This window comes from Giraffa tippelskirchi, chromosome 4 (assembly GCF_054371585.1).
Source record: "Giraffa tippelskirchi isolate mGirTip1 chromosome 4, T2T-mGirTip1v1.2.pri, whole genome shotgun sequence".
Lineage (NCBI taxonomy): Eukaryota > Metazoa > Chordata > Mammalia > Artiodactyla > Giraffidae > Giraffa > Giraffa tippelskirchi.
Genome location: NC_137278.1, coordinates 211,405,096 through 211,476,405, shown reverse-complemented (window position 1 = coordinate 211,476,405; position 71,310 = coordinate 211,405,096). Strand labels below are relative to the sequence as shown.

Below are 71,310 nucleotides of genomic sequence, written 5' to 3'. Positions count from 1 at the left end.
ACTGCATCTGGCTGAGATGCTGAAGAATCTGCCTTCAGTGCAGGAGGATCCTCTGGAGGAGGACGTGGCCACCCACTCCGGTGTTCTTGCCTGGAGAAGCCCAAGGACAGAGGAGCCTGGCGGGCTGCAGTCCATGGGGTCACAGAGAGTCGGACACGACTGAGCATCTGAGCAGCTAAAAGAAAACCAAAAAGCAGTCAGAGGAGCACGGACGAAAAACACAGGGATTTATAAATCACTGAATTCCACTCAAAGTGTCCCTGCAGGCGGGGGGACTGGGCGGGGGACGTGAAAGCATCGCTGTGGAGCGCTGAGGTGTCACGGTGATTTGGGGCTGTTTGTCCTTCGGGCGTGTGATTTCCCTCCCTTTCATCGAGGTTCTCACGTTTTTATAGATGTGGTGAGATGCCTGCCCCATCGCCTCTCACTTCGCTCCTCATTTAAGTCAAAATTTAGTCTCGTCTGCAGATAAGCCCCGATAAAGGCAATTAGCATAGCAGTTCGTGATCGGCAACAGGTCAAACCCAGCCTCTGGAGGGTCCCTGACACGCCCTGTCTTCTCGGGGATGTGCACGTGTATTTAGTCAGAGAACCGTGCAAGTGGCTTGGCTTGTCACACAGTGATTAGAACATTCAGAACCCAATCCTTTGCAGGTGTTAAAATTCATGAAGTCCTCTGCATTTGCAGTCCCTGAGTAGGAGTTGGCGGGGGAGTAGAAGAGTCCAGAAGAGCAGGGCAGAAAGTGCTGGGCTTTCCGGGGCCCGCCACTGGGCCCTGGGCCCCGCCCACCGGGACTGTGAAGGGCCTCCCCCTGGCTGGACAGCTTCAGCTTCTGCTGGATCAGCAGGGCTGGCATGTGGGTGACGCTTGCTGTGAGAGGTGGCCCTGGATGGAGGGATCTCACAGGGCCCCAGGCCAGGGGCAACCCAGGATGTCATCTGTCTCGGTCAGCTTCCCCGAGACACAGGACCAGTGGGGTGTAGATGCGGAGACAGACGTGGTTACAGATAGAGACCCAGATGCAGTTAGAGCTAGAGAGATGTAGACACAGCTTCAGATACAGGTATGGAAACAGATGTAGAGACAGAGACAGATAGTTACTCACATCGAGGCCAACTGAGCGAGTGAGCGCGACGCAGCAGCACATACACGGCTGCAGATGCAGACTCAGTACAGATGCGGATACATCACGGCTGCAGGTACAGACACAGTACAGATGCGGATACATCACGGCTGCAGGTACAGACACAGTACAGATGCGGATACATCACAGATGCAGATGCAGACTCAGTACAGATGCGGATACATCACGGATGCAGGTACAGACTCAGTACAGATACGGATACATCACAGCTGCAGGTACAGACACAGTACAGATGCGGATACATCACAGATGCAGATACAGACACAGTACAGATGCGGATACATCACGGCTGCAGATACAGACTCAGTACAGATGCGGATACATCACGGCTGCAGGTACAGACACAGTACAGATGCGGATACATCACGGATGCAGATACAGACACAGTACGGATACGGATACATCACGGATGCAGATACAGACTCAGTACAGATGCGGATACATCACGGCTGCAGGTACAGACACAGTACAGATGCGGATACATCACAGATGCAGATACAGACACAGTACAGATGCGGATACATCACGGATGCAGATACAGACACAGTACAGATACGGATACATCACAGATGCAGATACAGACACAATACAGATGCGGATACATCACGGATGCAGATACAGACTCAGTACAGATGCGGATACATCACAGATGCAGATACAGACACAGTACAGATGCGGATACATCACGGATGCAGATACAGACACAGTAGAGATGCGGATACATCACGGATGCAGATACAGACACAGTACAGATGCGGATACATCACGGATGCAGATACAGACACAGTACAGATGCGGATACATCACGGATGCAGATACAGACACAGTACAGATGCGGATACATCACGGATGCAGATACAGACACAGTACAGATGCGGATACATCACAGATGCAGATACAGACACAGTACAGATGCGGATACATCACGGATGCAGATACAGACACAGTACAGATGCGGATACATCACGGATGCAGATACAGACACAGTACAGATACGGATACATCACAGATGCAGATACAGACACAGTACTGATACGGATACATCACGGATGCAGATACAGACGCAGTACAGATGCGGATACATCACGGATGCAGATGCAGACGCAGTACAGATGCGGATACATCACGGATGCAGATACAGACGCAGTACAGATGCGGATACATCACAGATGCAGATACAGACACAATACAGATGCGGATACATCACAGATGCAGATACAGACACAATACAGATACGGATACATCACGGATGCAGATACAGACACAGTACAGATGCGGATACATCACAGATGCAGATACAGACACAGTACAGATACGGATACATCACGGATGCAGATACAGACACAGTACAGATACGGATACATCACAGATGCAGATACAGACACAGTACAGATACGGATACATCACGGATGCAGATACAGACACAATACAGATGCGGATACATCACAGATGCAGATACAGACACAGTACAGATGCGGATACATCACGGATGCAGATACAGACACAGTACAGATGCGGATACATCACGGATGCAGATACAGACACAGTACAGATACGGATACATCACGGATGCAGATACAGACACAGTACAGATACGGATACATCACAGATGCAGATACAGACACAGTACAGATGCGGATACATCACAGATGCAGATACAGACACAGTACAGATGCGGATACATCACGGATGCAGATACAGACACAGTACAGATACGGATACATCACGGATGCAGATACAGACACAGTACAGATGCGGATACATCACAGATGCAGATACAGACACAGTACAGATACGGATACATCACGGATGCAGATACAGACACAGTACAGATACGGATACATCACGGATGCAGATACAGACACAGTACAGATACGGATACATCACGGATGCAGATACAGACACAATACAGATGCGGATACATCACAGATGCAGATACAGACACAGTACAGATGCGGATACATCACGGATGCAGATACAGACACAGTACAGATGCGGATACATCACGGATGCAGATACAGACACAGTACAGATACGGATACATCACGGATGCAGATACAGACACAGTACAGATACGGATACATCACGGATGCAGATACAGACACAATACAGATGCGGATACATCACGGATGCAGATACAGACACAGTACAGATACGGATACATCACGGATGCAGATACAGACACAATACAGATGCGGATACATCACGGATGCAGATACAGACACAGTACAGATACGGATACATCACGGATGCAGATACAGACACAGTACAGATACGGATACATCACGGATGCAGATACAGACACAGTACAGATACGGATACATCACGGATGCAGATACAGACACAGTACAGATACGGATACATCACGGATGCAGATACAGACACAATACAGATGCGGATACATCACAGATGCAGATACAGACACAGTACAGATGCGGATACATCACGGATGCAGATACAGACACAGTACAGATGCGGATACATCACGGATGCAGATACAGACACAGTACAGATACGGATACATCACGGATGCAGATACAGACACAGTACAGATACGGATACATCACGGATGCAGATACAGACACAATACAGATGCGGATACATCACGGATGCAGATACAGACACAGTACAGATACGGATACATCACGGATGCAGATACAGACACAATACAGATGCGGATACATCACGGATGCAGATACAGACACAGTACAGATACGGATACATCACGGATGCAGATACAGACACAGTACAGATACGGATACATCACGGATGCAGATACAGACACAGTACAGATGCGGATACATCACGGATGCAGATACAGACACAGTACAGATACGGATACATCACAGATGCAGATACAGACACAGTACAGATGCGGATACATCACGGATGCAGATACAGACACAGTACGGATACGGATACATCACAGATGCAGATACAGACACAGTACGGATACGGATACATCACAGATGCAGATACAGACTCAGTACAGATGCGGATACATCACGGCTGCAGGTACAGACACAGTACAGATGCGGATACATCACGGCTGCAGATACAGACACAGTATAGATGCGGATACATCACGGCTGCAGATGCAGACACAGTACAGATACGGATACATCACGGATGCAGATACAGACACAGTACAGATACGGATACATCACGGATGCAGATATAGACACATGTACAGATATGGATGTATCACAGATGCAGATATGGTTATGGATACATTACAGATACAGATATAGCTGTAAATACTGATATAGACATAGTACAGATACAGATATAGACACATGTACAGATACGGATACATCACAGATGCAGATAAGGATATGGATACATTACAGATATAAATATAGATACAGATGCAGTTGCAGACATAGCTGTAGCTGTGGATACAGATATAGACATAGACACAGATGTAGTTATAGATACAGTTGCATATACACTTACATATACAGGTATATTTATTGTAGGAATTGCCTCAAACCATCACAGAAGCTGAGAAGCCCCGGCATCTGCCCTCCTTCAATGGAGACCCAGCACCGCCAGAGGTGTGGCCCCAGGCCCGTGGCAGGAGAGGAACCCTGTCCCAGCTCCGACAGTCAGGCCGAGAGCGCCCACTCCCTTCCACCCCCGTGTTCTGTTCTGTTCAGTGGGTTGGCGGAGCTCCTCCCAGCACATGCGCACGCACACACATACTGAGGTATGCACACACATGTACACACCAAGTACACAAGTGCACACACATGCACACTCAGGGCTGAGGCTTAGCCACACATCCGGGCACCCGGTGACCCAGACAAGTCCACGCATAAGATGAAGCGTCACAGCACTGCAGCCCAGGAGGAGGCCTGAAGAGCCGGCTCAGTGCCAGCCTCACCCGCCGACCTCCCTTGCTTGCCCCCTCCTCCTGGAGCTGCCCCCTACCCAGGCCTGGGGGAGAGAGACAGGCTGAAGGGGATGCCCCTTCCCTCCCACCCAGGCAGGTGCACGAATAAGGCCAGCCCAGCACGTGCTCCCCAAAGTGGAGGGGAACCTGAGGAGCTGTCCCCTTCACAACCACAGGAAGTGGCCCTTCACAGAGACACACCGTCCTCCGCCTTGCTCATCCAAACCCTGCTCTTGGGGTCATGAAGCCAGAGCCCCCACTGCGTGGGGTGGTGGTGGCAAGGTTCAGAGTGGTTTCTGGGTCTCGGGGAGGCCCTGGTGGGGTTAACAGGTGGGTGTGCAAGATGCAGGCCAGGCACCCCTGGGTGGGTTGGGGTCGGAGGAGACCAGGTGTCTGGGGCATTGACGGCCAGGCTGACCAGGTCAGGAACAGGGGACACTTACTTCATTTAAGCCTATTCCTTTTTTCATTGATTAAAGTGTTTGGTCTGCTCACCCTGATCTTGGTTTTGCTGTTGAAATTGATGCTGCTTCTGGTAATTCAGGTGTTGGATCCATTTCTGATTTCACATTTTCCAGTGTTCACACCCTCTGACAGCTTCCCTCCCTCAGAGCGTTTAGGGGAGCGAAGCTCCGTGGTGAGTAAGCAAACCCTGGAGCTCCCCATCCCAGCTGGGGCGGCAGCGCGGGGTCACAGGTCCGGATTGCCCTTTGAAGGATGTGCTCTGCTTCCAGACTCATTCCTGGGACCACTCGCAGGGGTGCGTACAATGCACATTTTGTACACAATTATACTCAAGTGTATCTTTTTTGCAGGGATGACACTGTTAGCAGAAGACAGGGCTGTGAACACGCACTGGCAGGGCTCTCTGGATGGCCTTCCCAGAACCTCTGATCCAGACCCTGGACTGTCCCCCGGACCTCTGACCCGGAGGCCCTCCTGTCCGTCTCTGGCTCCTTCTCGCTGGGATCCTTCCCACTCGTCCCTGTGCTAATGCCTCACTTTGACTCTCGCAGGGGAATTACAGGACACCCCCCTCCATGCCCCAGGTCTCAACTCACTGTTTTGGGATCTGAAGTACAGAGAACTACAAACTTCCCATGGAATGCCGAGAGGAAGCGCCATGCCTAGGTCTCCAGGCACCTCTGGGCCTCTTGGCTCTGGAGAGGAAGTCTCTACGCGGGGGAAGATGTCCTGGCGTCCACTTACCACCCTCATGGGATGCTGCCCCACACGGAGCCAACTCCCCTTCCCCCATAGAGCAGGCTCCCCCCTGCACCACCCTTGTGCTGTTTCCAGTGGAGAATCTTGCCACTTGGCGGTCATGGCTCTGCCACCCCGGGACCCCCAGCTTTCCTGAGGTGCTCCATGTTCCCCCACATTCCCCATCGACCCCGCCAACCATTCAACATCCAACCTTTACAAAGCACTGCTTTTCCCAGAGCAAAGGCAGACGCCTGGATGTAGGAACTTGCCCAGCTCCCCGGGGGGTCAAGGAGACGTGTCCTGACAACTCTCCTCGCACCCCTGACAACTCTCCTCGCACCCCTGACAAGTCTCTCTGCTCAGGGAACCTGGGAAGTCCCCTCCTCCCCACCAGGAAGCCTGAGGAGTTCCCAAGCGCCTCTTGTTCAGTCACTCAGTTCTGTCTGACTGTTTGTGACCCCGTGGACTGTAGCCTGTCAGGCTCCTCTGTCCATGGGATTCTCCAGGCAGGAATACTGAAGTGGGTTGCCCATGCCCTTCTCCAGGGGATCTTCCTGACCCAGGGATAGAACCCGTGTCTCTTATGTCTCCTGCATCGGCAGGTGGGTTCTGTACCAAATAGCACCACCTGGGAAGCCCTAAGGGCTAAGCTTCTGTTAATGGCTCAGCAGACCCACCGGCCTGGCCTGCCAGGGGCTCCGGAGACCCCAGGAAGTGTGAAGCCGGGTGTGTGAGCCCCATTGGCGAGAGACACGCTGTTTACAGACAGCGCCTGGTGGAGGAGAGGACGCTCGGGTGGTCCTGCTGGAATGTCGTTTTACTCCATCTGGTCCACAGGAATGAATGCTGAGCAGAGACAGCACTGGAGGGGACGGTGATCTCAGGGTCTGAGACGCGGGGACCCCAGCACAGTGTCCGCGTCACCTGCCATGTGTAGTCGGCACTGATTGTGCCTTTCACACACTGGGTGAGAGGGGAGTGGTAGGCCAGCCCACACCAGCCCCAACCCCCGCCCCGGCTTTTATTTGTACAAATGATTAAGAAGGAACCAGATCCTGACCCTCCTGGTCTCAGGAGGTGGTGGGCAGGCCTGGGCGAGCCAGGAGGGCTCATCCCCTGCAGGAAGCCCGATTCGTCTCTCACTGTGCTCACACAGCTTCCTGGAGGAGGACGCCTTCAGACACCGTGATGCTGGCCAGTGAGAGTGATGGAGGGGCTTCTGTGTTCTCGGCACAGTGGCTGACTTCCGGGGCCCTGGGTGCAGACCCAGAGGAGGAGACACAGCCTCTGTGTCCACATCATCAGCTCCGAAGGTGCTGGCACAGCTGACCACGTGGAGACAGCGGCACTGATCTTGTCCACAGGGATGCCTGGCCCCTCCGCCCTGCCCTCCCGGGGCTCCTCTGGCCCCTGGCGGTTTCTCCCCGGGTCCTCCCACTGATATGCTTTCCAGGGTCACCTCCTGCTGTCAGGGTTCCTCAGAGCAGCCTTTGGGAAACACCACCAGGCCCTGAACTTGCACGCACACGGCTCCTCACTGAAAGCCTGCGGGCCCTTTCTGTCTCCAGCAAGCGCAGGGCAGAGGACGGAGGGCGGTGCTGGGGCTCTGGCCGCCTGGATCCACATCACCGGTCCTGGTGCCTGGCCTGTCTCTCTCTCTCTGTGTTTTAAAAGCTATTTATTTTTGGCTGGGTTGGGTCCCAGTTGCCGTGCAAGCGCTCTTCTCTCGCTGTAGCGAGCGGGAGGTCTTTCTAGTTGTGGTCTGGTCTCCTCTGCGGTAGCGTCTCTTGTCGTGGAGCAGGGGCTCAGGGTGCGTGGGCTTCAGCAGTTGTGGCTCCTGGGTTGTAGAGAACTGGCTTTGCAGCCCCCAGGCAAGTGAAAGCTTCCCAAATCAGGGATCGAGCCCCTGTGTCCTGCGTCGGCCGGCGGGTTCTTTAAATCTGAGCCATCAGGGAAGCCCTCTCTCTGTCTCTCGGTCTCTCCTGTGTTGCCAGGTGTGAGTGGGTCTCTGCTCTGCCCATGTGGGCACCAGCTGACCGTCACCTGCCTGGAGCCTGGGCATCACCCAGGAGCAGGTGGGCACGGTGGACAAGCCCATGAGGGCCGTGTTCCATTTTTTGCGGGTCACAAAGGGTGACGTTTTAAGGACAGCTTCTACGGGCATGTCCTCCAGTGAGGAGAAGCCTTGGAGCCTTGCCCAGCACTGACCGTGGTCCTGGCCAGCTGCTCCCCTGAGCTCACTGAGGAGGGTGGATGGTGAAGTTCTGCCTGTTAGGACAGCACCCAGCCTCTCATAAATGCCCCTTAGAGCTGCTAGAAGTGACTGGGAGCTGACAATTTTTTGGCAAAAAATTCCAGCCACTACAGAGGCCTTTCTGGACTGGGGCATCTAGGCAACGCTGCAGACGGTGGTTCGTTTGCCCTAGTTCATCTCCCTCAAGTCGCTCCAGCCCCAGTGCAGCCTGTGGCCCACATCTAGCTTCTCGGCCACCAGGAGTTGAGGTGGCTTCCCCCAAGGAGGAGGGAGGGGCAGGTCCTGACGTCTCCGCATGACCCGGCCTGGCACCAGACAGTGGCTGAGCACTGGAGGTCAGACAGTTAACAACCTCCGACTCAGACATCGTCTCACCTTCTATTTGAGTGATTTTGAAGGAATGACTTTCATTCACATCAGGGAACTGCGTGCTTTTCTGAGGAGGTGTTAGATGCTGAGGCTTTTCCTGAATAAGCAAAACAGGAGGCACAGCCCGGCGTTTCTGGGTGGCTCTGGAGCCGAGCATCCCTCTTGGACCGCTGGTTGGCGGCGAGGCGGGAGAATGAGGTGGGCTCAGGGGACCAGGACTTGTGCCAGCGTCCGTGTCATCACAGGAGACGTGGGAAGTGGGAAGGTGAACCCTGCTGGGGTTTCTGAGTAGAGAGAGGACAGAACACCCTCAGGCTTCTGCATCGCTCTGTCCCACCCCCCCGCCCGTGCACAGCCTGATCCCGAGGAAGGTGCATTCAAAGGGGTTTCCCAAGGCCCAGACCCTCCTCCCTCCACCGTTGCTGGCACCGCGTGGACCCACAGAAGAGTGGGCACTGCAAGGGGACGGGAAATGGGAGGGCAGGGTTGAACTGACTGGCCTGGATCTGTGGAAGTCCCGAAGCTGAGCTGGGGGCCAGCTGCTCTCTCCCCCACGGCACGATGTTCAGATCCTGGCTCTGCTGACCCAGTCCCTCTCCAGAGGGAAGCACCCCCGACCTCTGACTGGGAGCCCCTCCCTCTCCCAGCTGGACCCCAAGCTGGGCTGACTCTGGGCCCACCTCCCTGACCCTCCATCAGAGAAACCTTGCCCAGTGTGTTCAGCTGAGATCTCACACTTTGATGATGGATTTGAAAGGTTTTCAGTAAACAAAATGAGAAGACTGTGTATTTGAATAAAAATAAAGTCATGACATCTTGGTTCTTCATAAATAAAGTCATTATTCACATAATTGAATTTGTCCATTTAACATCTCAGGGTGAAGGACCTGTGGGGTCTCTGTGGCCTGTGCTCCAAGAGGGAGGCAAGGGGACAGAACTTGTCACAACTCCCTCCCGGTGACAAATGCAGGACAGAAGGACATGATGTCCCAGAAGACAGCATCTGCACCCACTGCCCCCATTGCCTCTGTGAAGCAATGAGTTGCAGAGAGGCCTGGGGGTTCTGGGTGGTCCAGCCCTGTAAGGGACATTGTCCGGCTGTGTGTGGACACAGAGGTCAGCCGGACATTGCCATGCTCCCGGTTACCATGCTAACCCAGGTGCCTTACAGTCCTTGACAAAGAGGCTGGGAAGGGTGAGTCTCCACCTCTTAGCTGACAAAGGAGAGCGTGGGAGAGAAGGTGGGAGAGGAGAAGGCCTGATGTGGGGCTGGGACAATGGGGGGGGGGGCCGAAGAAAATTAACACAGCTCAGCTGGAGACCACAGCATCCCCACACCATGCCCATTGCTTTTCGTGTATAAAATATAACTGCACATGTTTAAATTTTATACAATTCATTAAAGCAAAGGTGGGAAGTGCTTTCTGATAATTAAAATTCAGACAAGCCCATTCTCGGATTTGAGGCCATGAATAAAAGTGACACTTTGCCGATTGCACCTTGCCAGGTCACCGTTTACCCACAGCTGACAACACCTCTCAGGTAATTGATTGCTCCTTGCCGGGGAAAAACAAATGCAGGATGAGCCGATTTTATTGCTACTTATTACGCTTCACTTTAACATGGAAATTGGGGCTCCAGATGAGACAACAAGTTAACCCAGAGGTGGTGGAAATAAACAGAATCTTTTCAGAAGACAGAGTCCAGGTTTGCTGAGACCCTCTCTGAGCAGGGGAGGTCCTTGTAGCTCAGCCCCTTCTTGTTATAACAGAGGCAGGGAGCTGTCCATCCCCGCGGTGCTGAAGGGCTGGGCAGGTCTACCTCTGCCTGGGCCCCACCCCCTCCAGGGGACCTCGCTTCTTTGCCTTGGCTGACCCCCACCCCGACCTTGCCTGATGTGGTCAGAAGGGTCAGACTTTGGCTCTCTTTGGGCTGCTGACCCTGAGGAGATCTGAGTGGGCAGCTGGATACACTTGGTCCTCGGAAAGGTCAGCCCAATCTCCATCCATTGTTCCATCCATGGCGTCTAGCTGCCACCCTGCCCCACCTGCTCTTGCCTCTGGGCGTGGAAGAGTGGAGACTCGGTGGTGGGCTTTGAGGAAAGCCCTCGGCCTGCCCCTCCCCTGGCCTGAGCCCTGCGGGGATGAGGGGCTCACCTCAGGGTGCAGGCAGGAGGGTCCTGGCACCCAGGGCTCCTCACTGAGGAACAGGGCGGGGCTCCCGCTGCAAGCTGCTGCTCTCCCGCCTGGGGCGGAACAGAGTGCCTCTCACGAAGCAGCTGAGCATGAAGCCATCAGGCCAAGAAGCCAGAGTGGTGTCCGGAGGTGACCAGTGCTGCTGAGGGAACAGAGCGGGCTCTCCTTCCTCTGAGCCAGGGGTTGAAGAAGGACTCAGCTGCAGGTAAGGGGCAGCTGAGCGGAGGCTAGGAGGATGGCGGGGGGCACTCCAGGAAGAGAGAAGAGTGAGGACAGAGCCTGCCCGGAGCATCTGGGGGACAGTAACGAGGCCCCCGCACGCTGGGGTCCAGTTCCATTCACTGACAGAACGCTGTGCCAAACAGTTATTTCACACAGCTTGTAAGAAACATCTCTATATATCTAATATGGGGACAAGTCCTTACCTGCAGACAGAAAGGCTTGCAATCCGTTTGCGGTTAGAACACTAACAGCTCTGGGAAGCTGCTAAGTAGGCCTGGAAACACCAGAGTTACCGATCTGTTAAACAATTCCCTACAGTCACCATATACTGGGCATAAGTTCCATTCTGTGAAAGAATATTGCCATGAATTCGCCTTGCAAGTAGCTTGTTTAAAACATCTCATTGTTTGTATGGAAACCATTTCAGTGTAAGCATTTCTAAAAGGCTTTTTCTTCCATTCATAGACACAGCAGTGAGCTGAGAGCAGCTTAAAAGCAGCTTCTAGAAACTCAGGTACGGCAGGTCTGTGGCAGGTCTGTGAGACAATGCCCTGTATATGTCAGGCAGTGAATCGAGGGGTGAGCGGGGCTTCTGAGGACAGTGAGCGCAATGCAGACCCGAGGCAGAGAGACTAGAGAGAGCTGCGTGAGAAGTCCAGGCTGGCCGTCAGTGTCCTGGGTTCCTGCACAGACTGCGTCTTTTATGTCAAGTGAGATGAGAGCCTCTGGAGTGTTCTGAGCTAAGAACTGGGCTTAAATGCAATGTTCAAGACAGGCTTCAGGTGCTGGGGGCAGAGTTAGGAATCCAGGAGGGGAGCAAGTCCATTGGTTCAGGAAAAGGTGATGGTTTGATCAGGTGATCCTCAGAGAGGGTTGAGATGTGCTTGGATTCCAGATGCACATCTAAGGCAGAGCTAAACAGAGCTGGCTGATGGACCCGATATGGAGGGTGTGTGTGTGTGTGTGAGAGAGAGAGAGAGAGAGAGCGAGAGAGAGAAGGAGGAGGGAGGGAGGGAGGGAGAGAGAGGTACCAAGAATGCTCCAAGCCTTTTTCCCTGAGACCCTGGAAGGGGAGTAGCTGAGAAAGTGATGAATTAGGTGATGAGTTAGACTCTGTAGGGGCAGTTTGATGGTGGAAAGGGGGGAGTGGGACCTGAGACTCTGAAATTTAGTTTTCAACATTTTTTAAGGAAAGAACCTAGCAGAGATGCTCACACATTGTTTAGAGAACCATCCATATTTGAGGGGAGCAGCTGGGCTGGACACATGCGTGGAGGGTTATAGGCCCAGCAGATGTGATACATAAAGCTGTGAGATGGGTCAGGTCCCTAGGGAGTGGCTAGGTGGGCAGAGAGAACACCTATCCCATCCTTGGTCCCCTGAAGTCCAGGACTGAGAGTGATGCTGTCTGACTCCAATCCTGAGAACCTTTGGCCTCACCATTCCTTCCCAGATCACCTGCTCCAGAGACATCTAGGACCAGTTAACATGTAGGTGCCTGAGCAGATTGAACCAGGATTTTACAGATGTGGCCTGGGAGTCTGAACTCTTTTTTTAAAAAAAGCCCCCATTCCCATCCCCTTGTCCCTGCTGAATGCTGTGCCAATTAAAGTTTGAGAAGCACCCCTCTCGAGGCAGGGCAGACTATTTAGGCTGGCAGCTCCTTGGAGCCCACTCAGGGCATCTGAAAAATGACCCCTTTTGCACTGAAGTGAAAACCCCTCAGATCAGAAAGACACTTTCCCACCATTTTACCCAGCTTCTCAGAATTCCCCAGTGGGGTTGGAGGAAGTACTCACGTTCCATCACAGGAGTCGACAGGTGGGATCTGCTAATCTGGACTGGAGGCGGAGGAGGGGTGAGGGGCACACAGCAAGGACGGGAGAGCTGCTCTCAGGAGTCAGCTAGCTCTCCATGGAGGATGCAGAGGGAGCATCTCATCTGAGATGACGAGTGTATTTTGGTGGGGAGGGTGAATTTGAGCCCAAAGCACATTCCCTCGGCTGTAACTTCAACCCTGAAGTTCCAGCCTGAGGTTCATGCCTTCGATGATGTCTTTTCTTCTGTGCTGTGGAAGGAAAACTCTCCAGAGGAACAAAACAATCATCTTAATAGTTTTTTTTTTTTAAAGTAATGCCTTTATGAACATAAAATTCACATACCATACAATTCACCCATTTAAACTATGAAGTTCAAAGTTTTTGTATCACAGTTATACAACCATTACTACAATCAATTCTGAACATTTCAATCATCCTAAAAAGAAACCTCACAGCCATTGGCAACCACTCTCCATTTTACCAACCCTCCTCCCAGATCTAGATCACTAATCTACATTCTGTCCCATCTAGACATTTCATATAAATGCAATTATGTTATGTGGCCTTTGTGATTGACTTCTTTCACATAGGATAAGGTTTTGAAGGTTCACTGATGCTGTAGTGTGCATCAGCATATCATTTCTATTTATATAGCATGAATAATAACCTGTTGTATGGATATACTGCATCTTATTTATTTGTTCAATAATTGATGGACACTTTCCCTCTTTGGGGCTATTATAAATAATGTTGCCATGAACATTTGTCTGCAAGTTTTCCTTTCTCTTGAGTAGGTACCCAGGAGTGGAGATGTGGTCAGATGGTATTATGATGCTTAACGTTTAGAGGAAATTCTAGAGTAGCTACATTTTACATTTTCATTTCTGTTTCTTTCCTCATCAACAAGGCCTGAGGTTTGCAATTTCCCCACAACCTCACCGACACTTGTTATTATCTGTCTTTTTATTGTAGTCATCCTGGTGGGTGTGAAGTTGTATCTCATTGTGTTTTGTTTGCATTTCCCTGATAACTAATGGTACCAAGTATATTTTCATGTGCTTATTGGCCATTTAGATGTCTTTTATGGGGAAATGTCTATTCAAATACTTGGCCTGTTTTAATTTGCGTTCTCTTTTTGTTCTTGAGTTTTAAGAGTCTTTTTTATATTCTAGGCAAACATCTCTAGGTTACATATGTAACCTAGAAAAAATTCTCCCAGTCTGAGGATTCGCTTTTTACTTTTCTTGATGGTGTTTTTGAAGCACAAAAGTTTTAAATTTTGATGATCTTTTTTTTTTTTTTGGTTTGGTTTGAATGTATTTGAATGTATACTTTGAATGTATTATCTAAGAAACTGTTGCCTGACCTAACTGAGGTCACAAAAATTTATGCTTATATTATTTTCTAAGAGCTTTATAGTTTTGATACTAAATTTAACTATTAGCTCCATTTTGAGTTAATTTTTTTATATCATGTAAGGTAGGCTGGAAATTACTTCATTTGGGCCATTTATTGAAAAGATTATTTCTTCCATTGAATTGTCTTGGCACCCATGTCAAAATTCAACTGACCAGAAAAGCTTATTTTCTGGGTTCTATTTTATTTTATTCTACTCTATTCTATTTCATCCCAACCAGTTCCACTGAACTATCTGTCTATCCTTATGTAAACACTACACTACACTGTCTTAATTGCAGTAGCCTTGTAGTAAGTTTTAAAATCAGGAAGTATGAGTCCTCTAATTTTTTCTTTTTCATGATTATTTGACTATTCTTGAATTTCTATATGAATTTTAGGATCAGCATATGGGCTTCCCTTGTGGCTCAGCTGGTAAAGAATCCACCTGCAATGTGGGAGTCCTGGCTCTAATCCCTGGGTTGGGAAGATCCCCTGGAGAAGGGAAAGGCTGCTCGCTCCAGTATTCTGACCTGGAGAATTCCGTGGAGTCCATGGGGTCAGAAAGAGTCAGACACGACTGAGCGACTTTCACAAACTCCTACAAGAAGTCAGCTGAGATTTTTGTTAGGAATTGCATTAAATCTCTATACCAATTTGGCAAGTAATGCCATCTTAACACTTGTAAATCTTCTGATTCATAATCATGGGGCATCTTTCTATTTATTTGGGTATTGGGCTTTTTTTCAGCACGATTTTTTCTTTTTAAATATGTGTTTTGAATTTCTTTTGCTAACTTTATTCCTATATATTTTATTATTTTAATACTACTGTACAGAGCTGCTTTTTTTTTAATTTCAACTTTAGATTGTTCACAAGTGTATAGAAATATAATTTATTGTTTATATTGATTTTGTGTCCTAGAACTTGCTGAATTTGTTTTGTTAGTTCTAATAACTATAATAACTTTGTGGGTTCCTTAGGATTTTTTATACGCAGTGTCATGTTATCTGCAAATAGAGATAGATTATTCTTCCCTTCCAATCTTCAGACCTTGTGTTTATTTTTCCATTTTCGCCCTGGAGAGGACCTCCAGCACATAACTAGACAGTAGGATGGGAATGGATGTTCTTGTCTTATTTCTGATCTTAAGAGAAAAACATTCAGTCTTTCGCCATTAAGTGTGATGTTAGCTGTGAGTTTTCTTGTAACTTTCCTTTATCAGGCTGAGGAAGTTCCTTTTATTCCTAGTATGCTGCATTCTTCTTCTCTTTTACCATGAAATATTGGTGAGCTTTCTCATATACAATTTTTTGTATATAGTAAAGCTATCATGAGGTTTTTGTTTTTCATTTTATTGATCAGTTCAGTTCGGTAGCTCAGTCGTGTCTGACTCTTTGTGACCCCATGGACTGCAGCACACCAGGCTTCCCTGTCCATCACCAACTCCCGGAGTTCGCTCAAACTCATGTCCATTGAGTTGGTGATGCCATCCAACCATCTCATCCTCTGTCGTCCCCTTCTCCTCCCACCTTCAATCCTTCCCAGCATCAGGGTCTTTTCAAATGAGTCAGCTCTTTGCATCAGGTGGCCAAAGGATTGGAGTTTCAGCTTCAGCATCAGTCCTTCCAATGAACATTCAGTACTGATTTCCTTTAGGATGGACTGGTTGGATCTCCTTGCAGTCCAAGGGACTCTTGAGAGTCTTCTCCAACATCACAGTTCAAAAGCATCAATTCTTTGGCGCTCAGCTTTCTTTATGGTCCAACTCTCACATCCATACATGACCACTGGAAAAACCATAGCCTTGACTAGACAGACCTTTGTTGGCAAAGTAATGTCTCTGCTTTTTAATATGCTGTCTAGTTTGGTCATAGCTTTTCTTCCAAGGAGCAAGTGTCTTTGAATTTCATGGCTGCAGTCATCATCTGCAGTGATTTTGGAGCCCCCCAAAATCAAGTCTGTCACTGTTTCCACTGTTTCTCCATCTGTTTGCCATGAAGTGATGGGACCAGGTGCCATGACCTTAGTTTTCTGAACGTTGAGCTTTAAGCCAACTTATTCACTCTCCTCCTTCACTTTCATCAAGAGGCTCTTTAGTTCTTCTTCACGTTCTGCCATAAGGGTGGTGTCATCTGCATATCTGAGGTTATTGATATTTCTCCTGGCAATCTTGATTCCAGCTTGTGTTTCTTTCAGCCCAGCGTTTCTCATGATGATCTTATTGATACGGTACATCATATTAACTTATATTTGGATGTTCAAACAACCTCGCATTTTCAGGAATCCTTTTCGTATGCTGCTATGTTCAGTTTGCTGGTATTTTGTTAAGGATTTTTACATGTATGTTCAAAAGGAGTGTTGGTCTGTAGTTTCTGGTGATGTCTTTGGTACCAAAGTGATACAGGCCTCCCGGGAAGACTTGGGATGTCCTCTCTTGTACCTTTTAAAGGAACCTGTGAAGAACCTGTATTAATTGTTCTTAAAGTACTTGATAGAATTGACCAGTGAAGACATCTGGTCCACTAAGTTTCTTTCTTAGAAGTTTTTTTTTCCTCCTAAAAAAGAGCTTTTAATTGTGGTGAAATACACATAACAAAAGTTGCCATCTTAAACATTTTTAAATGCACAGTTCAGTAGTGTTAAGCAGCAGTGGGCCTCACTGTGGCCCATGGAGGGAGGCTGAGGGGGGTATGGTGGATTCGTCTGGATGGACAGAGAGGTTGGCACACCAGTAGCACCAACATGGGGCAGGTCCGCTTCCTCCTGAGCAGGCCTGGATGGGTGGATTAGGGTGGTAACAAGGTCCTGCGTCCAGCACAGGGAACTCTGTTCAATGCTACATGACAGCCTGGATGGGGCGGGGGTCTGGGGCAGAATGGGGACACATGTGTGTATGGCAGAGTCCCATTGCTGTTCACTCGAAGCTGTCACAGCATTGCTGACTGGCTACACCCCAGTACAAAACAAAAAGTTAAAAAAAAAAAAGCCAGAGAGAAGCAGGTGGTGCTGCTAACCAGGTGGTCCTGGGCCCTGCTCAGGCGCAGCGGCTGGGCTGGCTCCGCCCCTGTGGTGGGAGTGGCCATCCTACTCTCCCAGGCCCACTCCCACACTGCTGATGACCAGAATGGCTCTGGACGCTGGCGGACGACCTCTTTCCAGAGGGGGTGCAACTGCCCCTCTGGAGAACCGCGATGAATAGAGGTGTAGTTGACACATGTCAGGTTTACACACTCTCCCAACATCTGGCTCAGCGTCTAGAACATGCAGTTAATGGCTGAGAGTAAATAAACTTGTGGGTGGATGAACATGAGTGAGGCAGTTCGGACCACTTGAAGAGCTTCATCCGTCCCCAGGTTTGGCACAAACCCGGGCCTAGAATAGCAACAGTCATGTGCAGGGTGTGGGAACAGAATGAGTGTACTCCAGGTAAAGGGCTGGGCCAACTTGGACTCACTGGCTCACGGTCTTGGCAAATTCCCTCACCTTACACCTCTATTTCCTTGTCTATAAAATGGGGTCCATTGTTACTTCTTTGCTTGGTTCTTGTAGGAGTGGAGGTGTGTGAACCCTCACAGAGGTGTCACCCTGGGTGGAGGTGTGTGAACCCTCACAGAGGTGTCACCCTGGGTGGCGGTGTGTGAGCCCTCACAGAGGTGTCACCCTGGGTGCAGGTGTGTGAACCCTCACAGAGGTGTCACCCTGGGTGGAGGTGTGTGAGCCCTCACAGAGGTGTCACCCTGGGTGGAGGTGTGTGAGCCCTCACAGAGGTGTCACCCTGGGTGGAGGTGTGTGAACCCTCACAGAGGTGTCACCCTGGGTGGAGGTGTGTGAACCCTCACAGAGGTGTCACCCTGGGTGGAGGTGTGTGAACCCTCACAGAGGTGTCACCCTGGGTGCAGGTGTGTGAGCCCTCATAGAGGTGTCACCCTGGGTGGAGGTATGTGAACCCTCACAGAGGTGTCACCCTGGGTGGCGGTGTGTGAGCCCTCACAGAGGTGTCACCCTGGGTGGAGGTGTGTGAGCCCTCACCAAGGTGTCACCCTGGGTGGCGGTGTGTGAACCCTCACAGAGGCGTCACCCTGGGTGGAGGTGTGTGAACCCTCACAGAGGTGTCACCCTGGGTGGCGGTGTGTGAGCCCTCACAGAGGCGTCACCCTGACTGGAGGTGTGTGAGCCCTCACAGAGGCGTCACCCTGACTGGAGGTGTGTGAACCCTCACAGAGGCGTCACCCTGGGTGGAGGTGTGTGAACCCTTACAGAGGTGTCACCCTGGGTGCAGGTGTGTGAACCCTCACAGAGGTGTCACCCTGGGTGGCGGTGTGTGAACCCTCACCAAGGTGTCACCCTGGGTGGCGGTGTGTGAGCCCTCACAGAGGTGTCACCCTGGGTGGAGGTGTGTGAACCCTCACCAAGGTGTCACCCTGGGTGGCGGTGTGTGAGCCCTCACAGAGGCGTCACCCTGACTGGAGGTGTGTGAGCCCTCACAGAGGCGTCACCCTGACTGGAGGTGTGTGAACCCTCACAGAGGCGTCACCCTGGGTGGAGGTGTGTGAGCCCTCACAGAGGCGTCACCCTGGGTGCAGGTGTGTGAGCCCTCACAGAGGCGTCACCCTGGGTGGCGGTGTGTGAACCCTCACAGAGGCGTCACCCTGGGTGGCGGTGTGTGAACCCTCACAGAGGCGTCACCCTGGGTGGCGGTGTGTGAACCCTCACAGAGGCGTCACCCTGGGTGCAGGTGTGTGAGCCCTCACAGAGGCGTCACCCTGGGTGGCGGTGTGTGAACCCTCACAGAGGCGTCACCCTGGGTGGCGGTGTGTGAACCCTCACAGAGGCGTCACCCTGGGTGGCGGTGTGTGAACCCTCACAGAGGCGTCACCCTGGGTGCAGGTGTGTGCACCCTCACAGAGGTGTCACCCTGGGTGGCGGTGTGTGAGCCCTCACAGAGGTGTCACCCTGGGTGGCGGTGTGTGAGCCCTCACCGAGGTGTCACCCTGGGTGGAGGTGTGTGAACCCTCACAGAGGTGTCACCCTGGGTGGAGGTGTGTGAACCCTCACAGAGGTGTCACCCTGGGTGGAGGTGTGTGAGCCCTCACAGAGGTGTCACCCTGGGTGGCGGTGTGTGAGCCCTCACCGAGGTGTCACCCTGGGTGGAGGTGTGTGAGCCCTCACAGAGGCGTCACCGTGGGTGGAGGTGTGTGAGCCCTCACAGAGGCGTCACCCTGGGTGCAGGTGTGTGAGCCCTCACAGAGGTGTCACCCTGAGTGGAGGTGTGTGAGCCCTCACAGAGGTGTCACCCTGGGTGGCGGTGTGTGAGCCCTCACAGAGGTGTCACCCTGGGTGGCGGTGTGTGAACCCTCACAGAGGTGTCACCCTGGGTGGAGGTGTGTGAGCCCTCACAGAGGCGTCACCCTTGGTGGAGGTGTGTGAACCCTCACAGAGGTGTCACCCTGACTGGAGGTGTGTGAACCCTCACAGAGGTGTCACCCTGGGTGGAGGTGTGTGAGCCCTCACAGAGGTGTCACCCTGGGTGGAGGTGTGTGAACCCTCACAGAGGCGTCACCCTGGGTGGAGGTGTGTGAGCCCTCACAGAGGCGTCACCCTGGGTGCAGGTGTGTGAGCCCTCACAGAGGCGTCACCCTGGGTGCAGGTGTGTGAGCCCTCACAGAGGCGTCACCCTGGGTGGAGGTGTGTGAGCCCTCACAGAGGTGTCACCTTGGGTGCAGGTGTGTGAGCCCTCACAGAGGTGTCACCCTGGGTGGAGGTGTGTGAGCCCTCACAGAGGTGTCACACTGACTGGAGGTGTGTGAGCCCTCACAGAGGTGTCACACTGACTGGAGGTGTGTGAGCCCTCACAGAGGTGTCACCCTGGGTGCAGGTGTGTGAGCCCTCACAGAGGCGTCACCCTGGGTGCAGGTGTGTGAGCCCTCACAGAGGCGTCACCCTGGGTGCAGGTGTGTGAGCCCTCACAGAGGCGTCACCCTGGGTGGAGGTGTGTGAGCCCTCACAGAGGTGTCACACTGACTGGAGGTGTGTGAGCCCTCACAGAGGTGTCACACTGACTGGAGGTGTGTGAGCCCTCACAGAGGTGTCACCCTGGGTGGAGGTGTGTGAGCCCTCACAGAGGTGTCACACTGACTGGAGGTGTGTGAGCCCTCACAGAGGTGTCACACTGACTGGAGGTGTGTGAGCCCTCACAGAGGTGTCACCCTGGGTGCAGGTGTGTGAGCCCTCACAGAGGTGTCACCCTGGGTGGAGGTGTGTGAGCCCTCACAGAGGTGTCACCCTGGGTGGAGGTGTGTGAGCCCTCACAGAGGTGTCACCCTGGGTGGAGGTGTGTGTGAGCCCTCACAGAGGTGTCACCCTCCACTCCACATTTGCCTGATTATTGCCAGTTACCAAGATTACTTGGGGGCACCCTCATGTCATGTGCAAGAATCACAAATTTCACTCATTTCATTCCATTCCAGAGTTTTGATGGAGGGAAATTTCCTTTCGTGTGTTGAGATGTATTATCATTTCCTCCCAAGGTTACCTTAAGCTAAAAATTAAGCCTGGATATTGACTAACATGGGTTGAAGGCCCTGCCCAGTATTCTACACCGGCTTTTGTCTTGTTCTTCACTAAATCCATTCAAGCATTGAGCCAGCAAAGCTCCGGGTCCTCTGCAGGGCTTGAGTGTGACAGTGGTTGGGACCTGGCACCCCCACCCTCCCACCCCCAGCCCATAGATCCTCAGGGAGGCAGAAATCTCACTCCACTGACAGGTTACTGTGAGAAGAGCAGGAACACAAAGACTGTGGCACATCCCTTGAGTCTTCTCAGAAACCACAAGTTGTCTGAGGTTAAGAAAATGTAGACAATATCCTATTGCATTAAAATATATACCATATATGGCACTCAGATATCAAGAATGAATTGTCTTTCAGAAAAATATCTTGACTGTTGTTGCTTCTCTGTTCATTCTAGGAAAGTATGAGTGCAAATACATCAAATTTGGGAGGAGATTCCTGGTGCAGAAGGCAGCATGTTGTCTTCCCAATGAAGGGGCAAGGACCCCTAGTTGGCAGGGACCCTTCTCCCTTACACATGTGCTCCAGGGGCTGCCAAATGGCCACTGGCATCCAGCCCAGAAAAGCTCAGCTCCTTTCAATGGCTTGAGCAGATGAACATTTAAGATGCTGCAATATTCTAGTAATTTATTAATGATATCGCGTAGCAGATGCTGGCAGCATTTCTGTGGGGGTGTTTTTTGTTTTTTTTTTTTTAACAAGAGTAGAGCTTGTTTCCTTCCAAAGTTGATAAGCTTAAAATAAAAATGGGAGAGGAAATGATTCCAAGGAAGAAGCAACCCTGCCTTCCCAAGTAAGGGGATTTTCTAGAGGCAAAAGTATAATGGGAAAGAATGGGAGAGAAGGGACTCCTCTCTCTCCAGAAAGTCAGCTGGGGACAGGGAGGGTCTGTGCCAAAGTGAGGGGGCAGTGCTTGTCAGGCGGAGCCTGGGATTCATTTTGCAGCTGCATGCTGAGTGCCTGCTGCGTGCGGGGCGCTGTTCTAGGGCACATGGTAAAATGGACAAAGCTGCTGGCCTGGTAGGTGTTTCATTTTAGTGGGGGAGTAAATGAGTCATTTTTGAGTCATGAATTGAGTGGAGCACTCTGGACGCAGAGAGGAAATTACAGCGGGCCCCAGCTGCTGTGCTCAGCCTTGGTAGGTACAGGTATATGCTGATTCGCCGGCGCCGCACTTAGCATGTGGAGCACAGGTTTCCAATCATTTGTGACCATTAGTTTATTTGATCTTCAGAAACATCTTATGCAATCATACCTCATCACCTTGGGTCACAGAGCATCACATAACTGCCACAGGGTTTCACTGCTGGCAGTGGCGGACCTCAGATTGGAACCCAGATGCCAGGTGCCAGGGCTAATGCTCTGTCTATGGAGAAACTCAGGGAGAGGCACAGAGGTGGTCACTCCTGGTGGTGCCGTGTGGTGAGCTTTCCTGGCAACTAGAGAGGTGAGGTCACAGCAAGGCCTGGAAGGATGGGGGGCCCTGGAGGCTGAGCCAGAGGCATCTGGGAGGGCGAGTGATGGACAGATGGTGAATAATGGAGCAGAAACCCATGAGGGATTCCCTAGTGGACAGACAAGAGTGTTCTGCCTGCACACCTGCACCATGGACTCTGTCTGGGATTCTGTTCAGCACCTGCCTGCTCAGGGGGCCTTCAGAACCTGGGACAGCTCCTAACACATGGCCGCTCCCAGCCTGTGCGGCTCCTAGGACAGTTTACTATCTCCGGAAGGCAGAAGTGCTCAGGATTCTGTCTTTGCAACGATCTTTCCCACAACCTTGACTTTTAGTCCACTCAATTCTCACAACAGCCCTGGGAAGCAAAGGATGTTCCCCATTCAACATATAATTACACTCATTATTTTATTAACACAATTTTATTTTGTAAACCTCTTTAGATAAGTCATCTTCTAGAAAGAGCAATTATTTTGCTGAGAAAGGTTCATGTAGTCAAAGCTATGGTTTTTCCAGGAGTCATGTACAGATGTGAGAGTTGGACCATAAAGAAGGCTGAATGCTGAAGAATTGATGCTTTCAAACTATGGTGCTAGACAAGACTGTTGAGAGTCCTTTGGACTGCAAGGAGATCAAACTGCAAGAAAATCAACCCTGAATTTTCTTTGGAAGGATTGATGCTGAAGCTGAAGCTCTAATACTTTGGCCAACTGTTGCAAAGAGCCAAATCATTAGAAAATACCCTGATGCTGGGAATGATTGCAGGCAAAAGGAGTAGAGGGTGGCAGAGGGTGAGATGGTTAGAGAGTGGCATAGACTTAATGGACATGAATTTGAGCAAACAATTGGAAGCAAACAATGGAAGATGGTGGAGAAGGAAATAGCAACCCACTGCAGTATTCTTACCTGGGAAATCCCATGGACAGAAGAGCCTGGCAGGCTATAGTCCATAGGATTGCAAAGAGCTGGATAAGACTGAGTGACTGAACGACAACAAAATTAAGAGCAATAAAAGAGAACACGTGTGGTAAACATTTAGGAGACAAAAGTTTGGGGCATGAACTTTGTTTTTATTACAATTATGGAAAAGTTAAAACAGAGTCTTAAATGAAACCTGCGCCCACAGTTTTTTGTGTCGTGGGAGTGGCCAACATACCCCTGGGGACTCCCAGGGCACTGAGTGGGAGCTCCCTGCCTGTACTGTGTCCCTCTTGCCAGATAGAATCTTCCATCAGGATGCAGGAAAAAGAAGGAAGAAGAACTTTGAGACTGGAGGTGGGCACGGGGCAAAGGGGAGGGGAGGAGACAGGACTGACTACGGGGCGGAGAGCATCGCAGGGTCAGGGTTTGGGTGCTCGGTCCCAGGGTGTCTTAATGTCCTTTCCTCAATCACAATTCCAGAACTGGGATGCATCCCATGGGGCAGGCCCTTTGGAGTGGCTGATGGGCCCCCAGAAGGGCCAGGCCACTGAGAAGCATTCACACAGAAGGAGGCTGGCGAGCAGAGACCTCAGTGTTGAGGTCACCGGTTTCAGGATCTACACCCACACCAGAGCCCAGAGAGGAACTTGGCTACTGTGGGACGGCACGGGACCCGGGCATCTGTAAGGGACACAGGACCTCGCGGTGCCCTGGACAGTGGCTGTCACCTGCGTGTGTCTGGTCTTCCCCTCGTGGGGTCACTCGTGCAGAGATCAGCCTGGAATAACTCCTTTTCTCCCTCCAACTGACTGTGGCCACCAGCCACATTGCTTACCTGAGGCTTTTCCTAAGTGGGACAGCTTTGAACGAGGGCCCCTAAGGCCCCAATATCCCCCGGTTTGCTCAGCGTTGTCCAGAGTCTTCAGTTATGGCCCAGAGAAGCCCGCAAGCCTGGTTCTGCAGCCTTGGGGTTTGGGGAGCTGACAGACAATTTTTGGTTACCAGGCAACCGCTGATTTTTCATAACCAACAAGTACAATGCCACACATGATGCATTCATCAGATAATAACGCAGCTCTCCCACATCGCCACACACTGATCGAACCCCAAAGAGCTGCTTGGCAGAGACTTGAGAGCCTGGGAGCTTGAGGAAAACAAGACCCGAGAGGCACAACTCAGGAGGAAGAGAGTCCCAGGAGGGGATGTGGGCTGCCCTGCTGCTGGCTAGGTCCAGGGGCTGAGCCTCCGTGCGGTGAGGCTCTACAGGGCCAGCGTCAGCTGACTAGAGGCCTGAGAGCACTGGTATCAGAACATCCCCAGGTCAGCCTCAAATAGTGGCTCTGCTTTTGTGAGAGCCCATCTGTCCCGAGAACCTCTTCCCTCTCCTCCTGCTTTTGGGAGAAGAAAATCACATAACCTTTGGGGTACAGAGCCTCCTCCAGGCAAGGAGAACCACAGTTTGTGATGCTGATGCATAGTTACTTGGCGGATGAGTGAGCTCCCCTTGACCGCCGGCAGCTCACTGGTAGTGGCTCGGCTGGAGGCTGAGGAATTTGGCCTGTTTTATATCTGGACAGAATTGGGTTGTCAGAGTGGCTGCTAGTCCAGGAGCAGGGGAGACCACTGTATACGGATACTGACTGCAGCCTCCTGACCATACAGCCGGCCGCTCTCTGGAGCGCCCACCTCTGCATGGGTGTCCAGGGCCTGGCCTGCTGTGGGCTCTGCATTTCCTCCTGATACTTGAAGGGCGGTGGGGAAGAAAGAGCGGCGCCTCCCCCAGGGGGAGGCCCTGCTGCCCGCCCAGCACCGGCGGCTCCTCTCTAGGAATAGCGGCCACTTTCAGGCTGCCCCGGGCAGCTCTCCTCCTAATCACCAGTATGCCCAGGATGTTCCCGAACAGCCGGATGATGCTGGGGATGCCTTGCTATTTATAACCTCTGCTAACATTTACATGGGCTGCCCCGGGGATTCCATGGCTGCTTGGCAAATTCCTTCTGGAGAGACGACAGGGCAGTGGAGGGAAGTGAAAACACCCAGGCTGCCGTAAACACTCAAGCGTCACCCACACCAAAACCCTTTGTGAGTGTTGTCTGTTTCTCATAAGTCCTTCCACATCAGCTCTGAGATGGTGGCACATGCCTGTCTCCCTGAGGGAGAGCTGTTGTTGAAATGCTTGGTCAATATGAGTCGGGCATTTCCATGTAGAGAAATGGACGTGGTGGAGGGTGAGGGTTAACGGAGGTGGTGCCTGTCCAGGGACTCAGGCCACTGCCTGCCACACAGCCCCGGATGCTCCAGACCCTTTGTGCTGGAGGTGACGGGCTGACTGAGGACACAGGGGCTGGGAAACTTTGCTGAAGCTTGACAGCCACCTCCGTGACTTGTGACATCACAAGGGGATAAGTGGATTTTGCTCAGCAGGCATTTATGGAGCCCTGCTCACAGGTGATGGGGCAATCAAAAGTAAGTCAGAACCTGGTCCTCTCTGGCTGTCTCAGTCAGCTCAGGCTGTGTAACAAGCAGCATGGGCATTTATTGTCTCACATTCTGGAGGTCGGAGGTGGAGAAACTGCAGCGCTGGTTCCTCCTGAGGCCTCTCTCCTGGGGAAGAGAACACCGCCTTCTCCCCGGGTCCCCACACAGTCCTCTCCCGTGTATGTCTGTGTCCCAATCTCTCCCTGTAAGGACCCCAGTTGTGTTTGCACCGGGGCCCATCCTGGTGATCTTATTTAACTGGGTCAGCTCTGTGAAGACCCCTCCCCAAACAGAGCCTCGGGTCAGGGCTTAGACATGGGTTTGGGGGCACACTCCCCAGCTCTGGGCGGCAGTCAGCCCCTTCCCTGGCTCGCCATGGGGGTGACTCTGTGGCCACACTGTGACCCTTCTCTCCTGCTCAGCTCTGGACGCCTCCCATTCCCTCTCATCCTATGGCCTCCTGTCTACTCTGCCTCGCCCCCCGACTCCAAGGACGGTGACAGGAACCCCTCGGCCCAGAAACAGCCTTGATTCCTTGCAGCTTGGCGCCCCAGCTGCACAGGGCGCTCTGCCCCCTCCCCCAGCCTTGGCCTTCCCTGCCCTCTGACCGAGCTGTGTCCCCAGAGGCAGGTGTCGAGGCCCCACCACTGTGGCTACATCTGGAGAAGGGCCTGTATAAGCTTTCCTTCTTGAGTACCTCTGAGAAAAATTCCAGGGGAAGTGCCTGGTGTCCAGTTATGAGTGACTGCGGGACCCACACCAGCTGCCTGGCACTGACCTTCACACTGTGTCCAGAGGGAAACCAGACAGGAGGGAAGGGGGCCGGCCCGGCCCCTCATCACCCCTCCAGGGCCTCTCCAGACATGCAAAGCCGTCACATGGTCATGAGGTTAAACTAATCTCCAGCAACACCGCGTGGCTTGTCTTATGCCGAACGAAAGTCACTTTGGGAAGTTCGCTTTGACAGCCGGGGAAGAAGGGCCGAGATCAATACGCCAAGCCGGCTCTGGGCAGCGCCGTGGTGACCGGCCGCCAGCGGTCAATAGCACACAATTAAGATAATAAAAACTGAGCGCCGGCGGAGACCTCGGGGTCCCGCGGCCCAGCCCCGGCATCGAGCACACCAGGAGATGAGTCTCCACCAGGGCAGCGGCCTGGCCGAGGTCGCCGCCGCCCGCGCTCAGAGGCGCACCCCTTCCTGGGGGAGCCAGCTCACCGGCCCGAGTCCACCAGGCTCCGTCCGCCTGGGGAGCCCTTGAGGCCCTGCCGCTACCGCACACTCCTGTTGAGGGACTGATTCACGGAGAAGGCGGCTCCGGCGGCTCTAGATCTACAGCCGCAGACAGACAGACATGTGCAGAGTGGTTCTCCTCCTCCACGAGAGGCGCCTGAGGGCCTGGGCGCTGATCCCAGGGACTCGCAGAGCACACAGACCCCCGCGCTGGGAGCTCTGCCGGACACGCTGGGGCGATGGGGCGGCTCCTTCCCCCGTTTGCAGGCACTGCTTCATCGCTGATCTGCCCCAGGACCCGCGCGGAAGAATCCGTCTGGTGCCTGAGGCCTTCGGGATCCTCAGCGGTGCTTGGAGCAGAGCTGGGCGTGTCTGAAGCCAGCTGTACCGCGCGTGTGCGTTTCATCCATCATAAACGAGGCCCCCGGAGCTTAATCACCCGCGATTCCCTGTGACACAGAGCAGGGTGAATTGAATATTGTTGCTTTTGTTCGGGGAGATAGCAGAGGCTGAAGCACCTGTCAGCAGCTGATAGTGACTCAAATCGCGCCCCTGTGAAATGGAAATGGCTGGAGAGACAGAGGAGGCGTCGGGAGAGGTCAGGCCGAGCAGGAGGAGGAGAGCGGCGGTAAACAGGGCCAGGGAGGGTGCCCCTCTGGAGTTCCAACCGAGCTGACTTTTGGAGGTGGCTGAAACGTGCAGAGCCTGGCGGGCTCCACCCCCGGGGATCGCCGGCTCCGTTCCCCACGGGATGACAATGTTTGATCACATTTTATCGCAGTGACAACCAACAGAAGCTTGTAAAACCCGCAGCACAAAATGATTTATTATCTCAGATTGACTCCGCCCTCCCTCCCTCCGCATTCTGAGAAGCCTCGTGGCTGGAGACGCGCCTGGGCAGTCGGCAGCAAAGGGGACCCGGGGGTCCGGGGGTGGGCAGGGGGTGCCGAGGCTCCAGGCTGGGTGTGCCAGCTCCGTTCTGTCAGCGCTGGGGCTCAGCACGCGCTCCCACCCGCAGCGCGTGGACCTGCCCTTTGGGGGTAAAGCTTGGGCATCTTTGCTTTCTCAGGGGCTCATCGTCATGGAGCTCATGCAGACCATGTGAGCAGCAAGTTACATAAACAGGAAAACAACAGAACCAGCTCCGGTGGCAGCAGGGGGAGACTTGCCTGGAGTCACTTGTCAGGAGGAGGCGGGGTCTGCAGACCTGCTTAATCCTCCCTCTGAGGATGGGGTGTAGCATGTCTCTGAGCCCCGCCCAGCACCCCTGTGTGGCCACGAGGAAGCAGAGTGCCCAGAAAGGGTCAGCCAGAGATGTGTGGTTGGTGGGTGCGTCCTGCAGGGATCCGGGAAACTCTGGGGCTCCCCCTACAGAGCGAGGGCAAGGGGGAGCGCCCTGCGAGCTGCAGGGACACAGAGTCAGGGGGGTGCCCAGGGCCCGTGAGGCCTGACCTTCCAGGCACAGAGTCTTGGGTCAAGAACCAGCTGGGGGCTCTGTGCCCCCTCGGTCCATTCCATCCTGCTGTGGATCTCCGGGGGGCCAGGCAGACCGGGGCCGTGAGGCCAGGCTGCGTGTTCAACCTTCTCAGAGTCTAGAGCTCAGAACGAGTGGGAGGCACACCAGACCAGAGGCCCCCGCGAAGCCCCCTCGGGGTCTCTCCTGCCCCACTGGGGGCCCCAGGATGGGGCCTGGTGATGCCTGTGTGGACCTGCCTTCTCAGTTTCAGGCATCGGTCTAGGTGGCCCCTGTCTGCTCTCACGTAAACACACATCTGTTTCTGCTTCTGGAAATGACACGGAGAGAAGGTCTCTGGAGCTGATGAAGCGTGGAGGGCGGCAGGGTGACCTGCAGCGGCCTCTGTAAACGGTCAGCCCCAGCTCCGGGGATACACCCCCACGCACGGACAGGGCGGGGAAGGGGGGCCTCAGGAAGGGTCACCGCAGGCTGGACGCTCAGAAACCAGAGGCTAACTCCTGCAGTTTTGGGGGCGGGGAGTCCGGGACCAGGTGCCGGCAGGCCGGGTTCCGGTGAGCACGCCCGTCCAGGCTGCAGGGGGCTCTCGTCTCGTATCCTCACACAGGACAGCCCTCGGGCCTTTTATGAGGACGAGGATGCCACCGCGAGGGCCTCGCCTCCGCGCACCCTCATGCTGGGGCTCCATGGCGGCCTCTTTCCGGTGGGCCTCCCACCCACCTGAGTTCTAGCTCCTGAGACGGCTGAGCGCCCACCTTGGTACCGCGGGCCTCAGGGCCCCAGTCCCCCCGGCTCGCCGGGGATCCGCGGAGGACGGGATGGATGGAGCGAGCATGGAGCCCCCGGCTGCCTCTGCGCCACAGACTCTGTGATTAGACGGTCAGGCCTCACCTGGCCCGGTTCCCTCCTGACTCTGCTCTGCAGCCTGGCAAGCACTCCAGGGCGGCAGCTCCAGCAGATGTGGGAGTCCCTGGAGGGGCGCCTGCAGGAGCTCCTTGTGGGGGGACTCAGAGCCCGGCTTACCAAAGGTGACGAGGCCGTTTGCCGTTTATATTCTGCAGGTTATTTGTGATCGATTGTGTGATCCTATTAGTACAAGGCTTCCCTGGTAGCTCAGTTGGTGAAGACTCCGTCTGCGATGCAGGAGACCCTGGTTTGATTCCTGGGTCGGGAAGATCCACTGGAGAAGGGACAGGCTACCCACTCCTGTATTCTTGGGCTTCCCTGGTGGCTCAGCTGATAAAGAATCCGCCTGCAATGCAGGAGACCTGGGTTCGATCCCTGGGTTGGGAAGATCCCCTGCAGAAGGGAAAGGCTACCCACTCCAGTATTTTGGCCTGGAGAATTCCACGGACTGTATAGTCCATGGGGTTGCAAAGAGTCAGACACGACTGAGCGACTTTCATCATCATCATCATCAAGTAGACCTCAAGCAAACACAACAAAAGGAAAACAATGATTATTTCACACTAATAGGAGACAGACTCTGTAAAAGTAAAAAAAAAATTTACACAACAGATGATCAAATATCAAAACACACAGAACAACTAGGAAAGCCACTTGGAAAAGCAGATGTCAATGAAGCTGTAGTAAAACCCTTGGCATCTGAGCATGACTGTGCAGTGTAAGTAAATGTTTATGTCATGTCACAGGGGTGATTCTCTGACACGCGCCCCTGAACACATGAGTATCTGTGTTTACACAGGGACACGTGAAGACACAGGCTCTCACCCGCAATCACAGCGGGTGCGGGCAGATGTCGACAGAACAGTCAGAGAAGTGTAGACCCGGCCACAGCGATCACAGGCGGTACCCAAACAGATTCATCATCGTGTCTGACACTCAGTAAAATAAACCGGAAGTTAGTTACGATCCCAGAGACGGCAGATGGACTGAACTCTGGTCTCTGGAGTGTGGGGTATCAGTGACGTTTGCTTACAGCGCTGGCCGAGGAGATTTTGCCATTGTCGCTTTTGTATCCAGACTCCAGACCTTCTGAATAGTTATCCTGACGACACTCTAGACACAACTTGAAGGTTCTTTCAACCAAGGAAGTTAAGAAAATAATGGAGTATCCTGAATAACGCATGACCAATTACTATTAGGGAAAAATAATAAGAAGGAATATATGAATTGGAAAAGAGTAGACTTTATGAACATTCCTCATGCTGTATACTTCAGAAATTAAAAATTTTAAATTCTTAAGGATTCTAACCAGAAAGGGGACTAAAGCATAATTACGGCATAGACAAGGGTTGCATTTGTGCACTTAAGCTGGATACGGCTGTGAATGTAAACTGGTAAACTGGAGGACAGACCTCTGGTTAGTGGATGCGATTTCAGAAACACGCGCTGCCGGGTTGACTCTAAGAGGGGAGCCCCAGGGTTCTGCGCCCACCTCCCCGGGCTCAGGAGATGAGGACCGACTGTGGGTCTTGTCATAGGCGGGAACGCTAGAGAGGAGGGAAACACCTCGTTAGAACTGCCGGGCGGATGACGGGAAGGCCAGTGCCCAGCAAGTGGACCGTCTGATAACCATTTGTTGGACGGAATGGATGAATCAATAGGAGGTGAGTGACTTCGGAAAAGTCCAGAGCTAATACTGATGTGTGGCTCTCAATCCCATCAACTGCTTCTGTGCTTCTAGGAGGCTCAGCTGCTGTGGAAGGAGTCTTTTTTTCCCCCGAAATACTGTTACCTGGTGGGTACTGCGCGCGTCCTCGTTCTCAGGAGAGCCCTCTCAGAGGAGCCCGCCTGCTCAGGTATGAAGCCCTGACAGCCGGTGGCACCCGGGGAGCCCTCAGGTGGCAGCGGCAGCGAGGCCCGCTGTCCTGTCCACCTCTGCCCAGGCACTCCATGTCACGGCCTGTGACCCGTTGGGCCCCCGCTGCCCGTGGATGACAGGCGAGCCTGCCTTCCCGAGTGCTGGGGCCTGAGCTCGCTCTTCCCCCACTCTGGCCGCTCAGACCACGGCCCAGCTAAGTCACCTGGCCACCCAGGAGAGTCGTGGGCGCTGCTGGGTTTGCTCCATCCGCGCAAGCGGGCCGCGCATCTGCCTGGGGCTGCCCCCACCCTCCAGCTAGGAGCGTGCTCCCCGGGAGCGTCCGCCCAGCCCAGGCCTGTCCTGCCCGCGAAGCACCCAGGGCTGCACGTCCACACTCACGGGCTTCATTTTCCCTGTTTGTCATCCCTGTGTCGGCTCCTTGGGGACCATCCTCTCTGGCCGAGGGCTGAGCGAGGGGGCTGAGTCAGGGAGATAAGGAGAGACCACCTTCCCTCCTCTGTCCTTGTTTGCGCTTTCACTTAATGATAAAGGAAACTATCTCCGACAGGACTCCAGAGGGAACAGCCAACAAAGCCCAGCCTGGATCAGCAGCTCAGACAGGAAGTGCTCCCAGGGAGGACGTGCGGCTGGGTGGCTTGACGGAGGCTGTGCTGGGGGACCAGCTCCCGGCTCCCGTCTGAGAGAGGACAGTCCTGATGCTCTGAAGCGCCCAGACACCCTTGTCATGTCCTGGGGTCTGCACTAGCGCTGTGACTGACCACGTGGGGTCCTCACAGTGCTGGGGTTTCTACGTCAGGATGAGGAGGCTTCTGGAAGAATCATGGGGGCCCCAGGCAGTGTCCCAGGTATAGCCAGAGATGCTCTGGAGGCCCAGTTCCTGGAGACGGTGAGGGGGCTGGATCCACAGGTCCTGACCCTGTCTCAGGGTGACAGGCTCGCAGCTCATCACCCCCAAATCTCTAAAGTGGACCAGATGCCCCTTTTCTGTTGCTCATCTGGCAAGTGAAAGCTGTTGCTGAGTCTAAGGTTCACGGCCCTCTCACCTGGAGGTAACTGCTGTCCCTCCTCCTCACCCCCTCCTCCCATCCCGACCACGGTGCCTCCTGGATCCGGACACGGATGTCTCTGGAGCCCCCATGTCCCTCCCCGCTCCCCTCCAGAGAAGCTGAAAAGCAGAGAGATCCTTCACAAAGTGCAGGGCCAACCATATTCCTCTCTCCTCTTGACGCTCCAGCAGCCTCTGTCCTGGTCTGGAACCCATGGACCTCCCCTCCTGGACGCAGTCCACCTCTCCAGCCTCAGCGCTGGCCACTCACCTCCTTTGTCCAGGCATCTGTGCTCTATGGATCTGCTCACAGGCGCTGTTTCCTGTCTCTGGAAGCCAGCGGTTGTAGGGGAGACTAGATTCCTACGAGCTAGGCTGGGGCAGCCCCAGGCTCAGTCGAAGGAGCCCATCCACCCCCGGCGGGCCCCAGAGAGCAGCCCTGGGCATCCCCTGGACGTGAGCAGCCATGGAGGAGGTGGACGTGGACGAGGCTGGGCCACTGCCCCAGAGGCTGCTCAACAGGCTTGGATAAAGGAGGGGGCGGGGTGGAGTCATCCATGGTCAGGGGTTTGGGTGAGGCTGGAGCCAAGCTGGCACTCAGCCAGGAGCTGGACAGCCCTGCGCGGGGCAAAGGCTCCCCAGCATGGGTGCCTCTCGTGGGCACAGGAAGGATCCGTCCCCAGCTTCCCACTGAAGCGCTGAGCACACAGAGCTGAATGGCGCTCCACGTCCAGGCTTCTTCCTGGGGCTGGAGTGAAGGACAGCGCCGGTCAGGGTCGGCATCCGGCTCAGGGGCGCCAAGCCCTCACCCTGGGAGACGGGGCTGCGGTGGGGCCCCAGGACGCAAGGACACTGCCATGTGAGCAGGAGGAGGCTGGGACAGCGGGAGGCTCCCGGGCCGGATGGTCCACCATCCTAGGAAACTGGGCTCCAGGTGTTGGGCCCCTCAAGCCCCGGGGAATGTGCCGTGGCATCCGTTTAAGAGAAAAAAATACGAGTTTACAGAACACTGGGAGATGTTTCGCACAGAGCGCGTGCAGATGCCGTCCAGACAGGCAGCGGGAAGCGTGTCTCAGGAGGAGACAGGACAGCGAGGCCCTGGCTGGCCCGGTGCCTCGGCTGACCCAGGCCACGGGGACCTGGGGGCCAGACGTGTTAACAAGGCAGAGAGGCCGCCGGCGCCAGGGGAGGGAGGCCGTCAGCAAGGAGATGGCTCAGGCACCTGCGACCCTCGGCCGGCCCTGCACGTCACCGCTCTGTGTCTGCAGCTGCAGGACAGCGGCCTCCAGCTAACGAGCCGCTGCTGCTGCTTTAATGTTGCCACGAGTGGACGTGCAGATCTAATGCAGGGGCTGAGCCTGGCCGTGGCCGGGAGAGCGCGCGTGGCTCCTTCCAGCCCATCGGAAGGTCAGACCTGGGAGTCACAGCACCAGGGACACCTTCCAGGCCTGCCCTCCCTGCCTGGCGGTTTGCTTTGACCTTTTTGCGAAGAGCTGACTCACTGGAAAGACCCTGCTGCTGGGAAAGATTGAAGGCAGGAGGAGAAGGGGACGACAGAGGATGAGATGGTTGGATGGCATCACCGACTCGATGGACATGAGTTTGAGTAAACTCCGGGAGATGGTGATGGACAGGGAGGCCTAGCGTGCTGCAGTCCATGTGGTCCTGAAGAGCTGGACACGACTTAGCAACTGAACAACAACAACAAATTCCTTTTTAAACATAAGAAAGGGAATGCCCCTGCCTTCTGGATGGAAGGTCTTCACTTGCAGGTCTGGAGGCGGTGGCTATGACCCCTGTCCTCACTGCCCATCTACCCACCTGGGGGCCTGTATGCCCCTCGCTCCGTTCAGCACATGAAGGGGCCACCCCGGCCGCATTTGTCCCAGCGGCCCCCGTGTCCCCACAAGGTCATGAGTTGAAGCCTTGGCCCCACGGTGACGGTGTCAGGAGACGGGGCCTCTGGAGGTGATCGGGGTCGATGAGAGGGCCCCGAGCCCTGGATGGGACCAGGGCTTCCTAAGAAGAGGAGGGACCAGATCCCCTTCCCCCAGGTGAGGATGTTGAAGAAGGTGGCGTCTACACCCAGGAGAGACTGTCTCGGGGCAGATCGCCCGGCACCCTGATCTCGGGCTTCCTGTGGCCCGAGCAGCGTGAGATGGCACTTCTCCTCCGTCCTGTCTGCTCATCCAGCTGCCACCTGAACCCACGCGTGCAGGGTGGCTGGGACCCCTGGCACGCCTCACCCGGAACACGGCTCCCTGCACAGCAGAGCAGGAAAGAACGCAATCATCCCCGTGGGCCGCGCTGCCCCCCGGGAAGAGAGGCTGGAAGTGCTGGTGTGCGGGAGGGCACGCCCCAGAGGCCCCCTCCCTGCTGAAACCACCCACCCACTGCCGGGGGCTCCAGAGTGCTTTTAAGTCAGTTCGGTCCCTTTGCTTGAAGCAGATCTGAGGGCAGTTAGCATCTCCGATATTGCTGCCTGCTGCTGAGAGCAAATGCCAACCGGAGCAAATTTCTGCCTTCAAAGGCTTGCGGGGGTGGCCATAGCCCCAGGCTCCTCCCGGGCCTGTGACTTCTCTCCTCTGATCTGTCCCTTGGCTGGTGAAGGCTGTGCCCAGGGCGGGTTCCCGGGCTGATGCGGTGCTGAGAGGACAGGGAGCTGCCAGGCTGGGCCCGACTGCCAGAGACGGCCGCATCGGGGGGGCGTCCGCTGGCCGGCGCGTGGCTCGGTCCCACCCCGCCCCCCGTGTGGGGTGTGGGCGTCTGGCTATGGGGCTGCCCACCCCCCAGTAAGAGGCCCATCTGCCCAGGACAGCGGGAGCTTGGCTGGGGCTCAGGGGCTGCTCCCCTGAATTCCCAACCAGGCAATGTTCCCAGAAGCAAGACTGAAAAGAGATGGGGTGGGGGGTGGTGAAGGGAGCACAGGGAGCTGGCGGGAGGTCCACGTCCAGGGCAGGACGGCCTCAGGGTGGGTGGGCGGCCTCAGGGTGGGTGGGCGGCCTCAGGGTGGGTGGGCCCAGGGCAGCCCCCAGCCCTCACACAGGCTCCTGACCCTGCTCGTCCCGCCCTCCTGCCTCCTCCATCTGACCGGGACGAGAGCCTGCCTGGGAGGTCCACGCAGAAGCCCAGGCCGTGGTCGTGGGGTCTCCCCCATCCCCTCCCTGGCTTTCCCGACACCCGCAGTGTGGAGTTGCAGCCTCTCTGACAGCTGGGAGCCTGCACACCCTCTGCCTTTGCAAGGCCGGTACTCTCTACTCCCTGGACCCCCTGAGGCCCCCAGTGAGCCCCTCCGAGTCCCTCACGGCTGCTCCCGAGCTGCCTCCTCCCTGAAGCCCACCTGTCCGGTCAGGGTAGCCCTGTCTCACTGCTGTGTCCCCAGGGCCCCCACAGCGCCTGGCACTTGGGCGCTCGATCAGGGTCCCTGGGCAGCACCTCTTTCGTGGCCATGGGTTCACTGAACTTCCAGCAGTCAGACCAGACTTCTCCGGTGGGGGGGGGTGCTGCTGGCCCCGCAGAGGTCTCTGAGGACCTGGGGAGGCTGGTGATGCAGCCTCTGAGCTGCCTGGGGCCTGGGACGAGCCCCTGTTCTGTGCTGACCTGGCCAGTGGGCCCAGGACAGCCTCTGCCTCAGTGTCCCCCTGCACAGGTCAGCACAGAGCTGGTTCCCATCCAGCCGGCCACCCCTCGAAGGTTCTGCCGCTCTCACCGTGGAGGAGAGTGGGGCAAACCGAGGCCAGGGCGGCCCACACGATAACCCAGAGGCCCAGTGGCAGGTCTGCCCTGCGCAGGGTTGGCTGTGCCCACACCCCCAGCCGTGGCTTACACAGCAGACTTTTAGTGCCTCAGGGCTCTGGGGCCCAAGGCTTTCTTCCTGAGTGACTTGGGCCCAGCCCCCGGCCCGTGAATGGCCGCGATGTGTAGCCCACCCGTGAGGGGCTGCGTGGTCCACGTGCTGTGTCTTTTAAGGGCTGGCTAGGCAGGGGGGCAGAGAGAGGAGAGGCAGCAGGGCAGAGCTCCTCACCCGCCCGGTCCTGGGATGGGAGGCCCCGGCTTCACGTGGGGCCAGACTCGGGGGCTCTCGGCCTGCACGTCCCTGCCCGCCATTGCTCCCAGGCAGTGAGAGAATCAGGCACACAAGGGCCCCGGTGCTCCGAGCTTCACCCGACGCTGAAGGCCGCCAGGAGGTCCCAGGACGCCGGGCCATCGAATGTGGGGTCCTAACAGGTGCCCGGGGTAGAGGGGGACATTGGGAGCCAGCAGGGGCCTGACCCTGTGGGGATGCGAGCTGGAAGCAAGGCCAGGGGGTCTCTCTGTGAGTCCTGTGGTCTCCGGTGGGCAGACGGGAAAGGCAGCGGCTGCTGGGAGGGGAAAGCAGAGGTAATGGGCCGCGGTGGCCCCTGGAAGTGGCCGAATTAATGGCTGGAAATGCTCAGACAGTGGGCATTAAACAAACTCATAAAATCCCAAACCAAAAACCATGCTGAGCTTCCAAAGTGACTCAAATGCGTAGCAAATAAAAGTCTAAAATTATCGAAAACCTTTTAAGAAGATTACTCTGGAGACCCGGTCAGACCACTCTAGCTCTTCGTAAAGATATTATAGCATTTTTTTTTAAAAAAAAAAACATCAGGGTTTTTAACAAGAAAACATTTGGCAGCATTTCCCCCACTGAGCTCATCATTCGAGATCACTTTTGAAATGGAAGGCTGATTTTTTAATAATTTACCAAGCAGCTGAAGAATAGATGTGTCCCTTTCATAATATGGCACATTCAGCGCTGTGGGTGAGGCTCCTCTGTGGGGGCCAACCCCTCGGGGGCCCACCTGCTCATCAGCGCTGAGTAGGGGCCGCCGCAGCCCACACCCGCCGCACGAGATCTCCGCAGAAATGCCTGACCCCTTGGAACAGGAGCTGCTGTCTCGACGGGAAGGTAAGCCCCACCCATGCTCTACCGATGGGCGACAGGCAGGGAGCTGCTCCTTGACCTTGCTGGGTTCAAGGGCAAAGGGCTTGAGGAAAGCCAGCCAGGGTGGGCTCCCAAGCCCCTGGCCCAGAGGGCACTGAGCCCCCCGTGTCCGCTCCCCGAGGCTGCGGCACGTTTGGGGCCAGTGAATCTGGGGGAAGACCGGAACATTCCATCTAAACGCGCCTGTTCTCCATCTCACCCACAGGATTCGATCCCCTGCAAAGCTGGGGAACAAGCTGTGTTTCTCTCTCTGTTTTATATTGAATGATTCTATCTGTATTTTCCTTCATTAGAAAACTAAGTGTCTTAGTTGCTCAGTCGTGTCTGACTCTGTAACCCCATGGACTGGAGCTCACCAGTCTCCTCTGTCCATGTTATTCTCCAGGCAGAAATATGGGACTGGGTAGCCATTCCCTTCTCCAGGGGATTTTCTGGACCCAGGAACTGAACCTGGATCTTCTGCACTGCAGGTGGATTCTTTACCATTACCATCTGAGCCACCAGCGAAGCCCAGAGGTGCATCGCTGAAAAGGAAAAGAGAGTTGGTACTGAAGACTATTTATTGGAGGGCTGGGGCTGCCTGTGAGTCTCTGGGGATGAGCTGGATGGAATCAGCGTGCTCCCCGTCAGTCACCTCCCTTCCACGGGACACAGCCCGCGTGGCCGGGCCCGTGCAAGCCTCACAAAGGAAAGTCAAAGTGAATGTCGGGTTGGAAAGAAAGAAGCACAGCGACCGTTTCTGATGACGTGAGCGCAGACCTAGAAAGTCCAGAAAGATCTACAAACTGTTTAATTTAACTAGTGGTTTCACTGAAGTCACTGGACTCAAGGCCATTTCTTTAGAAAAGCAGCAGACAGACAGGACAATACTTCAGGGGCTGCTAGCCCTGACGTTCAGAGACCCAGGACCAAGCCTGACAGTGTGGGCCGTGCAGACGGCACAGCAGCAGGGACACCCGGGGGCGGCCAGACGGAAAGGCCGAGCCCAGGGCAGGCTCGCCCCGGTGACGCAGGCCAGTTCTCCCTCATGCAACACACACATTCCAGTCCAGCCTCCACTGTACGCTGGGGAGTTTCCTCCCCCAGAGGTCGATAAGCTGATTCTAAATCACCTGACGATCTACCGACTGGAAGGACAGAGCTGAGGGTGACGCTGCAGGCGCCGGGGCTGCCCGCCGGCGTGATTATATTATTATTATACTATATTGTATTATTATCACCGTGAACCTGAAGGAAAGAGACGGCGCGACCTCGGGGCAAAGATGCACACCCCGACCCACGGGTCATGAGCGATCCCAGAAGCAGACGCGTTTATGGCCAAAGTGAAAGGGAAGTCGCTCAGTCATGTCCGACTCTTTGCGACCCCATGGACTGTGGCCCACCAGGCTCCTCTGTTCATGGGATTCTCCAGGCAAGGATACTGGAGTGGGTTTCCATTTCCTTCTCCAGGGCACCTTCCCAACACCGGGATCGAACCTGGGTCTCCTGCATCGCAGGCGGACTGTTTGCTGTCTGAGCCACCAGGGAAGTCCATTTCTTTGTGTATGGTGAAGAAGTCACCACTGCAGCGGACGGGACAGTCTTCTGTAAAGGGTCACTCACTGCACACAACGTTTCATTTCGTCCTGCCCCAGATAGTTTACTGGGAACAAACGCAGGGGCGGGTGGCTTCATGGAGCTTAGAGGGGTGTGACTCGGTTACCTAGGAAACCCTGCAGGTGGTCACTCTCCCTGGAGGAGGACAGTCAAGGCTCATGCCAGTCTCTCCCAGTTTACAAGCCCAGGGTCTCCGAGGAAGCGCCGTGGCGATGTCTGATACTGACTCTCCCCCGGCTCCTGAGTCTAGGCAGAGACATGGGCCTCCTATGAGAACTGGGGCAACCAGCCCCTTCCCCCGATTTGAAGACTCAGGTGAGAACCCAGGGGCTGTTCCACTCAGGGCTGTGCTCCTTGGGGAGGTGATCCAGGAGGAGCCAGTTAAGTGTGGGGACCTCTGACCCCTTCTTTCTCTCCCAGAAGTCGTCTCCCAGCTTTCTTATTTATGTATGCATGTATGAATTGATTTGTATTTCTTTTCTAAGTTTTCTTCCACGCTTTGCTAGCATCCTCTGAAGGGCGCTCTGCTGTGGGGGAGGGGGAGATGGCTGAACCCTCACCCTGCACCTTCCTTCTCTCCTCTTTCTGCAAATTCCACCTGTACCCGCCTCCTCCAGGATGCCATCAGATGACTCAGACCACGGGCGCCACTGCGCCTCAGCAGAGTGCCCATACCACTGGCTGGTCAAGGCGTGGACGCTGCCCAGGGCCTCTGACCATGCCCACTGGGCCATCTCCTCAAGCAGGGAGGAGTCCTCGACCTGGGACCTGGCGGCCATAGTCCTGCCCAAGGCCTGGCCGTGGAGTCAACCGTCACAGAGGGGCTGGGCTGTCTTCAATGTGGACGGTGGGCGGGAACCAGGTCCCCGCGGGAAGGTGGGGAAGTCCGAGTCTGTGCTCTCAGATGGCTGTTTGTCAGAAGCCCACATCTTTCAGTGCTGGTGAGGCCAGAGAAAGTCACACCCAGTGGCCCGGCCCTCCCCTTCCTGACCCCCCTCGATCTAGTGGGCTTAGTGTCCCCTGCACCCTGGAGAGCGGCTGCCCACCCCTCCCGATGCTGCTCCCTCCACAAGCCCTCGCCAAGGTCGGTCTGCCCTCCCTCCAGCATGGCCCTGACCATCTGTGTCCAGGTGCACTCTAGCTGCTGGTCAGTAAAAGGTGCCAAAGTGGGGGGTCCAGAGGGAAGATGGGGGGCTGGTCTTGGGGCCAGGGGGACCCGTGTGGTCTGACTTAGCGCTTGGCTGGGATGTGAGTGCCCTGCCTCCTGCCTCCAGCTCCCTTTGTGCCTGGGTAGCAGCACCTCCAGGCTCAGCCTCGGCGGACAGTCAGGATGCCCCACGAGGGAGGCAGCACCGCTGGTCGGCTTGGGGGTCAGGAGCCTTGCTGGGTGCCGGGTACAAGCTGAGGTCTGTCTAAGCCTGAGTTTGCACGTTGGGTGCTCACTCCACCACATGAGCATCGTCCGGGCCTGGCCTCACTCGGAAACCTGTTATGATCCCTTAAGTTTGCAGGCGAATGGCCCGGCCTGTTGGTTACACCGGGGGTTCCCTGATGCGCGGAGCGTCCTTGCACACACACAGGAAAGGACACAGGTGGTGCCGTGAGTGTGGGTTCTTTCGTCCAAAGCTCTGGTCCTAACTCGTGGCCGTGTGGGAAAGGTTTGGCTTCCAGCCTGTCAGGCCCAGAGGGTGAGTCCTTCAAGGCCACAGCTGCTGGGGGGACCACAGCTGGGTGAGGCCATCGGTCACTAAGAAGGCAGAACCCGGCCTGAGCCCTGCTGCCCGTGAGGGATGCAGGCAGCCTGCTTCCCCCCCTGCCTTGGGGTGTCTCTGTGCCGACACCCCCAGCCAGAGGGAGCAGGAGAAAGGAGCTTTGTGGGCATGCGGCCTCAGGCAGGGCCCTCTCTCCAGGACGGGGTGCTGTCTGTGGGGGCCAGGGCTCTCTCTGGGGGGATCTCACAAGCAGGAGGAGGCCTGCTCCATCACGAGGCCCCAGGCAGCCTTCCCCGAGGCCCCACGTTTTCTCACAAGACATAGCACGACATGGGGAGACGTGTGGCCCCCATTCCGGACGAGCCTGCCTGCTCCCGGGAGATTCCGAGAAGGCAAATACATGGTTTTACATGGAGAGCGCTGTGGGTGGCACCAGGGGCTGTGTGATCCATGGAGAGTGCTGTGGGTGGCACCAGGGGCTGTGTGATCCATGGAGAGCGCTGTGGGTGGCACCAGGGGCTGTGTGATCCATGGAGAGTGCTGTGGGTGGCACCAGGGGCTGTGTGATCCATGGAGAGCGCTGTGGGTGGCACCAGGGGCTGTGTGATCCATGGAGAGTGCTGTGGGTGGCACCAGGGGCTGTGTGATCCGCTCTCGGACGCAGGAGGAGCTGCCAGGCACACGGAAGGGATCCCAGAGAAGCCCCCACAGCAGGTCCGAGGACTGTTCCCTGAGGGATGGAAGCCGGGTTCTGGAAGAAGCTTCCTGGTGAACTTGGAGAGGCAGTGGGAGCCCTGGATCAAGTCCCTGGACACTGCGTGGAGCTGGGCGATCCCTGGAGCCAAGGCTGTTCCATCTTCACCCGGAAACGTGTGAGGGCCTCGCCTTGGAAGGCTCCAGCCTGCGTCTCGGTTTTGTCGATCTGGAGCACGTCCTGTGCCCTGCACCCTATGACCTACGCGTTTGCACCTGGTCAACATGAGGCTGTGCTCTGTCTTGTCACTTGTCCTAAATAACACTTTCTGTCTTTCAGTCCAAAGCAAGTTTTGAAAGTCTGAGCAAAGAGAAGTACAAATATTCACTCACAGTCCTCAAACACTGAAAAATACGTGATACATACATGAAACATACATATACACAAAGACACATGTATATCTGCACATACAGAGAGATGCATCTATCTACATCTATTTAACTTGTCATCAATATCTGCTAATCTATCGTCTCTCTCTTCTCTTACCAGTCTGCCCCTCTTTCTCTGTCTACCCAGCTGCTCACACATTCTTTCCTGGGGAGGGGCAGAGTCTGGGAAAGGGGCGGGGCCTTGGGAGGGGCAGGGTCTATGAAAGGGGCGGGGTTCCCTGGTGGCTCAGACGGTAAAGCGTCTGCCTACAATGTGGGAGACCCGGGTTCAATCCCTGGGTCGGGAAGAGCTCCTGGAGAAGAAAATGGCAACCTCCTCCAGTATTCTTGCCTGGAAAATCCCATGGACCGAGAAGCCTGTGGGCTACAGTCCAAGGGGTCGCAAAGAGTCGGACGAGACTGAGCGACTTCACTTTCACTTGGGAAAGGGGCAGGGTCTATGAAAGGGGCGGGGCCTTGGGGCGTGGTCTGGGAAAGGGGCGGGGTCTGTGGGGTGAGGCCTTGGGGGGCAAGGTCTATGAAAGGAGTGGGGCGTTGGGCGGGGCAGGGTCTGGGAAAGGGGTGGGGCGTTAGGGGACAGGGTCTGGGAAAGGGGCGGGGTCTGGGAAAGGGGCGGGGTCTGTGGGGTGGGGCCTTGGGGGCAAGGTCTATGAAAGGGGTGGGGCGTTGGGCGGGGCAGGGTCTGGGAAAGGGGCGGGGTCTTGCAGGGGCTGGGTCTGGGAAAGGGGCGGGGCCTTGGGAGGGGCAGGGTCTATGAAAGGGACAGGGTCTGTGGAGGGCGGGGTCTGGGAAAGGGGCGGGGCCTGCCTTGGATGGGGCGGGGCCTGCCTTGGATGGGGCAGGATGGTGGATGGGGTCTGGAGCCAGCACCTGCGGGATGCAGGCTGACAGGTGAAGAGGTCAGTGGGAGAAGGTGAGGGGCGTGGTTGAGAGAACAGCACTGAAATGTGTGCGTCACCATGTGTAAAACATGACCAGCGCCAGTTCCATGCCTGAAGCAGGGCACCCAAAGCTGGTGCGCTGGGACAACCCAGCCGGATGGGGTGGGGAGGGAGGGGGGTCCAGGGTGGGGGGACACATGTATACCGGTGGCTGATTCATGTTGATGTATGGCAAAAACCATCACAATGTTGTAATTATCCTCCAATTGAAATAAATATTTTAAAAACAGAATGCACAGGAAATGGTGCGTCACTAGGCAAAGCCAAGGTCCCCAGACTGCGCCTCACCCCTGGGCTCCTGGTGGCCACAGAGAGGGCTGTCAGACCCCATTCTGCCCCCCACTCTGTTCCCTCGCCCCCCACCCCGAGTTTCCACTTTTCCTGGCGTCCCCTTCTGGAAGTTTCACGTTTGACCCCAGGCCCCCGCCCATCTTTCCTGTGCAGGGGTTGCAGCTCCTCCCTGTCCACCTTGCCTCTGCCCTTGGTGTCCAAACAAGGGGGGCCCTTGTCTGTTCTCACTTCTATGGAGAGGCTGCTGAGGTCTGAGGCGTCCAGTGCTGGCCCCAAACCTGGACACACACCAGCCTTCTATCTTCTCATCTGAAAACCCACCGATCGCCCCCACAGGGGTGCCCTGTTCTGGCCCCTGGATTCTCTTCATGTTGGGGAAGCCTGGACTCTGATGCCCTGTAGCAACATCAGTGTTCAAAATCCACATGTGCTCACACTGGGGGCCACTGCCAGCCTGCTGTGTGGCCCTCGGAGCCCCGTGTGAGGCTTCCAGGACAGGGCTGATCCTCTGCGGACCTTTAAATGCTGCTCTGATGGAGACCCGGGGGGTGAACCTGCCTGCTGCCACAACACTCAGACTTGAGGAGACCCCTGCCCAAAGCCAAGCGGGGGGCGAGGATGACCCCACTGGGCTGGGGAGGGGCCTGCCGACCAGGGGGGCCTGCCGACCGGGGGTCCTGCCCCAGGCAGGCATGCCCATGGCCTCATGAAGGGGTGACGGAGGGGCCAGGAGGGTGAGCCCCTCTTGTCCAGGGGTGTCCACGTTGGCTCCCCCGCCCGCCCAGCAGCTCACCACCTGGAGGGAGCACGCTTCTGGGAGGAGGGCTCAGCAGTTACGGCAGCCGCTGCAGCATGTTATCCTGTTACAACCAAGCACAAAAGTTTCTGAGCTTTGGCTTCCAGAATGTCATGTCAGACAAGACCTGGATTCACTCCCGAAATTTTTAATCTTCTGAGCAGAGCAGCCGCGCCTCCTAATACGATGGGTAGCTCTTTGTCGGCCGCGGCGGCTTCGCTGCCCTTGCCCGGCAGAGCGACAAAGCCAGGCGGCATCTGGACGGTGTCCAGTCCAAATTCCATTCTCGGGGCCTAGATGGTCACACTCTGCTCTGCACACCCACAGTTCGAGAGGCCATGTGTTTAGCAAAATGAGGCCAGAGGATTTACAGCTTTGGTGGCACGGGCGATAAATACAGAAGCCACTGTAGCTCAGCACCTGGTGTTATGCCTACTGTGCTCCTGAAATAATAAGTCCCGTCCAGGGAGCGCCGGGAGCCCTGCCCGAGCTGGCCCACTGTGCTCCTGAAAGAATAAGTCCCGTCCAGGGAGCGCCGGGAGCCCTGCCCGAGCTGGCCCACTGTGCTCCTGAAAGAATAAGGCCCGTCCAGGGATCACCGGGAGCTCTGCCCGAGCTACCCACTCTGCTCTTGTGTGCACCCACTCCTCAGCAAAGCGGCTCCTGGTCCCTGGAGAGCCCACGGTCCCACCTCCAGGAAAGCGCTCTGGGCACTTGTTGGGACTCCTCTTCCAACCATTTTCCTTGCAGTATTTTTGTAGAGTTGTGATCCTGTCTTTACAGAATTTAATTCTCTGTTTTTCCAGCTAACATTAAAGTCTGACCTTTTTGGATGTAGCTGAGCTCCCCGCCGTCCTTTTCCAGGACTGTGTAGTATTTCATTGCATGGACATCTCATCCTTTACAGAGCCATCCCCTTGTCACGAGTGACATTTCTGTAGCCATATCTGCGCATGGACCTTTTAAAATTAACATTTTGTTTTAAAACAGTTTTAGACTTATAGGAAAAACTGTGAGAGCACAAAGTTCCCCTGTACCCCTAGTTTCCCCTGTTATTAACGTGTTGCACTAATATAGTACATTTGTTACAGTTAATGAACAGTATTTATACACTGTGGTTAACTGAAGAAGCCTGTGTGTTACTTTTGTTACCAAACCAAACTTGGGTTCCCACCATAGCAAAGCCCATCCAGTGACACCACACGGTGGTGAAGGCTAAGTACAGCATTTATTGCTGGGCCAAGGAAGGAGAAGGGGCAGCTCATGCTCAAAAGACCCAGATTCCCCTTGGCTTTCAGGGAAGGGCTTTTAAAGACCACGTGAAGGAGAGGGTCGCAGGGTGTGATCAGCTCATGGACAGTCCTCTGGTTGGATGGTGAGGAGGTAGCCGGTGATGTCTCAGGAATCTTGGGGCATCAGCCTGCTGGTTCTTCCAGGTCTGTGGTCTATGTGCTGGTGGGCAGCCTGCAGTTAACGTCTCCACCTGGAGGGGTTTTCAGTATCTGCAAAACTATCAGCACAACAGCACAAGGACACGACTCATGATATTATCTAGAGGTTTTGTCTGTGTGTGCTAAGTCACTTCAGTCGTGTCTGACTCTTTGCAGCCCCATGGACTGTAGCCCACCAGGCTCCTCTGTCCGTGGGATTCTCCAGACGAGAATACTGGAGGCACATGGAGACCCATGGTGACCAAGGCATGAGGTAGGTACCATCCTGGTCAATAGGCCGGTTCCCTTGGTAGCTCCCTCAGGGCCCTCTGGGCACAGGACACACTGTTCCAGGGGTAGGGAGGAGGCAGGCTGAGGTCTCCGTTGCCATGGTGACACAGGGATGTCCCGGGTGCTCAGGTCCCAGTGACAGGGACAGCGCAGGCATTTTGAGGCCCCCCTCAGCCACGTGTGGTCCAGGCATGTAACACATATTGCATCACTCCATCTAATCCTCCCGGCTGCCTTGCAAGGCAGTTAAGACTCTTCCCGAATTTCAGGTACAGAAACTGTGGCTTGGAGTCTGAGGCGGTGGAACCAGGATTCCAGGGCAGGAGTGCTGCTGCCAGTAGAGCCTGTGTGTCCACACGGTGGGTGTGACCCCTTCTCCCTCAGGGTGGAGAGCGTGCATTTTGATCCAGGGATGTTCTACAGGAAAGGGACCCTCCTCTCACCAGGAAGCTGCGGGGGACTGTCCTCGGGTTTGGAGAGGGAACGCACAGACCATGTCCCACCCTGGTGATGCAGCCAGAGATCTGATGTTGCTGCTGGCAGAGCAGCCTCCTCTGTGAGCCCAGGTGGGCGCTCTCATCGGCCACATGGTTGGGAGGCTCATGGGCCCCCAGGTTCAGTACAAACCCGACTGCATTTTTTCATTTTAAAAGTTGCCTCTTGTCATGTAGAGTCAGCATCAGAGTACACTGGAGACAAGGCAGACACAGCCCCTGAGCTCATGAACTTACAGCCCAAGGAGAATCAGTCACCTTCCCCAGGAAATCAGCAGCTCTTTGTGTCCCCTATTCCCGCCGAGGGCCCACGTCCTCCGTTCTTCCAAGCCTGGTGCCAGAGCCCTCCAGCATCCACTCACCTGGGCTCTGATGGGTCTCTGCACGTCTCCCCCCTCCCCGCTTCCCCATGCTGCCCCCTGGTCCGAGTCACCACCTCCTCTCCCGGACTTCTTAACCCCTTGTCCCGGCAGGCAAATCACTCCAGCACCCTGGAGAGCTCCGCGGCAGGGGCAGGAGGCGGGGCACCAGGCAGAGGCAGCAGCATGGCCTCTCTGGTCCCCACACCTTGGGTGGGAGCCTCTGGATGTGAGGTCTAGAGAAAATTGGGAGATCCAGAGTATTCCAAACCACAAGGCCCTTGGGTGGCTGGAGGCTGACAGTGAGGAGGCACCAGGGAGGGGGCAAGGGAGGAGGGAAGAAAGCAGGGAGGGGTGGAGGGAGGAAGGGAGGATTGCGTGTGTGTGTGTGTGTATGCATGCATGCATGCATGCATGTATGTAGGCATGTATGTATGCATGGGTAGATGGGTGGGTGGGTGGGTGGATGGATGGATGGGTGGATGAACAGGTGGATGGATGGATGGATGGATGGATGGAAGGATGGATGGATGGGTGGATGAGCTAAGAATAAAATTGGGGGAAATGAATGAAGGCCAGCTGCACTGCCCACCTTTCCCATACTGACCTTCCATACCTTGGTATGCTTTGTTATGATCCAAGTTAAATGGGTTTCAATCAATCTCTCCTACTCTTTTGAACTTGGAAACAATTGATAAAAACCTCTCAGTAAATAGATTCTTTTTTGTGGCTTTTCCTGGAACTTTTGATTCTGTGAGTGGGCAGAGGTCTTGGGCACAGGGGCACTGGGGCTGCCTGCCTTCTGGATCCTGCGGGTGAGGACCCACGCACACTTTGCTGTCTTCACTGCCTGCAAAGCATTTTGCATTGGGGCCCCTCTCCTAGTGCTGCTGGGTGACGCTGAAGACCTGAGGGTGTATCTCACTTGGGAAGAAGCAGCTTGTCCAGGCCATGGGCACAGTGGGGGCGGCTGGAGCCTCAGGCTTCATTGAGACCCAGGTGATGAAGGGCTGGCGTCCCAGGGATGGGGCAGGGACACCGGCCAGCCGTGAGCCAGCTCACCAGCCAGCCACCTCCTCCTCAGCTTGGGCTCATTTACTAAAGAACTACCCACAATGCAAATGGGAGCTTTAAGTTGGAGCCAAAGCAGGTTCCTGGGTTTGGACGCAGGCCAGACCGCCCTAAGCAGCAGCTGGGAACAAAGGGCTGGGTGTGAGGAGCCACCACAGCCGCCCCTGCAGGGACGCGGTGGGAGCCGTGTGCTGGATGGCAGGGAAAATTAGTTGTTTACGGTCATTTAGGCTGGGAATGATTCTTTAAAAAATCTGCCCTTGTTTTGTTTGTCTGTGAATGCATATTGGTGAGACGGTGGACAACTTCCTCCAGGTGCCCCAAATGAATCCTTTTATTGGAAAGGGCTCGCGGGAGATGGAGATGATTAATGGTTGGCAAACACAAACTTCGAAGGGTGAGGACGGGGACCTGCTTAGCATGGAGCTAACAGGACAGAGAAATAAATTAATGTCCTCAATTACAAAGGGGCTTGTGATATAGAAAACTTGTCAACAGACCTCCCTGGAGGAGGAGGAGGACGGAGCTTTACAAAGTCATCCATCACTCCAAGGGCATCCTGGACACGGGGAAGGGCCGTGGGTGACCTCGGCCTTGGAGCTGAGGCTGCGGAGGGTGTGGGGACACGCCCGGCCAAGTGGAAAGGGCAGCAGGTTGCCCCCTCCAACGGTCAGAGCTGCTCTCGACCCCCTTGCAGGGCATCGTGGCCGAGAACCTTGGAGGGAGGGGCCTCCCCGGAGGGGCCTGGCCCTCACCCCTGCCCTGCTGGTTCTCCACTGGGGTTTGGACAGGAGGCCAGTCACAGCCAGAGGGAGGGCGGCCGTCTGGAAACCAGATCTGCCCCGCTCTGCTCCTGTGGTGTAGCTGCCCCAGGACCTCCTAGAGGACCCCGCACTTCCCTTGGGGCTGCAAGAACCACAGTTGGTGGAGGGTTCGAGCTCTATTATCCTGCGCCTCCCCCCACCCACTCCAATTCCACTGGAATCAGAGATTGGATTTCTTAATGACAGAAGAATTAAGTAATAGGCCTGAGCAGGGCTGCGGGCAGCCGTGTGAAGCCATGTGCAAAATTGATATTTCAACAAGCCTGATAACGTATTAGGGCACTGGCCGACCCGTGTCGCAGCGTCCCGCGATAAATCTCCCGTCAAACGCCCACGGGTGCCCGTCAGCCACACTCACACGTGTGCCGGCCTTTTGAGAAGGCCGTCTGTCTGTCCCCGATGTGTTCTGGGAGCTAGACATCTATGTGCAGGGTGTTCAGTTGCCCCGAGGGCCCCGCTGCCCCACCGGGCCACACAGACCGCGGTGGTGTCGCTGGACATGGCTTCTTGTGGGGGCCCTGCTGATGAACTGGGGGGGCCGCCCTGGGCTCCGGACACAAGGTCATCGGCAGCCTGTCTCCCTCTTTGATTTGCAGCCTCGAGTGAAGTGCGGGGCCCAAGACAAGATGCTCGGCGACAATTTTATGAAGATCAATGTTATTAGGGACTGAATTCTTGTCCGAAATAATTTGTATAAAATATAGTCACATTAGATGAGAATCTGTGCTGAATTATCAGCTAATGGGGGTGTTGAGTTAGAGGCGCCCCTGGCCTCGTTTCACGGGATAATTGAGGATGACGTCTTCTGCCTGGGTCTGTGAGGCTCCGAGCGCAGGGGATCTCGGACTCTGTCTGGGGCGTCCAGAAGGCAAGGTGCTCCACTCTGCCCCCCACGAGTGCTCAGAACCCGACCAAGGTCATGAGCACCCCACCTCTGTGGACCCTCCCCTCGCCAGAAAGTGCCTAGGGCTCCTGCTTCCAGAGGCTGCCAAGACCCCCAGCATGACCCGGCCCCTCGCTGGAGCTTCCCGCCGGCTAAATCACGGTGACACGTGTCCCTTTAGTCCTGAGCTGCTCCCCTCTCCATGGCAGACACCTCCTGAGAAGTGAGCCCCCTCGGGAGGTGCCCCCCGGTAGCACTCCCACCGGTTCTGCAAGAGGGGGAGCAGACGGCCGAGGATGGTGAGCTTGCTGTGGCCCCTCCTGCCTTCCTGGGGGGCTCAGGCTCCTGATCCCTGGGGTCCTCCTGGGCCACAGGTTCCCCGGGGGCAGTGAGCGGGCAGGGTCAGTGAGGGTGGTGTCCACCTGAGCGTTCCCTGAGACCCTGACCCCAATGCTGAGCCCACCTCCTTTCTGGCATCCAGCGAAGGGGGTCCCTGGGGTCCACCCAGCCAGCGGGGCGGGGTGCCTGGCAGTCCTGGGGGCCAGGCCGTGCCTTGGCTCTGGGGCTCCCCTGCCGGGCCCGTGTCCCCTTTGCAGGCAGACTCCTCCTGGATGCTGGGGTCCTGCTCTGGGCCTGGCCCCCTGCTCACAGCTGCTGAACCAGCCCCGGAATCTGAGGCTGGGGACCGGGGGGGCTGGGGGCAGAGGACGCCCCCCCTGCCGTCTGGGCACCCCCTGACCCCGGGCTCCTGGCTTGTGGCTGGGCTCACCCTGGGACAGCTGAGCTGAGCTTGCTAGGGGTTAAAGCTTCAGGAAGAGCAGCCCCCCCCCACAAGTGCCTCCCACTCCTGGGAGCTCAGCCATCATCCTGTCAAGGCCGAGGGCTGCACACAGGTCCAGGGCGCAGGGGCCAGGCCCTGTAGGTGCAGCTCAGGCCATTGGCCGACTGACTCGAGGCTTGTGGGCAGCGGGTGGCCCTCTCCCGGTAGAGGCCTTGAGGGCTCCCCCAACGGGACCCAGGGAGAGAAACCAGCCAGGTGCTGGGACGTGAGGTCACGGAGATGCAAAACCACCTGAAGCTGGGGGCAGAGCTGTCCGGGGGAGGTGGGGGTGCAGACACAACCCCCTCCCCTGGAGCCCACAGCGGGGGCCGAGGGGCTCGGTGCCTGCTCCCCGGTCAGCACCTGTCAAGACCCCCCACCCCCACCCTGACAGGAGGGCCCAGCCAGGGGCACCTGAGGCTGGAGGGCCCTGTGTCTGCATCCCAGACCCTTGACCTGGCAGAAGTCACACTGAAAGCAGTCAGTGGAGGAGAAACAAGACTGCAAATAAAACTTTATTGACAAAGAGCCCTGGGAGAGGCATGGGGCCCCGCATGAGACGTGAACTGTGAGCAGCACTGGCCAGGGGGCGTGGGCGGCCGAGTCGCACGCAGCCCTGTCTGCTGTCTGCTATTTGGCCTCGTGCATACATGACTTTGATGCATCTCTTATGATGATACAGGATGCAGGACATAATGTTCGCACTCCAGCCCCAAGGCACCTGGTTTGCGGGCACTGAGTCCACTCACGGTGCTGTGACCCTCTCCACCATCGTCTCCAGAGCTCCTTCCCTGAGTCACACAGAACCTTGGATCAATTTTAAAGGAGAAATGACAGTTGCCATGAAAGAAAAGAGTAGCCATTGGCCCCTGAAGCCAGCGGGTGTTGGCGTTCACAGGAGACGCAGGGGCCCCCGTGGACCGAAGGAGTCCACCTGGCCCGCTTCACACTCAGCCACGCGGCTTCAGCTGGGGGACCTCACACCAGCATTTGGCTACAAGTGGGCTTGTGACCCAAGGCGGCTGGTGAGGACCAGGCCGGGGTCCCCGCAGGTGGCCTCCTCGCTCCCTACATGGCTTGACCTTAGGGGAAGCCCACCTGTCTGGGCTTGGCAACTGAGTCTCAGGCTGGCCTGGCCTGTGTGGGGGCTCTTCTGTAGGACAGTCAGTGTGCGGACAGCAGACCTCAGGGGCCATGGGTGAGCTTCCTGGGGCTGCCAGTAAATTACTGTGGGCTGTAAAGGAAATCAACCCCAAATATTCATTGGAAGGACTGATGCTGAAGCTGAAACTCCAATACTTTGACCACCTGATGCAAAGAACAGACTCATTTGAAAAGATCCTGATGCTGGGAAAGATTAAATGTGGGAGGAGAAGGGGATGACAGAGGATGAGATGGTTGGATGGCATCACTGACTCAATGGACATGAGTTTGAGTAAACTCCGGGAGTTGGTGATGGACAGGGAGGCCTGGCGTGCTGCAGTCCATGGGGTCACAAAGAGTTAGACACAACTGAGCAACTGAACTGAACTGAACTGGGGGCTTAGGATGGCAGACACTCATCCTCTCACTGCCAGGATCCCGGAAGCCTGAAGCTGAGGGCAGAGGGGAAGGCGCTCCCGGTGGCCCTGGGCTCCGAGGCCGTGTCATCCGTCTCTGCCCTGCCTCCTCTGGGCCACCCCCTCTGAGCCCGAGTCTCCCCTCCGTCCCCAGCCCGGCCCCCCGCGGCCTCCATCCACAGCTCCATCCGGGCAGTAGCTGGAGGAGATGACCACTGAGCCCGAGTGAGCCTGAGTAAGCCCGAGACCCTGCCCCTGGCCCATGGTCCACAGCAGCCTCTCCTTCGCTGGGACCTGCCTGCCCCTTCTGGGAGGAGGCTGGACTCGGAGAACATCCAGGAGGCAGCAGTCCCTCGGTGCCCAGGGGCCAGGCAGCTGGAAGCAGAGACGGGCGTTTCTGGGGGCAGAAGAAGCTCACAGCTCAGAAGGTCTGGTGGTACCAGGCTCTGAAGCGGCCTGCAGCCACCCCCTCTGGTGACCTTTCTGGCCTTCTGGCCTCCACTGCCGTCTCCCCTGATTAATGAAGCCATAGATCACCCTGCTCCCCGGCTTAGGCAACTCATTCTGCCACATAATGGAATGTGAGCACTGTCTAATCTCCAAATTAAAACTCAGACGGATGGCTCTGCTCCTGACTTCGCGGGTGGGTGGGGCTGTGCTGACCTGCCGGGGGCTCGGCCCAGGAGCTCAGCCTGGGGTCGGCCTCGTGGAGCCTGTGACCCTTCCTTCCTCCAGGCTTCGACCACAGTTTCCAGATCTGTGAGAGCCGGACGCCGGGGGCAGAAGGCGGAGGCCGCCATGAGCCACAGACCCACCGCCTGTGTCCCTGGCCTGGTCCCCCTTCCAGGCTCCAGGCTGTACTGGGCACTGCACTTGGGAATCAGTCCTCCTGGGGTTGGGGTCAGGGCCCAGCTGCCAACTCCTGCGTACCCTGTACCCCAACGGCCTCCCCCGCGACCTTGACCCTCCCTGAGAGAGGAGGGGTCAGGGGGCTGGCAGCACGTGCTCAGCTTCACCCGGACAGCAGGTGGCACGTGGGCAGAGCCCTCGGGCGGCGAGGCCACAGAGCTCGGGCGCAGCCTCCTGGGCCGGCGGCCCTGGGGTGATGAGCCGGAGATGAAAGGGGAGGAGAGTCCAGGGACCCCGCGTCTCGCCCAGCCCCCCACCTGCCCACGCCGGATGCGTGTGGAGAGCTGGGGAGGAAGCCGGCCGTGTCCCATTGCCCCGGTTACTCTCTGCGGTTCTCGGCCCCGTGCCCCCTCTGGCGGCCTACAGTCAGGCAGTAGGGCTGAGCCGGGCAGATGGGCCCTCCGTCCCCCCAGGGCACGGGGTCCAGGCCGTGTTGCACCATCGGGGCTCGGCGTCAGGACCTAACGGTCTGCAGGCCCCCAGGCTCTTCCTCCTCCAGGCCACCCTCTGCTCTCTCCTTCCCTGACTCTCCCTGGCCCCGGGGCCCTTCAGACCTGCTCCCCGCACCCCGCCGTCTCCCCTAGTTCCACACCAAAGCCTCCTCCACCAGAGGATGTGCTGACACTCCCTGAGGCACCCACGTTCCCGTCTGACTGCAGATCTGGCCTGAGTCCCTGGTCCCCACCAGGGCGGTCGCCACGTGGCCAGGCCCCCACCCCCCCACCCGTTCCCCTCAGTGCCTAGTGCACGGCTCCCAGGAGGCCCGCAGGAAGGGCTGGTCTCACGTTTCAGGGTTGACAGTGCTCAGTCCCTTCAGCTGTGTCCGAGTCTGTGACCCCATGGATTGCAGCCCACCAGGCTCCTCTGTCCGTGGGAGAGGGCTGCCATCTCCTCCTCCAGGGGATCCTCCTGACCCAGGGATGGAACCTGTATCTCTTAGTCTCCTGCATTGGCAGGTGGATTCTTTGCAGCCAGTGCCACCTGGGAAGCCCAGGGTTAAAGATCTATGTGTACTGATCCTGGACTGTGACAAGCAGCTGCTGCTGACCCACTGTGTGTAGGCATGGGGCCAGCGGAAGGACAGGGAACCGGCGGCCGCCACCGTCACCACGATTACGTCCAAGACGAGGCCTCCCCCGTCTGGGTCTCTGCTTCCAGCCTCACAATCTGCGGTGTCCCTCCCTCTAAATGTGGGGGCGGGAGTCCCTACGTGGGAGAGTCAGAGAAGGACGGCCAGATGGATGGAGGCAGCACAGGCCATGTGCCTTGTTGTCCTAGAAAGGCTCCCTGAGCCCTGGGCTGGGCCCGGTGGGTGATGGTGCTAGGGAACCAGGCGACCCGAGGGCCCAGGACTGCAGGCCGCTGCTCAGGATGCCCAGGCTCAGTGGGAGGACATGCGAGGCCCCCCTATGGTGTGGTGTCCCTGGCAGGGCTCTGCAGGCCCAATTCATCATCTCTAGGCCCGAGTTTGTAACAGGAAATAAAGCTGTAAATTGCACTGAGCTACTGCTGTCAGCAGGGGCCTGCGCCCGGAATGCTAACCGGTCCTGCTGGCTCTCACACTCCTGCAGAGGGCGGGGCCTGGGGAAGTGCTGGGCTCCCGGGCTCCAAACCCGGGCCAGGGCTCTGCGTGGTGGGGCTAGACCTCATGGGCTGGAGGGGAGATTGCGGGTCCCTTAGGTGGCACAGGAGGCCCGCCTGTGGGTGAAGCAGTGTCTGTACCCGGCAGGCCGTGGGCAGGGTTCTGTGTGCCCCCAGGGGAAGTGGGTTGGGGGACGGCAGGTAGAGGGCGACACACGCAAGGTCCCCAAGACCAAGAGGTCACATGGATGGCCCGGACATCCGGACCTGACACCAGGAGCCTAGGTGGGAGCCGTGAGGGAGAGCCTCGGGGGAAAGGGCCCGATCACAGCCGGGCCCGGGGCGTGCGGGGCTCCCTGCAGTGTGGGTGGGGGTCCTGACTCCCCTCTTGGGAGGCTCAGGGGACAGTTCTCTGTGCACCTTCTCCCCGGCCAGCCAGACGGCTCCTCAGCAGGAGGGGCCCTCTGGGATCCTCTCTCCACGTCCCAGCTGGAGGCTCAGCAGTGTGCATAGGAGACTTTCACATCTGTGTCCAGCATCACATGGCTGGACGGAGAGAGGGCCTAGGGTGGAGGGGGTCTTCCCAGACACGTGGTCTTCTTTGTTCAGCTCTCAGACCACTAACATGGCAAGGGGTCTCCTCCCACGTCCTTAAAGGGACTCAGCTTCTCCCCTGGACAGAGCTGGGCCCCTGGAGACTCAGGAGGGGCCTGGGTGGTTTATTGTATACCGAGTGGCCTCTCTCAGCGCTGCACAGCCATCCGAGGTTAAACAGGATTTGACGCGGCCTCCTCCTTAAAATGGTCCCCACGGCCATACGCATGGGGAGAAGGATGCAATTATCCACCTGCCCCCATCGGCTCGCCCCGAGGCGCCAGGCAGTGGGGAGGCGGGGAGGCAGGTGCAACTCTGCATGTGGAGCACGTCCCCCGCCCCCGCCCCGCACCCAGATCGCTGTTGGTGTAAACAAAAAATGTAGGGATTTATTAAATCCATCATTTCTCAATTTGCTCCTGCGCGTTGCCGGTAATTAGCCGCGTGCCGCCTGACATCTGCATTTGCTGCTGTGAACATCCCTGCCGCCTGCTGTGGTCCCCACCTCGCAGTCCTGTCCCTGAGCTGGGAGAGCACTCGGGAGGGACAGGGCAGGGCCGCGGGCACCATGCCATCCGGGCACCTCAGGTAGGTTGGTCCTGCCCCTGAAGCTAAAGGACAAGCCAGGAAGACCTGGGCTGGAGGAGGAGGAACCTCGGGCTGGACGTGGCTTTCTCCACGCCCGGCGGGGAAGTGACCCTGCCCTGCTGCGTCCCAGACCCAGACTCCAGCCTGGGAGGTGGCCCTGTCCCCCGTGTCGGCCGCCCGATCCTGCACAGATTATTCTAAGAACTGCCCAGGGGCCTGGAGTTTTGAACTTTAACGATGGGGTGACCAGGCCAGAGGCAGCCCAGCAGAGGCAAAACCGGCCTCTGCCACTGTAGTTGTTCCCAGGAGAGCTGGGGGAAGCGCTCTGCTGCCGCCACTCTTGACCTCCCTCCTCCCCCGGGGGAACACTGCGTCCTGCGGCCACATCACGTGACCACGTGCCCCCTGGGACCAAGCGCCTCTGTCCTCCCACGCCCAGGCCTTAGGCTCCACCCCTCCTGCTGGGACGTGGACCTGGTCCGGCCTGGGCACATGGTGCCTGACTGTGGGAGTCGCCCCTTCATCCCTGCTTGACCCCCAGCCTCATGGTGGGGCTGGATCCAAGAAGAGGGCTCAGCCTGCGCTGGCCTGGGGAGGGTTGTCCAGGGCCTGCGTGGGCACAGGGTCTCCCACTGCCTCCCCCGCCTACTAGCAGGAGGGGCCACTGCCCTGGCCTTGGGATGGTTTCCTGTCTTCTGTTGTCAGCTCCTAGTAGAGACGCATTGTCTGTCACCAAGACCTGGACCTCCAGGGACTCAGGTGACCAGACCCGCATCTCATATGCTCTGACTCACAGGAGGACCGGGGGACGCCCTGACGCCCGAGTCCTCCTTGAGCCCCAAAGCTACCAGCTCTCCTCCGATTTCCTTTTCTTCTTTTTAAAATGCCTCTTTGCTTGCATGTGCATTTGAGGGGCCTTTTGACTATGCCTGTCTGGCCAGCACTCATTTGGGTGTGTTCTTAGGCCTCGAATCTGGGTCTCCTGCATTGCAGGCAGACGCTTTACCATGAGCCATGAGGGAAGCTTCAACTACGTAGCTTAAGCCTCTGCATACGGGCCGCAAAGTATGTGTACATGTCAGGGTAGCAGAGAAGCCTGAGAGTTGCCCCAAGTGCTGGTGCCAATTCCGGCCCCGCCCAGCGGAGTGGAGAGGCCCCGCGCCCCCACACCCCATGCCCGGACCCTGCTTCCCGGTGGGCACATGCGGCCCTCGGCCTGGCCGACGAGCTCTCTGCATGAGGTGCCAGCTCCGTCCGCCCCGCGGTCCAGGTGCCGCGTGTCTGCGTGCTGGAGCCTTGCACACCCTGGCTGACCCCGCCTCACCTTTCGGATGCTGTCCCTGACCTATCCAGGCAGGACCCCTGGCTGTTCCCTGAGTCTACCATCCTTCACAGAACTGGCCGCCCGCCCTGCCTGGAAGCCTGTCCTTTCTCAGGGCCTGGGGCCCTGGGCGCTCGGGCTAGTGGAGGACTCTGGTTTTGCGACACTGATCGGAGAGTGTGGACTTCCCTGTAGAAACGAGCTTCCCTCCGGTCCCCCGGGGGCTGCGGGAGGCCCGTCCCCTGACCTGACCCTGGACACGAGCATCGGTGCCGGAAGGGACACGGAGCAGGTCCCGCGGCGGGGAGGAGGATCCCCGGCACTTGCCCCCAAGTCAGCAGATGTGGACGGGGTTCAGCTGGACCTGCGGGGACGAAGGGGCCGGCATGGCAGGGGCAGAGCTGGATGCCCGTGCAGCACAGGAGGGGCCTGGCGGAGGGACTCGGACAGGGCTGGACCGTCACAGGCCAGCAGGGGTGGAGGTGCCCAGAGGGTGCTCAGAGCCACCTTGCCCCTTCCAGCCAGACGGGGGTGGGTGAAAACCATCGGCAGGAGCTCTGGGGTCTTGGGAGACAGGACGTAGATCACAGGTAATTGCCTCCAGCCTCAGACTCTCCTCCTGACTCCCCTCCCTCCGCCCCCATCTTTGTTACCATGGCAGCAGGAACGGGTCATTTTCTCCTGTTTCTTGAGGTCTGCTTTCCGTCTCTAAATCAAGTCCCTGTCTCGCCGGGAACGCCTGTCCACGAGGACGTGCTTCCAACCTACTTGGGTCCCTGGACATCCAGGCACGGTCAGGATGACCCCCCAGAGCCAGCCCCGTAACCTTGTTCCCCCTGGGACCTTCCCCTCCTCAGGCCTCAACTTGTGGGGGCTGAAAGGACAAGGTGGGGCAGGAACGGGGACTTCCCCAGCTTCCCCCAGGCTAGGGTCTGGGGCAGAGACACCTGTTTGCTGAGCACCAGGTGTCTAAGCTTCACGATGCTGACGGTACACATGGCCCCTGGATCACCTTTCCCTGGACGGGGCTCAAAGTGTCCTGCTCAGATGCGTCTCACACCCCGGCCACTCTTCTGTCCCCAGAAGGCCAGCTCCATGGTTTCCCTCAGCCCAGAGGCCACCTCTGCCCCCAGAACCTCATCCCAGGGGACCTGCCCAAACCACAGACCTCAGCTCCTGCCCTCCTGACCTCTGTATCCCTCACCTGCTCATCACCAGGACTCTTGGGAGCCCAGACCCCAGTCTGGCATCCTTCCTCTGGACAACTTCTCCCTGCTTGAATGGGGGACAGCTGTCCTCAGGCGCCCAGTGTGGACCCCAGGCCAGCTCTTGGGGGGCCTAGGATGACGATGGTTAAGTCAGCAGATGGACAAGGGCCCCTGAGCTCTGAGCCTGCCCGTGCAAGGAACGCAGCAGAGCTGTAATTATTGAGACCCTTGTTTTTGATGCAGGTTATTTTGCAGAAGCTTTGATACTTCGTAAGTATATAGGCAGGAAAGGAGCATATTTTAGCATAATGTCTACACCAGGCAGAGTCTAGATTATGCCCAAGGTCCCCACCCCCACTACAGTGTACACCGTTTGAGTCATCTCTTCCCTGTGTGTGTGTGTGTGTGTGTGTGAGGGAACGGCCAGCATGCTGTCCCTCCAGTGATTGGTTTCTGACAAGCTGACTTGAGTTGATCAAAGGGAGGTGACCTGGGTTGGCCTGATCAGGTGGCCCCTGAAAAGAAAGTGAAGCCGCAGATGCTCAGCCGGCGCCAAAGGAGGAGGCCTACGGCCAGGCCCTGAGCAAAGCCTGGCCCACACCCAGCGAGAGAGAAGGGACCGAGCTCTATATTCACAAGGAGCTGAACTCTGCCAATCCCTGACGGGACGTGAAGCAGATCCCAGGCTCCAGGTGGACCACAGCCTGCTGACACAGCGCCTTTGGCCTCTTGAGACCCCAGCAGAGACCCCGGCCTTGTGACCTAGGAAGCCGTGGGTAGTAAGTGTGCTCATGAAGTCACTGTGTTTGTGGAAGTTCCTTACGCAGAACCAGTGTAGCGTCTGTTTGACAAGGTGACCGGCTTTGAAAGTACATGTTTAGGGGACACGTGTGCATCTGGATCACACTTATCTTAATTGAATCTGATTTTTCAAAACATGAAAATGAAAACAGATCTTGATTACAAGGCATCAACTCATATAAACATGCATGTCTATATATGCCCACTGGTATACAGGTCAGGAAGCAACAGTTAGAACTGGACATGCAACAACACACTGGTTCCAAATTGGGAAAGGAGTCCGTCAAGACTGTATATTGTCACCCTGCTTATTTAACTTCTGTGCAGAGTACATCATGAGAAACGCTGGGCTGGATGAAGCACAAGCTGGAATCAAGATTTCCGGGAGAAATATCAATAACCTCAGATATACAGATGACCCACCCTTATGGCAGAAAGTGAAGAAGAACTAAAGAGCCTCTTGATGAAAGTGAAAGAGGAGAGCGAAAAAGTTGGCTTAAAGCTCAACATTCAGAAAACTAAGATCATGGCATCTGGTCCCACCACTTCATGGCAAATGGATGGGGAAACCATGGAAACAGTGGCTGACTTTATTTTCTTGGACTCCAAAACCACTGCAGATGATGACTGCAGCCATGAAATTAAAAGACACTTCCAAGTATGGAAGAAAAGCTATGACCAACCTAGGCAGCATATTAAAAAGCAGAGACATTACTTTGCCAACAAAAGTCCGTCTAGTCAAGGCTATGGTTTTTCCAGTGGTCATGTATGGATGTGAGAGTTGGACCATAAAGAAAGCTGAGTGCCAAAGAACCGATGCTTTTGAACTGTGGTGTTGGAGAAGACTCTTGAGAGTCCCTTGGACTGCAAGGAGATCCAACCAGTCCATCCTAAAGAAATCAGTACTGAATATTCATTGGAAGGACTGATGCTGAAGCTGAAACTCCAATACTTTGGCCACCTGATGTGAAGAACTGACTCATTTGAAAAGAGCCTGATGCTGGGAAAGATTGAGAGCAGGAGGAGAAGGGGATGACAGAGGATGACACGGTTGGATGGCATCACCGACTGGATGGACATGGGTTTGAGTAAACTCTGGGAGCTGGTGATGGACAGGGAGGCCTGGCGTGCTGTGGTCCATGGAGTCGCAAAGAGTTGGACACGACTGAGTGACTGAACTGAGCTCTTTTTTCTTAATTTCAAAACTTAAGGGGATGTTTTGAAAGGCAGGGGAGTTTTCTCTGCAAAATGCAATCATTAAAGGAAAATTGGGAAAAAAAAGAAAATTGGAAGATAGAGATAAGTAGAAAGAAGACAACATTTCCCTAATTCAACTAATGTTACAATTAACATCTGAGTCATGTTTGACATTGACCTTCTGCATAAAGAAAACAAGAATATTTTGGTCCATTTACAGGCTACCATCTCTTTTTAAAATAGAAGTATGTTTTTGCACCCCGAGTTGATTGCAGCACCATTTACAATATCCAAGACATGGAAGCAACGCAAATGTGCATCGACAGATGAATGGGTAAAGACGGTGTGGGGCATGTGCACAATGGAATACTACTCAGCCACGAAAAAGAACAAAATAATGCCATTCGCAGCAACGTGGACAGATCTAGAGACTATCACATGGCACCTGACAGCAGCTGACCCCCATCTGAGCAGGGAAGTAAGTCAAAGACATACTACATGAGGAATCCAAAAAACGAACTTGTTTACAAGGCAGAAATAGACCCACCGACATCGAACACAAAGGCATGGTCACCAAAAGCGAAAGGGGAGGAGGGACCCCGGCTCCTCCACAGCCTTGTCGGCATCAAGCCAGTCTCGTGAGTGACTCATGATTTTCAGTTTAATTTTTCTGACTGGTATTAATTCTGAGCACTAGCTGTATGCTCCTCCACTACGTGTGTACCTTCCTTTGTGACGAGCTTGTAGGACCTTTTGTCCGTAATCTCAGTGGACTGTCTTTTCCCCAGACGTGCACGCTCCCTTCGCGTGGTGAGAGTGTGTTCGCTTCATCCAGAGTAGGCTCAAAACTGTCCAGAGCTTGTGGGAGACGGCTCACATTTTTAATGAGAAGAGAGTTCTTTTTAAAAAATAAAGTCCAGTTTATCAACTACAAGGAAACTTGCATGATCACATTACCTACAAATAAAGATAATTTCACTTCCTTTATTTCAATTTCTATGTATCTTTTTCTTTTCTTTCTCTGTTGAGGATTTCCAGGACACAGAATTTTAGTGTTCTGTTTAAGAAACTGTTGCCTACCCAAGGTCATAACAACATCTTGTAAGTTTTCTTCTGAAAGATGGAATAGATTTTGCCTTTATGTTTAGGAAATCAGTCCTTTACATCAACGGTGTGAGGTAGAAACAAGATTCGTTCTCTTCAAAGGGATCAAATCCTGTAAAACAAAGACCCTCGCTTGCTCCGTGGCATCCCTGCGGTCTGTCAGCCTCGGGTGACCACACTGATGGCATCTGTCGGCCCCTTCGTCCTCTGGTTGCTCACATTGCCAGGTGCCCACAACATAGCTGTTTTATGGAAAGTCTTGGAGTTTGGGGGGTCTGCCCTCAGAGGTGGTGTTTCCCCCTCTGTATCCTTTGATCTTCTCTATCAATTTTAACATCAGTTTGTACATTTTGTTAAGAAATGACAATAGAAGGTGAGATGGACTTGGAATGAATCTATGGCTCAATGAAAGTTCAGTTCAGTTGCTCAGTCGTGTCCGACTCTTCGCGACCCCATGAATCGCAGCACGCCAGGCCTCCCTGTCCATCACCAACTCCCAGAGTCCACCCAAACCCACGTCCATTGATTCAGTGATGCCATCCAGCCATCTCATCCTCTGTCGTCCCCTTCTTCTCCTGCCCCCAATCCTTCCCAGCATTAGGGTCTTTTCCAATGAGTCAGCTCTTCACATGAGGTGGCCAAAGTATTGGAGTTTCAGCTTCAACATCAGACCTACCAATGAACACCCAGGATTGATCTCTTTTAGGATGGATTGATTGGATCTCCTTGCAGTCCAAGGGACTCTCAAGAGTCTTCTCCAACACCACAGTTCAAAAGCATCAATTCTTCGACGCTCAGCTTTCTTCACTGTCCAACTCTCACATCCATACATGACCACTGGAAAAACCATAGCCTTGAATAGACGGACCTTTGTTGGCAAAGTAATGTCTCTGCTTTTTAATATGCTATCTAGGTTGGTCATAACCTTCCTTCCAAGGAGTAAGCGTCTTTTAATTTCATGGCTGCAACCACCATCAGCAGTGATTTTGGAGCCCAAAAAAATAAAGTCAGCCACTGTTTCCACTGTTTCCCCATCCATTTGCCATGAAGTGGTGGGACCAGATGCCATGATCTTAGTTTTCTGAATGTTGAGCTTTAAGCCAACTTTTTCACTCTCCTCTTTCACTTCAATGCAAGGGGACCTGGCAATACGGAGTCTTCACTTCATGTTTATTTAGACTCTCTTTAATTCCTCTCAGCCACGTTTTCTGGTTTCCAGTGCAGATGTCACGTACATCTGTCATTAAGTATTCAATTTGCTGGTGCTGTTATAAATGGTATTTTAAAGATTCAGTGTTTAATTGTTTGTTACTAGCATATGGAAATACTATATGCACTTTGCTAAATTTACTAGTTAATTCTAAAGATTTGTTTGTAGATTCCTTTAGTTTCTTCTTGTACACAATCACGTTATCAACAAATAAAGATGTTTGCATTTCCTTACTTTCAATTTCTATGTATTTTTGCTTTTACTTGCACTGTTGAGGATCTCCAGGACAACGTTTATTATTATTATTGTTATTTTAGATTTATTTTATTGAAGTATAGTTGATTTACAATGTTGTGCTAATCTCTACTATAAAGTAATGACTTGTAGAAACTTATGACTCAGTTATACATAAACATACATTCTTTTTCATGTTCTTTTCCATTGTGGTTTATCACAGGATACTGAATGTATGAATAGTTCCCTGTGCTCTGCAGTAGTGCCTAATCCTTTATCTAGCCTGTATATAACAGGACAGCATCTAAATATAAGTGGTGATGGTGGAACACTGTTTCTCATGACTGATTTTAGGGGGAAATCTTTCATGTTTGACCAGTAAGTGGGCTTCCCTGGTGGCTCAGCTGGTAAAGAATCCACCTGCAATGCAGGAGACCCTGGTTCAATTCCTGGGTCGGGAAGATTCCCTGGAGAGGGGATAGGCTACCAACTCCAGGATTCTTGGGCTTCCCTTGTGGGTCAGCTGGTAAAGAATCTGCCTGCAATGCGGGAGCGGAGAAGGCAATGGCAACCCACTCCAGTACTCTTGCCTGGAAAATCCCATGGCTGGAGGAGCCTGGTAGGCTGCAGTCCATGGGGTCACGAAGAATCAGACACGACTGAGCAACTTCACTTTCACTTTTCACTTTCATGCATTGGAGAAGGAACTGGCAGCCCACTCCAGTGTTCTTGCCTGGAGAATCCCAAGGATGGCGGAGCCTGGTGGGCTGCCGTCTATGGGGTCGCACAGAGTCGGACACGACTGAAGCGACCCAGCAGCAGCAGCAGCAGTGCGGGAGACCTGGCTTCGATCTCTGGGTTAGGAAGATCCCCTGGAGAAGGGTATGGCTAACCACTCCAGTATTCTGGCCTGAAGAATTCCATGGACTGTATAATCCATGGGGTCACAAAGAGTCTAACACAACTGAGTGACTTTCACTTTCATAATCTCTGCAGCTGATTTTTTAGTAGCTGCCGTTTGTGATATTAAGGAAGTTCTATTTCTAGTTTGTTCCTACTTTTCGTCATATACAGGCTGAATTTCATTGAGCAAGTTTTTATGAAATACTAGTACAATCATTGGTTTTCTTTTTTATTCTGTTAAGGTGGTGAATTACATGGGTCGATTTTTAAAAATATTAAACCAATTTTTCATTCCTGGGATAAACTTAACTCGGTTGAAATATACGATCCTTTCACCGTGACCCTGATATTGAGAGTTTTGTCTCCCACCACATCACTCTCCACAGGCGTGAGCCATAGCCTTGCCCACCTGCACGGATGGGAAGTTGGGGTTCTCCCCTCTACACGATGGGGGAGGGGAGGACTTTGTCCCACCAGGACCCACAGGAGCGAATCCCATGAGAGTTACAGATATGGAAGCAAAAGTCAAATAAAAGTGTCCTCTCCCTGAGAAACAGAGTCAAGTGTTTACACCACATCACCTTTCTATATTTTGTGGATATTTAGGTTATTTCAATTTTTATACTTTAAATAGCGCTTTGAATAAAGATTAAGCTGGCCCTAGAGTTATAACTTTAGTGTTTATTACTGGAGTAACATGACTCAGGCAAAAGGTATGAATGTTCTAGAACTTCGCCCCAACCCCTCCCCACCACGTATGACGTGGCAGTGGCCACCGGACTATCATCAGAGCTGCGCGGGGTGTTCATGCACGTGAAGACCGCACCCACAGGCGAGACACGAAGAAGCAGAAGCCCCTCTCTGCCCCGAGGTCATGTTTCCTGCCCAAGTGACCGCTGGCACGAGCGGGCTGATGTATTGCCTTTTTTCTGGACGATGCTGTCATCCATATGTGATTATCAACCCCTGCACAGGTTCTCCATGGATGGAATGGCTTATTTTTCATCTTATACTGGCTGTCTTCATTTCATATACAGATTGCATTTTACATTTTTGTGTCTTCTGATCATTTCTTCAATTCTCATTTCCTTGATCCCAACTCAGTGGAGGGAACAAAGTGTGAGTGTGATGAATGTGGGGTCGCCCAGCAGTGCCCTAGGAGCACGCATGACAATGCCCAGGTCGGAGAGGTCTTCCTGCAGGAGCGGGTGGAGCTGAGACCGGATGGCTGGGCACACGGGGCATGAAGACAGGAGGAGCCAGGCCATTGGCAGGCGAGCAGAACCTGAGCAAAGGCGCGAAGGCCAGGACAGGGAGTTCGGGCGTCTCACGCCCACGGGCTGCGGCTGGAGGGGTCACAGCGGGTTTCCCGGGGATGATGAAATACATGTGTCCATGTTAGAAAGTTACTGAGGAGGCGAGATACGAGGGAAGCAGACCAGTGGGGCGCTCGTGTGGTCAGCGTCACCGTGGATCACAGACACCACCAGGGCGGGATGATAAAGTTGAGGAGCAGTTGGGAGGTAAAATTGGCAGGACCGGGGGGGAAGGGAGCCTATTTGATCAGTTTCTGGTCTGAGCAGCAGGGAGACAGTGGTTCCGTCCGCCAAGGTGGACTGGTTGCAAAGGGTCAAACGGATGGAGCATTTGCTCCGTCCCAGAGGAGAGAGGCAGGCGGGTTGCGCCAGTGCTAAGCGTGGAGATGGAGAGGAATCACTGCTGTTGGGAGGCGTGGAGGAGGCGAAACAGAGAAGACTCATTGATGGATGGGGTCGGGGAGAGATGCAGGGTCACGTTGCTGACGCGGTTGCCAGACTGAGGGATGGATGACATCACGGAAACACCTGCAAGACGGAAGAGCCCCCCAGGTTCCCTCACGTTGTCTCAGATGATGGTTTTAGTTCTTGGCTCATGACCTACAGCGAGCATGATGTCAGGGACAGTCCCACAGCCCCCGAGCAGGACCCGAGTGCCACCGAGACTTGGGGGCAGGGGCCGCGTCCCCGAAGGGCTGCCCCGGGGCTCAGATGCTCTGTGAGTGTGCGCTGGCGTGTTCTGGCTTCAAAGCGTGGACAGTGGGTTCTGCAAACACCCGCCCGTCCTCTGCGTCTGCTGTTTGATTCCAGAGGCCAGGCTGCCGAGCCAGAGCAGCTGGAGAGGGTCTGCGCTGACGGAAGGCACACGCGGCCATCAGCAAACAGCAGAGTCAGACGGCTTCTTCCCATGGTGTCCCTGCAAACAATTCTTTCAAGAGGACAGAAGCACCCAGGCCGGCACGGTAGGCTCTCCTCTTGCAGAGACGACTTGTGCCTGACAAACACTTGAGATGAGAAGTGTCTTCATCTCCATCTGAGAAGTGCCAGCCTGGCTGGATGGGCTGCAGTGGGGGTGGGGGTGGGCGCATTTGTGCCAAGAAAATAGTTCAGTGTAATCCGAGGCATAACAGGGGTGTGGATGATACATCTTCTCCTGTCAAGACACAGTCTCAGTGCTATTTTTGAAGGAAGCTGAGGAATTAAAGAAAAACCTGAGAGGAAACTCTGAAACATAATAAAATTGGACTCAAATCAAAGCCTCTCCAAGGCTGGAAAGTTAATTACATCATCTGAGATGTGTAGTTGGCAGAGACTGAGAAGGTAAAGTCTATTTTTCCTTCCAGAGCGGATCTCAGGCAGCCAACTCAACCGGGACTACTGGTACAGGATAATAGTTCTTTTTTTATTGACAAAATTGGGGAAATTAAACAAAAAAACGTATTGAATCACATGACTCCTTGCAGACACTGCTTGCTGCCAAGATGAGTCTGATCATGGCCCCCTGATCTCAGGGATCACGTGTCCCTGAGATTGAGACATGAGGTCAAGGCCATCCGCTGTCGGGGGCTCTGAGATGTAGCAGCCCAGAATCAGAGGCACCAAGGGCAGGGGAGTCAAGGGGGGCTTCCTGGAGGAGGAGTCCCCAAAGTCAGCATGGGGGCAGAGGGCACAGGAGGGCCCAGAGGGAGGTAAGGCAGAGTGGAGACGGCACAACACGATGAAATGGCCCCTCGCCTGCTCCCTGCAGGGCATCGCAGAGACAGGGGACATTGTTCGGGGTTCGTGATGGGGAATGGGGTCAGCGTCCAGGCATGTGCGGCCAGCTTCCGGGAGCTATGCTGTGTCCCCAGCCCTGAGCCGTGGCTGTGGTCCACTGGTCAAGCCTCTGACCGCCCCTCCTCAGAGGCAGTCCACTCGTGCAGTAAGAGGCTGCAGGAGACCCTCACCAACCCTGAGGCTGGTCACTGCCTCCAGACCTGCGTCCCATGGGCTGGACTGGACAGCGTCTTCAGGGGATGGGGTGAGAGGCGGGGTCTGGGCCCAGGGCTCTGCAGTCCTTCCTGAAGCCCAGCCTGGGATGCCCCCACCCGCTCCAGGGAGTTCTGGGGGCCCGGTGCTTCCTGCGGGCCTCAGCCAGCAAGGGTTTGCTGGCCACCTGCCTCCTGCTCATTTATACTGTGTGCTCACGTGTGAATGTACATGTATACACACACACACACCTAACAACACGTATACACACATGTATACACACAACACACATACACTCACATACATAACAAACATATACACATTTATAACACACACATACACATACAGATACACACGTAGATACACATATAGATACACACAAACACAAACATGCACGAATATACACATACACATACATAACACACACATACACATACATATACACACATATAGATACATAGATATATAGATACACACATAACACACATATGAACACATACAAATGCATAAACATCACATATTCACAAATATACACATACATATACGTACATATAGATACACACATAGATATATATAAATACACATATGCTGCTGCTGCTGCTGCTACTAAGTCGCTTCAGTCGTGTCCGACTCTGTGCAACCCCATAGACGGCAGCCACCAGGCTCCCCCGTCCCTGGGATTCTCCAGGCAAGAACACTGGAGTGGGTTGCCATTTCCTTCTCCAGTGCACGAAAGGGAAAAGTGAAAGTGAAGTCGCTCAGTCGTGTCCGACTCCCAGCGACTCCATGGACTGCAGCCCACCAGGCTCTCCCGTCCCTGGGATTCTCCAGGCAAGAGTACTGGAGTGGGTTGCCAGTGCCTTCTCCGAAATACACATATAAACACATATAAATGCATAAACACACCCATATGCACAAATATACACACACATAACACACACACATATGCACACACAACACACATATATAGATACACACATACACACACATAAACACATACAGATACATAACATATGCACATATACACATATATGCATAACACAGACACATACACAACACACATACATAGCATGTATACACATGCACACATACATAGCACACACATACATGCTACACAAATAACACACATATACACATACACACACATACACACATGCACACACATACTGAGCTGCCAGGTTGCGTACAAATCGTGCGTGTGAAAGCTCATATGCACGTCTCTCTCTCCCTCTATCCGCTCACACTACCCACCCCTGCTATCTTCTTACCTCCCCTCTGCCCACTGTCCATGCGTCCACGTCTCTGTCTGCATGTCTGTGGTCCTGCTGCAACTGGGAAAGACAGCAGGAGACCCGCGGGACCTGGGGTCACCCCGAGCCCTCCAGGCCTCGGGTCCTGAGCGCACGTCTCACCTGCCGGCTCTTCCCTCTCTCTCGCTCTCTGCCCTGACAGTTACCATCACAGGTCACACCCGCCGACTTGTCCACAGCTGACCCGGGAGGGCCTGGCCCCTGGGTTCACACAGTGCTGGCCGGCAGAGGGCGGGGGGCGGGCGCTCACAGAGGCCCCGCCGGGGGCACGGACGGAGGACACTCGGACGGCGGAGACCCCTCCCGCCTCCTTCTTCCACCGCCCCGCTGAGAGTTGAGGCTCAGCGTCCCAGCTGTGCCAGAGCTCTGGGCCCAGCTCCCCCAGGCACGACCCCTGCCTCCTGGAGAGGGTCCCCAGCCCCCTCGTCCTGGGGAATCCGAGAAGCAGAGGCTGAGGACGGGTTTCTGTGCGTCCACTGGAACCGTCTGGACAGGAGGGAGGAGTTTATTTTAAGAAACAAGGGGCTGAAGTGACCCCACTGTGAACACATTTGTTCTCATGGATAACACTTAGATTCAAAGGCTCTCAGAGCTAGAAGTGGCTTTGGACGTAATCGCCACACGAGCTCACTGTGCCCATAAAAGGCGGCGGTCCCCAGATCTGAGAGGGTGAGCGGGGCCTGTGAGGTGCTCCCGACACTGATGCCTTTGGCCCCCGCGCCCCATGCCCCTCCTGGCTCCTCGGCCACAGTGTGGACACGCAGCCCTGATGCATGGTCGTCAGTCCCCCGTGAGGCCCACAGAGACGGGGACCAGGCCCAGGGGGGCGCCATCCTGCCTTGGGCTTGGGAAGGGGCGAGTTCCACCCCCGACGGGGGAGCCGCCAGGGCTCACTCTGTGCCTCAGGAAGCGAGGAGGTGGGGAGTGACTGGGGTCCAGCCTGCCTTCCTCATCTCCCTCTGGACTCCGGCCACTGCTGGGCTCACACAGAACCTCGTCCAGGTGGGGGCCCCTCCACCACGAGGGGCTGCAGGGCAGGGTCGTGGGTCCCAGGCGACGACGCCTTGGGCTGTGACTCAGGGTCTCCAGGTAGCTGGGGAGGGGCAGCCGCGGGAGGGGCGGTGGTGGGGACCCTGTGGAGACCAGATCACCTGTCCAGGTGGGCCTGAGTGCAGAGGCGTCACTCGCCTGGGAGGCCGCCCCCTTCCCTGCCCCCGACTGGGACCTCGCAGCAGGCAGAAGCCCTGGAACCTTCTCTCCCTGGAAGGCAGGTGAGTCTGTGTCCCCCCTGCCAGATTACCAACACCTGCCTCAGGAGAGCTTGCGGGGATGTCTTCCATGGGCCCTCCCCTGGGCCAGACCCAGCGTCACCCCACGGCCAGCTCACGCACCCATTCATTCATTCTGCCGAGTTTGCCTTCAGTCAACGCATTGACTGCATTGTTCAGAAGGCATTGGTGGGGCTGGGGTGGGCGGGCCAGTCAGCGCACCCCCTGTCAGAACACCCAGGTCTGTGTGGGGGGCTGGGAGCCAACAGCTGAGACACTCCCTGCCCAGCGGGACGTGCTGCAGTGGCCCCCACGGCCAGCATCCCCTCACTTTGCTCCTGGGGCCCCCGCGCTTTGTAGACTCACAGCCTCACCATCACCTGAGAGGCACACGCTCTCTCTGGGCCTGATTTCCAGATGGATAAAGAGTCGAAAGGAGCAGAATGGGCTGCTTCAGGCCCAGACTGTCGAGGGCGGGTGATGGTTGCGGGGATGCTGGGGTGCCGTGAGGAGGTCTCTGAGAGCTCCAGCCTGGTGACCCCTTGGCCCGCAGAGGTCCTGCCCTTAGCCCCGGGGGAGCCCACGACGTAGTCTCTCCGCTTTCCTGGGGGGTCCTCGGACCCCTTCCAGCTCCCCGCCCACACAGGAGCTGCGGTTGTGGCTGGACCGGGAGAGAAGGGGGCTGAGGCGGGAGGGATGCGAGACCGTCCCTGCAGGCAGGGTGGGCTCTGCCCAGGGGCTGCGGGCTGGAAGACGCTGGAGACGGACACAGGGGGTCTGGGGCAGGGTGCGCACAGCTGCCTGACGAAATGCGTGTGGCCCCCTCCCCATCCCCCCTCCTGCCCATCCGTTCGTTCCCTCGGCCAGGACGGCCCCTTCCGCTGCTCCGGGACGTCAGGGTGGAAGGCTTCCCAGGGCTGAGCCCACCACCCACCCCAGACAGCTTCTGCAGGCCGACAGTAGACAGGACCCTTCATCGGCTCCGAGGGGATGGAGGAGCTGGGAAGACAGATGGAACTGGAACAGAAAGACAGTGAGAGCACCCAGGGGCCAAGTGCACTAGGAAGGCGCCTTCCTAGAAATGCAAAGCAAGGTTTTCTTACCAACAGCCCATCAGACAGAGAGCAGGGCCCCGCGGAGCCTCGGGGGTTGTCCTAGGAGACATCGTGGAGGAAACAGTGAAAAAAGTTAGGAAGAAAGTCTCAGGTGAAAAATCTGACTCCAGTTTACGAGACAGGACAGTCAGACGGTAAGAGGCTCCAGGGGAGGAGCAGGGTCTGTAATTGAATCAGAGGCAGTGCCTCCGCTGATGAGGAGCTGGGCTGGCTGGCTCGTTCTCACCGAGTCCCAGGTGGGACCCTGAAGAAAGGGTAAACACTTGTATGTGTTCTGGAAAAGTTCCTAGAATCTGAGGGTAAACGGAGAGTCTCGGAGGCTCACAGAGACCCGGGGGTGGGTGGGGGCAGGGGAACAGCTGACCGGCAGGGAGTGGCGTCTGCACCGGCTAGAGAAGACACCCCAAGAACCCGCAAAGGCCCCATGCGGAGGGGACGGAGGAGGGGGGATGGGAGAAAGGACTCTGGCCCGCAGCACTGAGCTGGGGTGAGGTAATAATTACAAGTAAAATAAGTACAAGATAATAACTACATGCTCAGTTATGTTCAGCTCTTTGCGACCTCATGGACTGCAGCACGCCAGGCCTCCCTGTCCTTCACTATCTCCCAGAGTTTGCTCAAATTCATGTCCATTGAGTCAGTGATGCCATCCAATCACCTCATTCTCTGTCATGCCTTCTCCTCCTGCCTTCAATCTTTCCCAGCTTCAGGGTCTTTTCCAAGTTGGTTCTTTCCATCAGGTGGCTCTTTGCAAAGTACTGGAGCTTCAGTTTCAGCATCAGTCCTTCTAATGAACATTCAGGACTGATTTCCTTTAGGATGGACTGGTTTGATCTCCCAGCAGTCCAGGGCACTCTCAAGAGTCTTCTCCAAGACCACAGTTTGAAAGCATCAGTTACAAACATAACAAATTATAATTTTCATTTTATTCAATTATTGTATTACTTACAAATCTCATTATTTAATTACAACAATCAGGAAAAGCACAGAAGAGATCAGGATTATCAATAAAGATGCAGAAAGGGGGACAATCAAGTCTGC

General features: G+C 55.3%; 1 long non-coding RNA gene across 2 annotated transcripts; it reads left to right on the top strand.

Annotated features, from left to right (window-relative positions):
• The first annotated feature begins 25,890 nt into the window (after nt 1-25,890).
• LOC145503527 (uncharacterized) lies at nt 25,891-37,003 on the top strand. Of its 2 annotated transcripts, none has more exons than XR_014051539.1 (4): nt 25,891-25,916; nt 29,695-31,203; nt 31,281-31,395; nt 31,966-37,003. It is a non-coding gene; the product is annotated as an uncharacterized LOC145503527 (long non-coding RNA). The 2 variants fall into 2 exon arrangements; XR_014051540.1 differs by lacking the exon at nt 25,891-25,916 and adding an exon at nt 26,349-28,484.
• Nucleotides 37,004-71,310: the final 34,307 nt, after the last annotated feature.